The sequence below is a fragment of the Panthera tigris genome, chromosome B1 (assembly GCF_018350195.1).
Source record: "Panthera tigris isolate Pti1 chromosome B1, P.tigris_Pti1_mat1.1, whole genome shotgun sequence".
NCBI classification, from domain to species: domain Eukaryota; kingdom Metazoa; phylum Chordata; class Mammalia; order Carnivora; family Felidae; genus Panthera; species Panthera tigris.
Genome location: NC_056663.1, coordinates 195,836,776 through 195,908,864, shown reverse-complemented (window position 1 = coordinate 195,908,864; position 72,089 = coordinate 195,836,776). Strand labels below are relative to the sequence as shown.

Here is a 72,089-nt window from a genome sequence, read left to right as displayed (position 1 = left end):
AGTTCACCTGACAAGAGTGTGATTTGTGAGCGCATGTCTGCAGAAGAAGCTCACCGATGTGGTCTTTGCCACCTGGTCAATACGTAGTAGTGATCAATCCTGAGGGGTTCTCACTTCCTGGGCATTGATTCTCTTTGGGGATGGGAATGAGGTTCAAGGGCCGCTCTTTCTTTTATTGGTCGCACGCTTGCCAAATCGAGTTGAAGGTGAAAGTAGATTGCCTTTTGCAGAGAAACTGAGCCGTCGTGGCATCATGTAATGCTTTCAAAAACTCTTTCTGGCCAAGGCAGATCAGGATCTTACTTAGAATTCATTTCAGCACCACTAGTATGGAGGCACGAAAGCCCCAACATTCATTACATGCTCCCTGAACCTAACAAGTCTTTTCTGAAGGACACAGAAGAACAGTGACAAGGGGGAGTTTCAGGGTCATCTGTAAATCAGTTGTTCTAAAAAGCTGGATTCCTAAAGACTGAGCAGAGGTTGAGCTTCACAAGATGGGGAGAAAATCCCCTTACTGTCTTTCCTCAGGTAGATGACCCCTCAGGTAGATGACCCAGTGCGAAATCAAACATTGAAGGTTTTCTTATTTCATGGGACTGGGTTGGAGGGGCAACGACTTAAACAGATTATACACTACTTCCACAGAGTCAGAGAATGTGAAGAACATTGTTTCGTAGATATTCTGTGTGCCATTTTTCCTCCCCTCTGTCCCTAATTTAATCCGGCAGCACTCTGCGAAGGTGTGGTGAAAGATAAAGGGGGAGAGTTTGTTTGGGCTGCCTTGCCAAGCGATTTGAATGCCTTCTTAAGGACTGTGAATGCCAACTTGAAGGGTAACTGGTAGATGCTGACAGGTTTAGGCAGTAAATTACTTTGTCAAATTTACAATTTAAAAGCTACCTCTGGCTGCAGTGTGGGGGGATGAATTGGAGTATGCTGAGACTATAAGCAAGAAGATTTCAGAACCTGCTGCTACTGTCTCTAAGAACCAGAATAAGTGAAGCAGGGGATAGGGATCCTGCGGAGAGAGCATGGAGGGAGATCAGGTTCTGGAGAGACCTCCTCTTAGCGGTGGCTTCTGAGCAGAGCCTGGTGCCTCTCTAGGTCCGGGCTCTGATTAGTATGCCCCCCACTCCCACTCCACCCACCCAAGCTCTAAACAGCCCAAGGTGGGGAAGAACATGGAAGGAGTCAACCTGATCATACCTACCTTTGATAGAATGAAAAGGAAAATCACCTGACTCTTCACACGGCCAGAGGAACTCAGTTCAGATATTTGCTGACTCTTTATCTTCAGTTCGCTAGTAAGACACCATATGTAAGGGAAACACACGCACACCTTCCATCTCAACACTCAAGCCCTTTCATTAACTTACGTTGTAAGTTAATTATGGAAACTGCTGGCAAGATGGTTGGAGCCAAGTTTGGCTCTGACTTCTCTTGGCAATTCCTAGATTCAACTCTACCCTTCTGGGATCCTGCATCAACTTTCCCCTAATTGTCACTGGGAGTCTGCAACAGAATGGGACAAGGGCAGGGCAGGAACTGAGTCAAGTTTCTCAGGGAAGCTGAAACGCGGATGGCATTTACAGAGCTGGAATTTGGCTCAGAGATGGGGTTGGGGTGTGTGTGATCCAAAGGTGGCAAGTGCTGAGTCACAGGATTCTGAATAATGACTGGAAGGTTCAGCCCAAAGTGTGCAAATTCAGTCACAAGCAAGGGCTTTCAAAACTCCGACTTCTAAACACCGTGGTCTTACATAATACATATATTTGACTTACATGTTTCAGGCTATGCGCCCTGGCAAATAATGGTGTTACAATAACAATGATGTTGGTAATAATGAAAACGAAAGAAGGAGGGGGATAAAAAAATAAAAGAGGGAGATGGAATCACAATAAACAGGGAACAGGTGATTCCACCCCCATTTCTCTGCTCCCCCGAATATTTCCATGATTGCGTGTGACGTTGGAGATAGGGATGTGCTGTTGGAGTCTGAATCTTATATTTAATATTCATATTTTTCTTACCACACGTTCTGTAGAAGCAAGTCAGCCATGCGTTCGGTGCTCAAGGAAGGAAGAAAAGCAATCTGTCCTGTCCATATACTGGAGAAAAAGCAGGATGTGCTCATTGAATGAGAAATTCTTAGTCCTTCAACGTAACACCTTACTGAAGGATTGTGGAAGATGATTTGGACTTAATTTTAATATTAAGCCTGGACTTCAGAACCGACTGTGATTAAGACCAGATGAATGGCCTTCTGTATGTCCATGGCAAACCTTTGGGGTAGGCTTCATGTCAGTATTACAATGGATTGTCGTGAGGTAGAATTATTATTTTCATTATGCAGATGAGAATAACGAGACTCGGGGAATTAGCTACCAGCCAATTAGTAACCAGGCCCATGACTAAAATTTCATGGAGGCATTTTTCACCTCCTGTCTGAAGACGCTGCTCTAAAATTTTCCTTCTTGCTCTTGGAGATTTCATGCTCAACTTGCATGGGTTATGCTCAGGTTACTGTCTTCCAAAGGCATGCTGTTCCCAGGAAAACCGGTCTATAAAGTCATGCATGCTGACTCTTCACGAAATGTCTATTGAATTGTTCTCAGCCAGAAGCCTAAGCCCTTATTTCAGAAACCAATTCCAAGAAGTCAAGAAGTCAAGAAGTGGCAAGACTCTTGTGGTAAGAAGAGCTGAGCACCAGGCCATCTAACTGTGGTCTTATCCCAAGTCTGTCTCTCATTAGCTTATGTGACCCGGGTAAATGTATCTGTTTCGGTTTCCTCCTTGGTACATAGGGAGCTAAAGTCTCCCTGGCCTGTCTCACAAATTGCTATGATATCTAAGTGAGAGAGCACGCACGAGCCTACTGTGTGGTTGAAGTGCCGAAAAGGGCAAGATTTAGACATGTGTAAGGGGCCAGCCATACAGCAGGTCCTCTGTCTCGTTTGGCCAGAGTTTTTCTCACCCCAGAAGGGGACTCTTTCTCCACTTCCCCTTCTCAGAGTTCCATGTCCTGGCATCCAGAAGCCACATGTATGCCCCCACAGCCACCAAGGGGGAAGGACAAAACTCCCTTCTAGAGCTTTCTTATCCTGACTTAGATACTGGTCATTCATTCATTCATCCATCATATATTTAATGAAAACCTATTCTGTGAAGAACTTAGAGATACAGAATTGAAAAAACAAGGTTTCTCCCTCAAAAGATGAAGGCTAGTAAGGAGAATCTGGAAATAAGCTACTTCAGAACACTCTAATACATGTGTTTTTGTGTGGGTGGGTGCTTCTTGAGAAGAGGCTTTGATGAGACCATAGGACACAACTAACCCAACTGGCAAGGCTTTTCTAAGAAGCCCACCCTTTTATGGAATCTGCAGGAAAAACAGAATAGTCCGGATAGCACAAGGGAAATTATTCCCTCGGGAGCAAATCCATGATGCCTCCTTAGGTCCTCCATAGGGACCATGGCTCAGCAGCAGGTAGGGGTTTCCTGTGTACTGTGGCACTGAATTCGCACAGGCTCCAGAGGAAGGAGTATTATATCCACTGCTCATAAGCCACGGAACAGAGGTACATTCAGGTAAAGTAACTTCACGGGATCACTCAGCTGGTGAATGACCGGGATTGGCAATCAACTCTGCCTGATGTTCGGACCATGTTATTAACCATGATGATTCAGAGCTTCCAAGGGGAGGCTCCAATCGTGTCTTGTTTAGAAGCACACAGAAAGTGGTTAAGCCGGAAACGGCAGCACCTAGTTCTGTCTGGTTCCGAACCTTGTGCCCTTAATTCCTCTGCGGTTCTGGAAATAGACGTGCAAATGCCCAAATTTAAGAACGATATTTTTGGACCCTATTCCATTCTTCTGCCAGGGCTGTCATAAAAAAACCACCATAAACTGGTGGCTTCCACAACAGAAATGTTATTGTCTTACAGTTCTGGAGGCTGGAAGTCTGAGATCAAGGCATCAGCAGGGTTGGCTCCTTCAGAGACCTATGGAGAAAATGGAGCCATGCTGCTCCCCTAGCTTCTGGAGGTTTGCTGCAATCTTGGGCATTCCATGGCTTGTAGGTGCATCGCCCTGATTTTTGCCTTTGTCTTCACATGGCTTTCTCCCTGGGTGTGAGCCTCTGTGTCCAAATTTCCTCCCCCACCCCCCACCCCCAACCCCCAACTTTTTAAGAATACCAGTCATATTGGATTAGGAGCCCATCTTATCCAGTATGACCTCGTCCTAACTGATTACACCTGTCACGGCCATATTTCCAAACACACTCACGTTCTGCGGTTCGGGGGTTAGGACCTCACCATATGGATTGGGTGCGGATGCAGTTCAACCCCTAACAGTCCCTGTGCATCGTTGAGGCGTGCCATGCGTGTGGTTGGGTGATAGGAAACGTGTTCGGAGCCAGGCAGGGGGGAATCACGGAGGGCGTCCTGTATGTAGCCTTACTAGAGAGCTTGTTCTTTGCACACAAGGAGCAGGCTACCGGTCCTGCACTGTTGCTGGGGTTCCCACCAAAGCATGCCGCCCTTAAGCTGAGAACAACCTTGTGTATTCCGCTCCACGGCTTCCATGAGGACACCAGCAGGAGCACTTGACTGACAGCCATTACGCATAATTGACAAACAAGAATCTGGCTGCCCGGGCGCTCTCTCTGCAGATCCGATCCTCGCGGGGGGCGCCGTTCCAGGAATCTGCCTGCCAGGCCGGGCCCTGGGCCACCCGTGTGTCTTGCATCATTCATCGGCAGGTGTCCTCATCACAAGTCGCAAAACACAAGTGTCTCGAGCGAGGAAGCACACACCGGAGCGGAGCGGCCCGGCGCCTCCGGGAAAGCTGGCGCGCGAGGGACAAGCGCATCAGGCACAGGCTTTGGGGCAGAGGGAATTAATGAGCTCCGCCTGGAGTGACATCCGGGCTCTCCGTTGTCAGGACAGCACCCCGTCCTCCCCGCCAGCTTCTGTCTCCGCAGAAGGCCTCGCTTCCACGCCGGACTGGAGTCATTATCGTTCTCTTCGCAACAGACTTCTCCGTTCTCTTTCGCAGACGGTTACAAACTGGAGCTAATTTTGCATGTTACCAACTTGGGAGTTTATTGTGGGTTCCAGAAGTTTACATTTAGGTCTGATAAAAAGCACAATCTGCAGGTGTGTGTGTGCGTGTGTGTGTGTGCGCGCGCGCGTGTGTGCGTGTGTGTGAGAGAAAGAGAGAAACTCAGGCTCCTTTAATAACTCCGACTATGAGTTATTTCAGATGATTTTCAATGGGTTGCTAATTTTGTGCCAGAATTAAAATGGAACTTTAAACCAAAGCAACTTACAGACGAAGGACTGATCTCGTTTGCTTTTCTCCATTCCTTCTGCTGATGGCTTTCTGATTGTTATTTCTGATCCTATATACTTTGATTTTTTTTTTTAATTTTATTTGAGAGAGAGGCAGACAGAGACAGAGAGAGAGAGAGAGAGAGAGAGAGGGCAGGGAAGAGGGGCAGAGAGAAAGAGAGAAAGAATCCCAAGCTGGCTCCACACCCATCACGGGGCCCCCACGGCCCTGGGATCATGACCTGAGCAAAAATGTAGAGTCAGTCTCTCAGCCAGCTGAGCCACCCAAGCCACCGCTGATTTCTAAAGCTTTATTTGTGGGTGTAAGAGACAGTGTTGACTAAGCATGCCTTGTTCTACTCTTTGCTGCAATTTTATAGGTTAGCTCAGTTTTACAGAAATTAGAAAACGGAGCTCACGGAAGTGACTTCTTTTGCTGAAGGCCACTTAGCAGGAGAGTGGCAGAACAGACATCACGATCCACGCTTCTTTGTTTTAAGGCCGGTGGTGTTTTCTTGGGAGCTACATGGGTATACCCAGTTCTGCATAAAGGCGCTCTCTGACCGAGGCTGGCGAGGGACCGAGGTGTGGCAAGGTGCAGAGTGAATAAACCCTGTAATGAGTGTGGCATCTCCAGGGCAGCTAGGGAGGTTAAAATAGACTCCTCGGCCCTCCTCCAGCAAATCAGAATTGGTAGGGGAGACGCCCGGGAATGGGAGTCTTCTGTGCACACACAAGAGATTGTGATGATTGGCTAACACTGTGATACACTGATGTCACGGAATAGACCGGAGGTCAGAAAGCCTGGATTTTGCTTGGACTCTGCCATTTGCTGTATGTTCTTAAGCGAGCCGGTTAATCTTTCTGGGTCTTGTGTCTGCGTTTGTAGAAGGAGGACAAAAATCATTCAGTTGTAAGGATCCCATGAGATCACATTTCCAAAAACATTTTACAACTTGTAATAAAGTACAAACGGTGCTTATTAGTATTCCTGAGAAATCGCACTTGGTGTAAACTTTTGCTTTACTGGACTGCATTTCGCCCCCCTCCCCCCCCCCCCCCCCCCCCCCAGTAAGCTCTGCCATTTCAGGGGAGTGTTCCAAAAGAGAAAAACAAAATCCTGGCTTAAATATGGACTAAAAATACTATTTAAGAATGGCTTGATTCTGGATTCAAAGAAGATTTATTTGGTATGGCCCATAGTTTATATGCATGCTTCTCTCCCCTAACACTTCAGCAAAAAAAATGTATCACATTTAAACTCAATCCACTTGCACTTTGCACATATTTTAAATATCCATCAAAACAAATACAGCCAAGTCAACGAGTATTTTTTCTTAATGATGCTGCTGACCACATTTAACCTTCAAGCTTCAAGTCCAGGGTTTCCTGATTTCTGAGTCAATCTTGGCAAAGCCTGGGGTCATAGTAGGAGCCATGGCTACGTGAGGTTTGGAATTATCGGTCCTAAATCTAGAGATGTGGTGTTAGTTTTCATGATTACAGCTCCAAATGCCCAGAGACCTATCCTAACTCTCTGACCACATCTCCCCACCCCCTCTAAATGAAGTTTCCCTGTCTTTTGGGTTTCCTGATTTAGCTTTCTTTTGTTCCCTTCAGTTTATTGCAATATAATTTGCAGATAACGTTGTTTATCTTCTTTATGTTTTTTAATGTTTATTTTTGAGGGAGAGAGAGAGAGAGAGACAATGAGCAGGGGAGGCACAGAGAGACGGAGACACAGAATTTGAAGCAGGCTCCAGGCTCTGAGCTGTCAGCACAGAGCCCGACACGGGGCTCGAACTCACAACCTGCAAGATCATGACCTGAGTAGAAGCCAGATGCTTAAACGACTGAGCCACCAGGGCGCCCCCAGACAACCTTGTTTTAGTTTAAGGTACACATCCAAATGATTTGATAGATGTATATGCTGTGAAGTGATTACCATAATGGGTTTAGTTAACATTCAGCACCTCACATGATGATAAATATTTTTCCGGTGATGAGAACGTCTAAGATCTACTCTCTTATCAACTTTCAAGTACACAACATAGTATTTTTAACTATCACCATAGGAACGTTACATCCTCAGAACTTTTTAACTGGAAGATTATACCTTTTCACTCCCTTTACCTGTTTCCTCAATACCCACCGTCCACGTCTGGCAACTAGCAATCTGTTCATGGTTTCTATATGAGTTTGCTTCTTTTTAAATTCCACCTAAAAGTGAGATCATACAGCATTCGTCTTTCTCTGACTTATTTCACCTCGACTAGTGCCATCAAGTTCCATCCATATTGTTGAAAATGGTGGGATTTCCCCCTTTTTTTATGGTGGAATAATATCCCATTGCGTACGTATGTCACATCTGCTTTATCCATTCATCCGCTGAGGGACCCCTAGATTGTCTCCGTATCTTGGCCACACTAAGTAATGCTGCAGTGAATGTGGGGATACAGCCATTTCTTCAAGAGGGTGATTTCGTTTCCTTCAAGTAAATAGCAGAAGTGGATTTGCTGGATCGTATGGTCGTTCTGTTTTTGGTAGTTCACGATAGTTTTGATTTACCTTTCAAGTTTTGCCAGATCTCCAATCCAGGACTCATTACCCACCTTTCGCCGGGGCTCTATGCCCCTTCTTGTAACCCTGGCATCCCCTTAGATAAGGAACCATCATCCAAATTAGACATGCCACTTTGATTAGAAAGGAGCCTTATTTTGATAGCCAGACTCTCAAGGCCCATTTTGATTGGAGACTCTGACTCTGCACCGGACCCCTTCTCCTCTCACATAGTCAAGCACGGAGCTTCAGAAATGTTTTCTTTCCTTGCGTTATCGCTGTTTTTTCTCTCGTTACATCATTGACAACAAAACGTGGGCATGCACTCACTACCCTAAAGCAACAAGACAAAAGCTCTGATCCCGTGTGACTTCTGGCTGCTTTCCCATTTCACCCTGTTTGTTTACAACAAAACTCTTTAAAGGTGTTGTCCTGATTATCCACTCATCTCTTTCTTTCTCTCTCTCTTTTTTCTTGAACCTTCGATTATCCCACCACAACATGAAAATATTCTTGTCCCTACCCAATGACCTCTCTATTGCTCAGTCTACCAGCGACATTCAGTTGTCTATCCACGTGCCCTGCTGAAGCTTAATACTGTGATCCGCTTCACTGTAGACTCTTATTTTTACAAGAATTTCAAGATTCCATCCTCCCTTCCCTTCTGACCTCATTCACTGTCCCTCCTCTCTCTCCTCTGTTCCTTCTTTTTCATCCCTCAGTCTCTGAACACGCAGAAAGTTGGACTTACCGTGTCTGTCTCTCTGCCTCCCCCCAAGTCAGATTTACTGTGAGATCATCTGCACCCAGGAAAACTCCCCCTTTCTTGGTGTTCAGTTCTGTGAAATTTGACGTACACATACATCCATGTAACCACCACCGCAATTAAGTAACAGCACATTTCCATCACGTAGAAAGTTCCCTAGTGCCTTTTGGTACGCAGTTCTTTTCATCTTCTCAAGCCCATAGTGGGAACTGAGACGTAGACAGATAGAGATATCTAGAGATAGAGATAGCAATATATATATATATATATATATATACACACATATACATATATATATGTATATATATGTATATGTAGTGATATATATATGTATATGTAGCGATATATGTATATGTATATATATATATATTTATATATTTTTTATCTATGTCTTTTTCTTCTCCATGACATCATATAAACAGAATCATACAATATGCAGCCTTCTAAGTCTAGCTTCTTCTATTAGCGTTGTGGTATTTGAGATGCATTCATCTTGTTGCATACTATGGCTCAGTTGTATTGGATTGTATGGATTTACCAGTTTATCTGTTCACCAGATGCCACACATTTGGATCCTTTCCATTTTGGAGCAATTATGAATAAGCATCCTCCTGAAGATCTTTGTCTGAACATATATTTTCCTTTATCCTGGGTATAACAACTGTAAGAGGGATTACTGTATCATGTGGTAAGAGTACATTTAGCTTTCTAAGGAAATTGTAGGCTGTTTTCTACAGTTGCTGTACCATTTTTCATTCCCGTAAGCCGTGAATGGTGGTTCAAGTTGCTCTATATTTTTGCCAGCACTTGGCATTGCCAGTGTATTTCATATTCTAGTTGAGGTGTGGTGGCAACCTAAGGTTACGAAGATTTTCTCCTATGCTTTCTTCAAAAAGTTTTGTAGTTTCAAGTTGTATATCTCTGATTAGTTTTGATTGTTTTATATATGGTGTGAGCCTTGGGTAGATTTTCTTTTTTTTCCTGTCACTGTACTGTCGCTCTGTCACCATTTATTGAAAGGACTAACTTCCTCACTGAGTCACCTGATATTTGTTGAAAATGAATTGGCCCTAAATATGTAGATCTATTTCAATTTTATTGACTGTATGTGTATTCATTAACCCAGGGCTTGACAAAATCTGGCCCATTGCCCCTTTTTATATGATCCATAAATTAAGAATAATGTCTACACTCTTAAGTGGTCAAAAAATAAAGAATAATATTTTCTGACACCTGAAAATTACATGAAATTCAAGTTTTAATTTCCATAAAGTCTTATAGGAATGTAGTCCATTGTTCAGTTGTTTATATGTTATTTGTAGCTGTTTTCACACTCTAATGGCAGAGTTGAGTAGCTGCATCAGAAAAACTCTGACCTAGCAGCCTAAAATATTTACTTTCTAGCTCTTTAAAGAGATACTTGGCCAACCATTGCTTTAGCTGATATCACATTCTCTTGACTACTGTAGCCTCACAGTAAAGTTGAAATTAGGTAGGGTGGGGGGGCCCGGGTGGCTCAGTCGGTTAAGCGTCCGACTTCGGCTCAGGTCACGATCTCGTGGTCCGTGAGTTCAACCCCCGCGTCGGGCTCTGTGCTGACCGCTCAGAGCCTGGAGCCTGTTTCAGATTCTGTGTCTCCCTCTCTCTCTGACCCTCCCCCGTTCATGCTCTGTCTCTCTCTGTCTCAAAAATAAATAAACGTTAAAAAAAATTAAAAAAAAAAGAAAAAAAAGAAATTAGGTAGGGTGAGTCCTCCAACTTTGTTCTTCTTTTTCAGAATTGTTTTGACTATTCTAGTTCCTTCTGTTTTCCACATGAATTTTAAAATTAGTTTGTTGAATGTGTTGAATGCCTGATGGTATTTTGATTGAGGTTATGTTGAATCTCTAGATCCATTTGGGTAGAATCGAGTCCAAATTCTTAACAGTATTGAGTTTTCCATCGTATGACCATAGTATATTTCTTTATGTTCCTAGATCTACTTTGGTTACTCTGACCAATGTTTTTAGTTCTCAGCATATATAAGTCTTGCACACTTTTTAATAAGTTTTTATGTAATAATTTCTTATGCTGTGATGTTATTTAAGTGGTATTGGTTGGTGAATTTAAAATTCCATTTGTTCATTCCTACTATAGAGAAATAAAATTGGTTTTTCTATATTTATCTAGTGTCTTATAACCTTACTTAAATGATTTATTGGTTCAAGTAGGTTTTTATAGATTTGTGGTGTATTCAATGTGGATGATCATATTGTATGCAAAGAATATAAGCTTCTTTATTCTTTTCCACTTAGTATGACTTTCATTTATTAGTTTTTAAATTTATTATATCTGGTAGGAACACGAGTAAGATGTTTAACAGGAATTGAGAGAGCAGACATCCTTGCCATGTTTCAATCTTAAGAGGAAAGCATTCAGTCTTTCACCATTAAAAATGATGTTAGCTGTAGATTTTGTTGGTGACCTTTATCAGAGTGATAAATTTTACTTCAACTTCTAGTTTGTTTAAAGTCTTTAACAAGATGGATGTTGAAAATTATTAAATGATTTGCCTTCATCTTTAGTGATAGTCACATTTTTTTTCTTATTTAATATGTTAATATGATCAATTGCATTAATTGATTGTCAAATATTGAACCAAACTTAGATTTCTGGGGTAAAATCAACTAGGTCATCATATATTATTCTTTTTACATATTGTTGGATTTTTACCTGATAGCAATTCTTTGTGGATTTTTCCATCTATGTAATAGGGATAATGTGTGTAATTTTTGCTTTTTTATGATTTTTTTAATGGTGTGTGATTAAAAAAAATATTTGGTTCTGTTTAGAGGGTAATTCTGGCCTCATTGATCAAGTTGAGAATTGTTTACTCTTTTGTTTTGTAGAAGAATTTGTATAGGACTGGTACTATTCATTCCTTAAATGTTTGGTAGATTTTCCAGTGAAGTCTCCTGGAAGATGGAAATGAGGGGGGAAAGAAAAGGAGAGAGAGACAGTGCAGTGCGTGTGAGTCTACTTGCCATGCAGCTCAAATAAAACTAACGTCAAAATTGAAAATTTCCACCGTGATTGGCTTCATCTAGGCTTTTTGCCCAATCCAGAAATTACTGCCATGTGCAGGTGAATACACTGATTGGCTTAGGCACAGGAAACATGTCCTCTCTGTAACGGAGCCAATCTTATTTAAAAGACTAAGACTGGGAAAAGAAATTTCCTTTGATGGGAAATGGGGCACAGTTCCCAGACGAAGGGTGAGTGGATGCTGAGTGGCACAAACAGAAGGTTCTGTAAATGACTAGCCTTATTTGCTGCCAAATCTGCAGAACTGGGTACCGATGTGTGGAAGTCACAAGGAGACATGGAGGCTATTCTTCTATGTTTAGGAAGAACTTTATAGCTATCAGAATGCCCCGGTGATAGAAGAAAATGTATCTTTAACAAGTGGTGAGCTCTTCGTCCTTAACTGCATTGCTGCAAGAGAGTGATGATTGCCTTCAGAGAGATAGAAGATCAAATCAGGGAAAAGCATATTTTCGTTTCAACCAGATTCCATCACCAACCATCATTTCTATGCTTCTGTGATTCAAAGATATCCCAAGTCAACGTAAGATTACTCAGTAAAGGAATTGTCTGATCAAGAACTTTTGTGGATACCCATTTCTTCACTGGGTAATTTGTTTTTTGGGGGTTTGGGATGAATGGATAAAGAAGATGTGGTTTATATGTACAATGGAATACTACTTGGCGATGAGAAAGAATGAAATCCTGCCGTTTGCAGCACCATAGATGGAACTGGAGGGTGTCATGCTAAATGAAATAAGTCAGTCAGAGAAAGACAAATATTATATGTTTTCACTCATATGTGGAACTTGAGAAACTTAACAGAAGACCATGGGGGAGGGGAAGTGGAAAAATAGTTACAAACTGAGAGGGAGGGACACAAATCATAAGAGACTCTTTAATACAGAGAACAAACTGAGGGTTTAAGGTGGGGGCAGAGGAGAGGGGAAAATGGGTGATGGGCATTGAGGAGGGCACTTGTTAGGATGAGCAATGGGTGTTATATGTAAGTGATGAAACACAGGAATCTACCCCCAAAACCCCCATCCACTGTATGTTAGCCAACTTGACAATAAATCATATTAAAAAAAAAAAAAAGAACTTTTGTGTATTTTCAGAGACCAGAGATGGGGCCATTCTAGAGCAAGGTGGACAGAAGATGATGCTGGAAATGAGATTCGATCTGGGTCTGGGAGTAGATGTAAACTCTGGAAGTAGGAGCAAACAGGGGAAGAGAGTAGGGCATTCAACATATATTGAAAAGTTGACCAAAATTTCCTGTACTTTCCAAAATGCCTGACACCTTGCAGATACTAAAATAAGTATCAACAGCATAAAGAATAATAAAGTGAATAAATGAACATATGTTTGGAGGTGATAAATAAACCAATTTGGCTGGGGTTGGGAGCTTTATAGAAGAGCCAATTTATTAGGAGAAAAAAAAATGTTGATGCTAAATTGGAGTGGTCTTTGAATGGCATACTAATTAATCTCTAAGTGTTTCAATTTTCTCTGGGAAAGGAAAAAAAAAGCAAATGCATGGACATTGTATTAGGGAGGGGATATTTTGACCCTCCCCTATATACCCCAAATTCTGTTTTAATCCATTTGTCTAGCATTATTTTGTGTTCATTGCATTGAAGCTCTTAAGCCAATTCTTTCCTCTGCAATACTATCCAAGGCATTTTGATGGGGCACCTGGATGGCTCAGTTGGTTAAGCGTCCAACTCTTGCTTTGGGCTGAGGTTATGATCTCAGGGTTCATGAGTTCAAGCCCCATGTCAGGCTCCGTGCTGACAGTGAAGAACCTGCTTGGGATTCTCTCTCTCTCTCTCTCTCTCTCTCTCTCTCTGCCCTTCCCCTGCTCATGTGCATGCTGTCTCCCTCTCCTTCTCTCTCTCTCTCTTAAAATAAATAAACTTTAATAAAACAACGACACCAACCAATAATAGCAGCAGTAGTAATAAAATAATAATATCACCCAAGGCATTTTGAAATGAGTAACACGGCTTTATTTCATTTTATATTTCACTTCATCTTATCTTGTTTTCTTTTTCTTTTAAGTTTCAGTGGACTTTTTAAATTTGAGTATAACTGACACATATCAGTTTCATATGTACATCAAAGTGACTTGATTAGTCCGTACATTATGCTGTGCTCAACACAACTGTAGCTCCCATCTGTCACCATACAACAGTATTACAGTATCATTGACTCTATTCCCTATGCTGTGCCTTTTATTCCCATGACTTATTCATTCCATAACCGGAAGCCTCGATCTCGATCTCCCTCTCCCTTTTACCCATTTAGCCCGCCCCCACCCCCTCTGGCAATGACCAGTTTGTTCTGTTTACAGGTCTGATTCTGCTTTTTATTTATTCATAGGTTTTTTTCCCCCTGGATTCCACATATGAGTGAACTCATAGATATGTTTTTAAAGTCTACACATATTGGCGATTCTCTTTTACTGTGTGATTTTTAATTCTGCTTTTCCTTTCCTGAAATCACTTTTGACATTTTTTGTTTCCTTCTTGTCACTTTTGGTGATTAAATTTTGGAGAAAAATTCTATAGGAATGTGGCATTTAAGCGTGGAATTTTCAAGGGTCCTGGGGGGCTCAAGTCAGTTAAGCATCCGACTCTTGATTTCGGCTCAGGTCATGATCTCATGGTTTGTGAGTTTGAGCCCCACATTGGGCTCTGTGCTGACAGCACTAAACCTGCTTGGGATTCTCTCTCTCTCCCCCTCTCTCTGTCCCTCTCCCGCCCATGCTCACACTCTCTCCCTTTATCTCAAAATAAATAAGTAAACTAAAAAATTATATTAAACTTTGAACTTTCTTGTTAATATGCAACTCTTTCTTTGTGAGCTTTATTATTCTTTGTAGGAGATATGTAGTTTTGTGCAAATACTTTCATCTTGGTTATAAATTTTCTTTTTTTTCCCTTTCTAACATCCACACACAGAACCATTTTTACAGAAAGTCTATGACAAGGAAGCTCAGTTTATCTAATTCCATGAGATGTTGAAAATGTTTTTTCATAATTTATCTGAACTGACAATAAGTTTCAGATAGTACATCTACAGAGTTAAAATGGGATATTTACCAAAAGGGTGTTTGGGCAGGAAAATACTGGGTCAGTGATGAGACAAATTAATTTCTTGAACCTTACCACTAACTGGGTGGGCAACTTTGGGCAGATCTCAACTCCTGTATGCAATTCAGCTGGCTATCTTGCAATATAAAATGGGTTAAAATAAATAGCATTAAGAACTTAATTTTATGCTCACGATTTTCACTGTAATAAGAGTTATATAGAGGTAGAAAGATTTAGGGTAAAAATACTGCAGTTAACTTCAGACATGTTCAATTTTAGATACATATCATATGTTTTTAGAAACTCCTCACAAAACCTTAAAAGAGAGGTCTCAGAAGAAGACAGAAGATAAAACCTCGTAAATATCTTCCTCCATTGTCTTTTGGATAAAACGTTAGTGTCAAAAACTTTGATTCATACGTAGTATTCTTTCTTGTATAAAATGACGAGGTCTTTTTACTTGGATGCTGAAAGGGTTTTCTTAATTTTATATAGTCTTTGCATATGTCTTTAGTTAAGACGACACAGGGTTAAACTCATTATGTGTATGGTGTGCATATTTTTGTAGTTCTAAGTCGATTTTTATTTTATTTCAAGAAATCTCTTTAAATTATAGGCACAGAATTTCTCTGTGTGTGTGTGTGTATGTGTTTCTAATTTTCTTCCAAACCAACTCCCTTTTAAATGTTTGCTAGGTTTTCTTTGTTTATTTCCCACAATTGTCACGTTCTCCTCGAGCCTTATTTATCTATAATTTTTTTTTTGGGGGGGGGCTTTAAATTTTTTTGTCATTTCTGTCTTCTATATTGCAAGATATTACCTGTATTTAATGTAGTTTTGCATTTCTTCTAGGTAAGTCTTCATTTTTAAATGATTTTTAAATTTTTAAAATTATTTTGTGAATTTTTCCAAATTTTTCCAAATCTTTCTTTCCACGACTTACATAATTGATGAAATTTATCTACTTTTGATGCATGGTTTCCATTATAACTTCTATCTCTTTCTCAAAATCTTTAAGGTTTCTAGAAATATTAGTTTACAGAGTTTTTATCTGCTTCCTAGACATGCATTCTGGCAGGATTTCATTATCTGTACCAACTTTATTCTGCTCCTTATATTCTTTTTTATCATAATAACGTCATATATAACTCTCTTCTGTTCCTTGTTTTTACATGATATGAGTTTTCCTGTGCGTTTAGAAGGATGGTGGTGAAAGACAGTGTTTTTAAGGCTCACTGCTGTAGAATTTTGTGTTGTTACCATTGTTTTTGTTTCAGTATCTGAAAACATATGGCTTCAAACTTTCTGATAACCACACTCAAAAAGAAATTTTTTTTTTTGAGATTCTCTTTTCTTTGTTTCTGTTTTGCCTGTTTGGCTCAATTCATCATCCCTTACAACAGGTAGCCTTCCGTGTGGGGCCTTGTCCTAGAACGGACGTTTGCCTGGCTCCCTGAGGCACTTCTCAGGGCTCAGAGGTTCCAGAAGGTCACCGCCGTTCCCTGGCTTTCACGGGTAAGCTGGAGGGTATAGAACCACTCCCAGTTTGCTACTCACACACTTTCCAGTGAATACCTTTGGTGGACTCAATGAGGTACTGACCGCGTTCCCTTTCAGGAATGGAAGGCTGCTTCTCGCACCTGCTAGGAGTATTGCCAGAGAGGACCCTTAACTCTCAGCCTTCTGTAGGCATTGCCACAGCTGGAAAAAACCTGTTTCGCTAAAGATCATACTACCTTGTGCGATTCACCCAGTCAATAACTGATCAATGTGGACGTGTGACAGTGTCCAGGCAGGGGCACCTGGGTGGCTCAGTTGGTTAAAACTTCAGACTCTTGATTTCGGTTCAGGTCGTGATCTCAGGTTCGTGAGTCTGAGGCCCCCCCCCAACGGGTGCTGCACTGACAACGTGGAGCCTGCTTGGGATTTTCTCTCCCTCTCTCTCTGCCCCTCCCCTGCATGCCCTCTCTCTTTCTCTGTCTCTTAAAATAAATAAATGAACTTAAAAAAAAATATTGTCCAGGCAGCCCAATCTTGGGACAAAGCTGAAGGTCCCTTTGAGTCCCAGAACTTCCCAGGAGAGGGGCTGAAGCTATCTCTAGAGCTGTATCACAGCTGAACTTCTCCCTCTGCACAGAACACTCCCCAGCAAATGTCTATCGGGCAAACACCCCTCTCCTTGTCTACTTCCTGGTGAATATGAACTACAGTATTAGGGTGATTTTGTAGCTTTTTCGGCTCTTAAGGTTTCCAGATGCTCCATTTCTCTTCCTGCTGCTTCCCACCTCACCGATGCCGGGGAGGGGGGGCACAGAGGACTCACAGCTGTTGGTGGTTTGTCCCTCCCTGCTTACATTTTTGAGGTTTGTGGACGTACCTGATCACCTGCTTTTGTGATAGAACCCGTCCATTGCTTTTCATGGAGGCACCCCGGTTTCTCTCTTTGTTTTATTTAGGAGTGGTGAGAGTTGGATTCTAGGAGATTCAAAAACTGCATTGTTCCCGCTACTGTATTTCCCCAGTACTCTCTGCTGCCACACGTTTTGAAAATATTATCATAAACAGAAGGATGGAAATGAAGGGGTAGCTTGAGGGGAAGCGGAGCCAGAAGAGACATTGTAGGATAAGAGATGACCATGAGACATATCCCTTTATTTAACACTAAACTGGATGCTAAGGGAATAATGGGGTAAGTTCACTGAGTTTTCAGTCATGAGACCTAAGTTCAAGTCCTGGTTTTGCCAGGTGCCTTGTAATGTGAATGAATCGCCGATCCCAATTAAATACCGGTTTCAGTGTCTGAAAAACGCAAACACCTTCCCTGCCTGGATCACAGGAGTATTGCCGGACCAGGAAGGCAGTATTTCCAGTGGAAGCTCCAAACGAGCACGAAGCAAGTTAAGAGAAGCTTTCTATCCAAAAGCCACGCAGGACGTGCACCACTTGGCCAATTCAGCGATGGATGAAGTTGACACAAAGCCAATAAACCCAAAGAGACTAACTGGCAAGTGTTAACGCCAGCAACACAATTTATCAAGCGATTCCAAGTGGGATAAATGAACATCACTTGGATTTTTCAGTCTCAGCATCAAAGCCTCCAAAGGGTTCAAACACAGGTTGTGCAGGGGTTAGGCCATGGCAAACACAGTTGGCTGATGCTGTTGATTTCAGAATGCAAGTGTGTTTGTTTTGGCAAAGGGAAGGAAGATGAATGAAGGGCAGAAACAAAAGAGCCCGATTCTTCCGCAAATCTTTCAGGGAACTTGCAGCAATGAGGACTTTCTCTCCTGGGGAGACAAGGTTCCTAGGAGGAAATATGAAAAGAAAAATGAAAGGAATGGAGAAAATAACATGAGATAAAATCACCTTAGGGCTTTGAGCTATGTCCTCATTCTTGGCTCTGCTTTATATCTTAATTGTTGTTGTTTTTATTTCTGTTTTCTCATCGTAAGTTTTCTGGGAAAAGACACAGCTTTTTACAATGTAGGCACTCAATCAATATTCACTGCAGAGCATTTGGCTCCAAGCATTTTTGCATAGTAATTTTGCAAATTATTTTTTTAAAAAAGAAGCCATTGTCGTGTAACCAAAGGCAGGATTGGGGAGCAAAATAGACAATTTTACCAAGGAACATTGGCCAAAATGATACAGAAAGAACTTCAAACCATGGGGCCTGGCATTATGAAAATACATACGATTTCTGGCCATTATTTGGACTTACTCAAGATTGAACGATCCAATGATTTTGAAGATTCATATAGATAATCTCATGCCTAAACATTTTTGTGATGCCGTAATCTACCCCAGCAGGACCATCTATGTGAACCACAACAGATCTGAAATAGTGAGATGCCACAGGTAGCTGAGACAACATAGCTGGGAGTAAGACGTAAGGGTTGAGATGCAGAAACGAGATCTGTGGTTTGATAGAAATACAGTGTCCACAAAATGTAACAAACAAAAGTGCTTTCTCCCATAAAAAGTCACAGAGAGAGGCACAGTGTTACTGACAGTGGGGAAAATAGAAATATGACAATACCAAAGGGCTAAGGTTTTCTTCTCTTCTTTCATTTCCAAGAATACTAAGTGTTGAGCATGGGTTATAGGGTAAACGAAGCGCCTTCGAATGTAGAACTGAGGACCTGTGACAGAAGGAAGGTAGGTAGGTCATACAAGGGCTCAAAGAACCAGGGGAAGGACCTCCGTGGAGAGAACATGGGAAAAAAAAAGGTCCCAAGGAAGATAAACTCATCAGAAAAGAATTAAAAACAGAGACCTGCTTTAGATGATCTTGAGTTCAGTCGTTAGACTGTGCCAGAAAAATTACAAATCTGATATTGACGAAAAAAAAAAAAAAGTCCTGAAGTTGGTACCAGAGAAACATTGTCAGTGATTAGCTTGGAATTACGTGGGAACCAATAGATCCTTGAAGACGGGGGTCAGGCTAATATTGTTTAATTTATAAAAAAGAAGACCAAGAAAAGACACAAGATATGTAAAAGCTAGTTACTTGACACTAGAATTTAAGATAATGTTTATCACAGAGAATTCATCAGAAAAAAAAAAATATATATATATATATTGAATGATTAAATGAATTGGTTGCTAGCTAAAAGGCAAGGATCAGTTGAAACCAAAACCAAAACCAAAAACAGCAAACAGCACTGGTTCATGGAAAATGAGTTCAGGCAAACAAACTTTACCATTTTTGACAGGATTGTTACACTCAGAAATAGATACGTATTTCTTTTACCTGGATTTGCCAAAAATCTCACGGTCCCATTGTGTCCAACGTATAGAAACACAGGTTGTATGACAGTACAATAATTTAATTCATAGGTGATTGCAGAAAGCCTAAAGAAACAATTAATGAATTAATGTCAAGCTCCACAACAGTTTCTACTGAGACCTCTGAGGATTTTGTTTTTAACCCTGTTATATTCAACATTTTAGTTGAACACTGATCTGAATACAGGTACTTGGATATTTGTAGATAACATCTAATAGGAAGTGTTAACTATCCTGAGTGATTGAATCAATGTTCTCCAAGATTCTGACAGTGTCTTAAAATTATTTGGCTTACATGGATGATGTTTCTTTTGAAGGAGCATGGGATAGTCCCCTTTTTCTTTTGATTCGATGGTGGAAATAAGTTTGAGAAGTCAGCTATTTATTTCCTCTGGCTTCACCTTCCTTCTTCGAAATGTTAATATCCAACTTTAATATCCCAGTCTGAAGCATCTCGCCTCAAGATCGCCATCCTAAAATTTCAATTTCCTCTGGGATCATATTATATACTTTCATTTTGTTCATTTTTCTGTTTATCTTTTCACTAATTCATCTAACAGTAACCAAGTACCAAATTTGTGTTGAAAAAAGTGAAATTAATAAGGTAGTTCTTGTCTTTCAGAAGATTATAATCGATAAGGATGGGCACCCAAAGACATTAATAAGTAATTATAACATCATATGATGAGTTAAATGAGAGAGGTAAATATGGAACTAACTTATAGGAAACAAGGAACAGAGAGTGGGAGATACTGGGGAAAAACACAGTCGTAGGAGGAGAAGTTCCTGATAGATGTTAAAACTAAATCAAAAACTAAAAAGCAAAACAAAGAATTAGTAAAAATTAGATGTAGAGGTGGGGAGTTAGCATTTTATGGCTGCATAAAAAGGCATCCCATTCACCTAGACACATAGGAAACAAATTTCCCTTCGTTCTTCACAAAGCACTTAAACTTGCAGGCTATAGACCCAAAGTCTTGGCCAGCACTCTCTCTAGTGGTGGACCTATGAACTACCCCTCTACCATTTTCTAAATTGTAAGAACACCAGTAAGATCATGCGCATGAAGATACCGAAGACCTAAACAAGTAGGTAATTGTTGAATCTGGGTAAGAATAAACACTTTAACACTATAGAAATATATTCTCCAAGTAATTCCAATGAATAAAACACACTATCAATGAGATTTCACCAACTAAAAAACAAACTTCCACAGATATTCTGGGACCTTAGCAATTCACACAAAAGTAAAGGATCTGACACGGGAGAAGTCTGAGTTGAATCCCAGCTAATTTACTAGTCATGGATGCTGATAAGTCATTTCAACAATCTACACCTTATTCTCCTTAACTGATATAGCTGCGTTGACTGTATACCCCAGTTGGCCTGGGACTGTTTTGGTTTATGTCAGTTGTCCTAGGTAATTGTTAATAGCATCTTATTTCACTTCCTAAAGTGCCCCATTTGGGTTATAAATTACACAGTCACCCTTAGTCCATGATCTAAGGGTAATGTTCCTTTACCTTTATGGGGAGAATAACATGAGCCTGGGGGAAAGGCAGTATAGTGATGACTTAGGTGCTGGGTTCTTGCTTAGTGTTTTTTTTACACTGAAACTGTCCCTTTGGGGATAATGTCTCACAAATGACTCTGATGAGTGTTTCTTTCTGTCTTCATTGCGTCACATTAGGAATGAATGGAGAGAGTGTGGGCTGTCTTCTCAGAAAATTAATAAAGTAAGCTCTACCCAGGAAATAGGAAAGCCCTCCTGAATCACGTATTTCTGTGTAAACTGTGGCCTCTTGGAATCTTTTTTAAAAAAAAAAACTTACATCGTTCACAACTAATTGGGAAATAGGGACATTTCCACTAAAATCTGGAATGGCATGGAACACGGAATAAAAACATGATGATGAAGGCCCTGTATTTTACGTTTGTGTTAAGCTGGACTTCCCCACAGCTGCGCATTCAGTTCTTCTAAAAACACAGATATGAAACGACCTTAAAATTTTAATAGTGAGTGACTAGTGGAGTAAATTATAGAGCATCCGTACAATGGGACACGCTACAGTCCCCAAAAATGATGGTTTGGAGCTATATTTATTGGCACGGAAAATTGCTCGTAGCCTATTATCAGCTGAACAATACAGTTACTGAGAAACAGGTGCAATATTCTTGTAAAATCATATAACATATAGTTTAGGTGTTTATGTGGATATGGAAATGTCTGAGATGCTCATCAAAATATTAATAGTGGTTTTCTCCGGGTGGAGTGGTTTCTGAGAGCTTTTATCTCCTTTCCGTTTTTTTTAAGCAGTATTTCCCCTCTCAATAAAAACAAAATATGTGCTTTGTAGGAACTTATTAAAGAGATATCTCTTAGATTATAGTCTCAGAAGCTGGAATGACTGGTATGTAGATGATGCAAAGAAGTGTTGACATAAAATAGGTAATTAATTAAACCTACACAGACCTACAGCTCTTTCCTCCATCAGGACTGAGCCTTCTTGCAGTCCCAATTTTTATAGCCACCCCTGCCCCCAACCAGGAAGCAAACAGGACACTCTAAGCACTAACACCACAGTTCCTGTGACTGACGGCCTCAAAGATGATCCCCATGGCCCCTTCCTTCTTGGTGGGAATGTCCTTGCGTAATCCCGTTCCACTGAGTGTGGGCTGGACGTGGGGAGGAGAATAGAATGAGACCAAAGGGATGAGACCGGGTCGTCAAAAGCGGTATGGGATTGCCTTCTATCTCAGTACCACTCACTCTGTGGGAGGCCAGCTGTCCTGCCATGAAAACACTTAGTACCCTAGAGAGAGGCCGAGGGGGTGAGGAGCTGGTCTCCCACCAACAGCCAGAGAGGGCCTGAGGCGTGTCAACAACCAGATGACTGGCCAACTGCCTGACGGCAGTCTCATGAGAGACCCCGAGCCAGAAACCACCCAGCTGAACCATTCCTGGATTTCTGACCCTCAGAAACAAAGCGGGGTAATAAGTGTGTGTTGTTAAAAGCTGGTACTTTTTTTTGTTTGTTTGTTTTTTACATAATTTGTTACAAAGCAATGGATAAAAAATATAACTCCAAACACACTTGACAGGACTTCTGCCTTGGAAGCGTGTGGTTCGGGAACCCCAGTCTCAGCCAGCTTGGACTTCCATGCCAGGCTCACTCCCTCCTCTCCTGATAAGATTCCTTGAATTGGCCATTTTACATGGGTTTTTTTTTCAATATCAATTAAATTTCTTGTTCCCGGCACTGGATATCTAAGTCAGATAGCGCAAAAACATGTGACCGGTTAATTTTAGGTTGAAAGCTTGCCTGGAATTGGGATTCCAGATGCGTTGCTTGTTCTGACCTTTGACCCGGGTTCCCTCAGGGCCCCTTCTTTCAGAGCAGGTCCATAATCCAAGTTTCTTTTCCACATGTTCTCCTAACAGCTGATAATTCAGAATGTAAAGCACATCTCTTCCTGGGATAAAAGCCCAAAGATTATGGGGTACTTTGTCATTGGAAATGTTGATGATTTACTATTAAATTTCAAAACAAATAGGAAAGCGCTTCCATTTGGGTTATGATGGATAATGGATATCTAAGTTATTCTTTGTTTGTAAAAGCAACAACAATGACAAAAAACTGGATAAAATATATGAAAATGTTTTTAGGACTTGGCAACAGAGATCCCAGGCAGTGGTTCCTAAGTGAAGCAAAGCACAACAAAGACGCAAAAACAGATGAAACAGATAATGAACAAATAGCAATGTGAAAGACTTAAATCCAATGGTATTAATATTTACATTTTATGTAAATGGATTACACATTCCAGTAAAAGGCAGTAAATTAGCCGACCGGATAAAGAAACAAGACCTAATATTGTGCTGTCATGTGAAACCTACTTTAAATAGAAAGATACAAATAGGTGGAAAGTGAAATGATGGGAAAAGATATACTTTGTAAAAATTAATCATCAGAAAACTGAGTGATATAGTAATATCGGACAATGGAGACTTCAAAACAAGGAATGCTACCAGAGATAAAGCAGAGGATTTTATGCTAATAAAAGTGTCAGTTTTTCAGAGAGATATAAGAAGCCTAAAATGCATCTAATCGTAGAGCTTTAAAATTCCGGATTAGGGACGCCTGGGTGACTCAGTCGGTTAAGAGCCGGACTTCAGCTCAGATCATGATCTCACGGTTCATGGGTTCAAGCCTGTTGTCAGGCTCTGTGCTGACAGCTCAGAGTTTGGAGCCTGCTTCGGATTCTGGGTCTCCCGCTCTCTGCCCCTCCCCCGCTGGCACTCTGTCTCTCTCTCTCTCTCTCTCTCTCTCCCACAAAAATAAATAAACATTAAAAAAATTAAATTCTGGATTAAAAGCTGCTAGAACTAAAGTCAGCAATTAAAGAAAATATTGGGGCACCCCGGTGGCTCAGTCAGTTAAGGGGTCGACTTCGGCTCAGGTCATGATCTCAAGGTTTGTTTGTTCGAGCCCCACATCGGGCTCCGTGCTGACAGCCCAGAGCCTGGAGCCTGCTGGGGATTCTGTGTCTCCTCCTCTGTCTGCCCCTCCCATGCTCATGCTCTGTCTCTCTCTGTCTCTCAATAATAATAAATAAAGGTTAAAAAATTAAAAAAAAAAAAGAAATTAAAGAAAAAATCAACAATTACAGTTTGAATTTTTAACATCTATCTCAGAAATTGAGAGCGGACAAAATATCAGTAAAGATATAGAAGAACTGAGAAATATTATTGGCTAACTTCATCTAATTGATATTTATGGAATAACCAAAAGTATACTATGTATGGTGTTTTCAACTGTTATAAAAATTTACCAAGTTAGTTTATATGATGGACCCTAAAACAACTCCCCACACATTTGATAAGTAGATGAAAAGTCTTTAAAATAACCTATGAGATCAAAGAAATACCTTTTAATGTTTAGTACTATTTAGTATTAAGTAATACTGAAAACAATACATGATAAATATAATTTTAAAATAATAAATACGGCATAATGTATATTGCACAATGAATGTTTATAACATTAAGACACAATGTGTGGGGGATGCAGCTAAGCATTGGTTAAAGGAAAATCTGGAGCTTCCAATAATTCCATTATAAAAGAACATCGGTCTAAAATTAATGATCTAAGCTTAACCACCAAGAAGCTAGAAAAGTAAAAGTAAATCAAATGCAAATGAGCTAGAAGGAAGGAAATAATACAGATAAGAGTTGAAATACATGAAAAAGGAACAAATAACAAAGTGAACAAAAATAAAAAGTGATTATTTGAAAGGGGCAGTAAGATTAACGGCCCATTAGCTAGACTGAGCAAGAAAGACAAGAAGTGAAACAGAAAGTTCCAGTTTCAGGAATGAAGGATTGGGCCTCACTAAGAATCCAAACAATAAGAAACTAGACTTAAGAGATGATTATAAAGCCCTTTATGCCAGTAAATATTACTATTCAAATAAAGTAGGATTCATTGAAGACACATCTTGCCAGAACTATCTCAAGAGTAGATCTGAATAGCCCTATCTCTGCGAGAGAAGGTTAATTGGCTTTAAGTGTATTTCCACAACGGAAATTCCATGTATAAATGGCTTCATTAGTGAGCACTAGCGAATCCTGAAAGTATCGTACAAATTCTTTCAGGAAATAAAGAAAGAAGCACTTCCCGACCCATTTTCTGAGGCATGGTTAACTGGGACATCCCAACCGAACATACCTTGCAAGAAATAAAAGCTCAAGACTGATCTCTCTACTGCATGGACATAAAAACCTCTAACAAAATAATTATTCACAAATAATTTCTGATAATATATAAAAATTATAATACAACCTGATCAAGTCAGATTTATCAAAACCATGCAGGACCCATTTAACATTACAGAATAAATCAATATGCTTCACCATTACTGACAAATAGAACAGGAGAAAAAACAGAACTAAATAATCATCTCGATAAATGCCAAAAAAAATTGATACAAACTGTCAGCAAATATAGAATATGCCATTAAAAGAACAATGGGTGTGGTACCTGGGTGGCTCTGTCGATTAAGCATCTGACTCTTGATTTTCTCTCTCTCTCTTTCTTTCTTTCCCTCTCTCTCTGCACCTCCCCTGCTTGCTCTTTATCTCAAAATAAATAAATAGACTTAAAAAAAAAGAAAAGAACAATGGATAAATTGTGATACATTTTTACAGAGAGATACAATTCAGATATAAATATGTATATACATATGTATTTCTGAGTGATTTCACTGTGTGTGTATATACATATATATATATATATATATATATATATATATATATGATTGACAAACTACTGATACATGAGATAACATGGATGAATCTTAACAACATTATGTTGAGCTAACGAATTCAGACAAAAAGGAGTACCTATTGTAAGATCCCAGTCTATTATAGGCACAACTTACTCTATACTGATGGAAATCAGACCAGTGGTTGCCTCAGAGTGGGGGTTCAGGTTAGATTTTCTCAGGAAGTGGTAGCTGAGAATTTTCTGGGTTGTTTCATATGTGTTCTGTCCTGATTAGGCAGGGTTACATGCATATGCATATGTTAAGAAATATTGCAATGTCCCTTTAAGCTTCTGTATGTCATTGTATGTCATTGTATTAGTTAGCTCAGGCTGCCATAACAGAATACCACAGACTATGTGGCTTAATCAACATAAAAGTTGTTTTGTTTGTTTGTTTGTTTGTTTGTTTGTTTTATTTGTCACATTTCTGGAGGCTAGAAGTCCAAGATTAAAGTGTCTCCAGAGTTGATTTCCGGTGAAACCTCTCCCTGTTTGTAGACAGCTGCCTTCTCCATGTGTCCTCACATGGCCTTTGCTCTCTGAACGTGTAGAGACAGAGCTCTGGTATCTCTTTCTTTCCTCTGAAGGAGACCAGTGCTATTCGATTAGGACCCCATTCTTATGACCTCATTTAACCTTAATGACTTCCTTAAAGGACTTATCTCCAAATGTAGTCACATTGGAGATAAAGGCTTTCACGTATGAATTTGGGACAGTTGTCACAATTCAGTCCACAACAGTGGCTTATAGACTTAAAAAGGAACTAAACCATAAGATTGGGAAAAGATACATTTATATTCTTTGGGAATTTGTATTTCTAGGGATATAAAGACTTTATAATATTCAGGGTCACGTTTTTATAAATGTGTAAAAAGATACTATGTGAAGTATCAATCAAACGAAGCAGATTTAATGCCTGAAATTCAACACAATTGAGTTATGTCACTACACTGGCCGTACCAGCAGTAATATTTAGTTGGGGAAGGAGTCAGGTATGAGGTAACTTCCCTTTAAATAAGGCTTTGATTTGGCTGGGTTAATGCAAAGCCACCTTCACCAGTATAAATAATAATTCGCGCTAATCCATTTGTCCTTCTGACAAGTTAGAGTGATTTTTCAAATTCCACATCCATCACATACCTCCACGTACTACACATGTGAAAAATTACTATTTGATAAAATTGAACTCAATTCTTTAGAGTCAAAGGTGCACAGGACATCGGCTCTTGAGGGCTGGGCAAATTAGTGAAGTCCAAAATATTAGTACTTATTTTTTTTTTTTCCTTCATCGGGATCATTGTGTTGAGGTCCATGAGAAATGCCTTCCCAGGCCTCCTACCGCGAATAGGTCCTGTGCTTCCACAGGACAGGCAAGATCCTTTCTTCTATTCTCGCACTAAACATATCTAGAGCCTACCTTCTGTTTCTAATCATTATGGTGGGTGATGGAGGGGATGATGAGTATGTTCTGTGCCATGACAATCCTCCACGTGAACAGATCATGTCATGAGGTGTGTGGGACTCTGCCTCGGCCTGACAAGGAGAAGGTATGTGTGACTTCCTACTGTTCCCGTAAACTGTAGTTTGCTTGGTGGGGATAGACTGAAGAATGGTAAGAGAATTCCAGGTGTGGGGGAGAACATGAAATACTGCAAGGTTTCGAAAGAGCACGGCCCATGTTCTAGAACTCAGCAGATCAGGAAGCCTCACTGGCAGACAAGAGAAGGGAAGACGAGGAAAGCTAGGCAGAAGACACTCTATGTTATCAGTGTTGAATATCACGCTAAGGAATTTGAGCTTTTTGTTTTTGTTTTGTTTTGTTTCGTTTTTCCTTTAGACTTTAGGGAGCTCAATGGAATTTTAAGCAGAATCCTGTAACGAGGTTTGTCTCTCGGAAAGCCTGGGGTGTCACCTATGTGGAGGGTAGGTTGAAAAAGATCTAGCTGTGAAATCATTGTCATTGTGCAGTTGGGTTATAAGGAGGCCAACTCTAGAGTTGTTTGCAATTATTCCATTAATTGATTCAATACTTCACAGAATACAGGGACCAGCTAATGAGATAGATACAGAAGGTATATCAGAGAATGTGTTAATATCTCTGTCCTTCAAGAATTTATAATCCAGCAGAGGGAGGCAGACAGGTGATGGGTGCTTATACAGGTCAAGGGCTCCCTGGCATTTTTCACGGTGACACCCATCTTCAGTATCTTTAATGAGCAAAATAATCAAAATAATAATAACTTCTCACCTTTATTAGGCATTTTGTAATTTCCAAATACGCATATCCTTACATGTATGTGAGCCGCACAAAAGCTGCCGTAAAGGAGGAAGACATCCTAGGAAGAGGCTGGAATTTAGCCAGAGATCCAGGTCATTGCACAGCTTCTGTTATTAACTGCTCTCCGGCGTCTTTATTTTCTGTGAATCTTCAGATCCTGAATGTTTACCCAGCAGGAGGTCCATCTGACTTCTTTCCCATGGACGTTCTGGTGACCGCCAGCCTCCTGGTTGTTAAACGGCTCTCCCTTGTCTGTCTCACCAGTCTCTGACCCATAGTGGGGGTGCCCCAATCCTGGGGGCCCTCTTCTGCTCCTTTCGATGATCTTCCTGTGACAACTGCACTTGAACTAACTAGAGAGGACTGTATAACAGATTGGAGGATTTCTTCTCAAAACCAATATTCCATTTAACTCTGAGCGTAGGTCCTTGGATTACACTTATGTCTTCTGTTTCTTTTTAGTTTTTAACGGGCCTCAAGTGCAATTGTATTATTTACAATCCTTGGCCATGGACTTTGTCATTGGCCCATGGATTACTCTCTAAATCTAAAAAAAATTATAATAATAATTAAGTTTATTTATTTATCTTGAAAGAAACAGAGACAGCGTGAGTAGGGGAGGGGCAGAGAGAGAGGGAGAGAGAGAATCCCAAGCAGCCTCTGTATCGTCAGTGCAGAGCCTGCTGAGGGGCTTGAACTCACAAAACTGGAAGAGCATGACCTGAGCCGAAACCAAGAGTCAGACGCTTAACCAACTAAGCTTCACAGGCGACCCTCTTCTAAAAGTTTTAAAAAAAGTAGTTAGTTACCTTGAAATAGTGTTGTAAGCATCTATGAATCCATAAGTCAATGCAAGACCTTCACAATAACTTTAAGGACTCTTCTTGACTCCTTTTCTTACTTCACCCCATACAGCGTAACCACCATCCAAAGTCTCTTATGTATCATTTCTTTACTTGCCCATTTTATTTTTTATATATTCAAGAGATTACTTACTTTTAATGATTTTCAACGTTCTAATAAAGAATTTATTTATGTTATACACAAGATTGTGCAACTAGTTTCTCATTTAGACGTATGGCTATAGTTCCTCTATATTGTTTTTGTTGCTGTACTACATTTATTTTTAGGGATATGGCGCCATTAACTAAATATACAACAATTTATTCGTCTGTTACCCTGTCTATGGGCACTGGGTTGTTTCCAGTTTTTGTCAATTTCAAAGATGCTATTGTGAATAATATCAGACATGTTTAAAATGTTCCCTTGATTCTGCATGGAGAACTAAAACTGCTATTTTGCATGGTATTTAAAAGTACAAATTTAACATAATTTCCAACTATTTTTAAGTGATTGAACCAATTTATACACCCATCGGCACTGTATAAGAGATCTTGTTTTTTGTTTGTTTGTTTGTTTTTACTTTCCAACAACTGATGTTGTCAGAGTTTTTAACACTTGCTAATCAAATGAGCATAAAATAACAGCATATTCTGGTCTTGAACTAATGGGATTGAATATCTCCTTGAATTCTATAAACATATGAGTTTGCTATTTTATTACAAACCTCTTTAAATGGCCCATATTTCTGTTGGGCTGTTGGGCTTTTCTTATTAACTCGTACAGGTACCTGGTATATTTTTTGTCGCTCATACCAAACATAGCTTCTCTCAACTTGTAGCTGATCTTAAGGGGTCAGAATGGTATAGTGTAACCCGCATGAGTTTGGAGACAGACCGACCTGGTAAAGTCTGGTGTTGTCACTTAACTCATTGTGTGAAACAACTAGGCTGTGGTTAATCTGCCTGTCCGAGCTGCTCATCACAAACAACATGTTCATATCATAAACAAAGCCTTTCTTATCACACGCAAAGGCATCATGACATCATGCTGATAATGACAACTAGGAATCAGAGCATATAACTGATCATATATCAGATACTGTCCCAGGCTCCTGGGAGACAGAGACGACACACCCTTGACCTCACAGTGAATACAGTATAGTGTGAGGAGGACGAATTGACAGTTATTATCAGGTGTAACAGTAACGGATAAGCCTGGGTGCTTAGACATTCTCAGAGAGGCATCCAACCTAAAATGGCCTTTGCCAAGAAAGGCTGGCATTCCAGTCATTCAGTTATTCAATCATACGTTCATTCATTCATCAAATATATAATGAATGCCAACTATAAACCAGTACTTTGCTAAGTACTGTATTACTAGTGTTATAGATGGAATTGACACGACTTAGTAAACGTTTTGCCTTGGGGAAGAGAGAAAATAAAGAGTCAAAGGACTCCAAGGTTTACAACTGCATCAACTGGATTTACCAGGAGGATTGTTACTGGCTAGGCTTCATTTTCATCTCCCTTAATTCAGAGAACCTAGCCCTAGCAAATTGTGTGCGCTTGATTAAAATACTATGGCGGATTTTTATTCTCAAGTCTCCACTCTCTTCCTGAAATGGGATTGTATGTCCCACTGACTGTCACATGACTTCCCCATGGCAGGACTATACGTCCATGGCTTTCTGACATGGGCTTGTCCACGTGACCTGCTTTAACCAATGGGATGTGAGTGGACTGGATGTTCTCCATGTCAGAGTAAGCATTTTAGGTGCCATCTTCATTCTTTGGTTCAGTCCTCTTTGCTTTTCTGTCCACTGTCCAGGTAGGGAATGTTCCTGTGATCTGGGGGACGGGTGGAACAGATATATGGAGAAGAGCTGAGCAGAACTGTGGCCAGCCTACAGCCAACTGGCGGAAGATCCTGAAACCCTAATGTACCCCTACTCGTTCTTCATAGCAGCTCAAATATCACCTCCTCCAGAAAGTCTTTGCCACACTTCCTCTACTCTCTCATCTCACGGTATTCTCCTTAAAGTCAGTAACCCATCACTTTCACTTTCCTACCATTGTCCGTTAGCATGATGTTTGTTACGGAGGTAGTTCTCAGCGAAAGTTTGCTCACAAATGGATCGGTGAGTGGATGAGAGGCAGGGTTGCCCATAAGAGAAGACGTGGATTCTCACGGACAAATGTTCCAGTGTTGTTTTTTATACATATTTAACTCTAAGTGTTGAGTTTCCTAAACGACTCAGTGATCTACAGGAGAAAAGCAAATGGAGACTGGGCTGACCTAGGCAGTATAAATATTTACATAACAGAGTTTGTTCTAAAAAAATGTACACTCCAAACAATTTTGTCATAACAGATGCACATCGTGGCATGCTGGTTTCTTATACTTTTACTTTATGATCATTCATTGGGTCAGCCAACAAATATTCATGAAGTGACTCAGGTACCGTAACCCAAGTTCCTCTTAGAGCGGAGGTAACCAATTACCCGAAAGGAAGAAAGTCTGGTCTTGTTCAAAATTAACGACCCATGACCAGCAAATCAATGATCTTCAGGGGATAGAGACTTCCTGGAAACAAAATAAGTTGTTGATTGTCTGGAAGGTCCTGGCTTTTATTCTTTTGGGTTCAACATTGACAAAAGAGAGCAATTTCTGCACTGGGAAGGATCAGAATTTTTCTAGAGTGTTTGGACATGTGTGTGATTGTGTATGTGCGTGCAGCTGTGTGTGTTTGTGCCTGAGAAGGGTATGTGGGAGTGTACCGATGTGTGTGAGGGAGAGAGATCCCATACCCAGGAATTTCACCTTGTGGACCAAAATCACACTTCACCAATATCTACGGACACACACCAGTGATATCTGAGGGGTCTTTTGAAGTTGGCAATGTCTTGTAAAATCTATTATTTTATGCTGCCACATCTTCATCCTTTTTCGAAAATGTAAGTGAGGTAAATATGACTGACAGGGATTGAGGAATTTCAGCGCGACCGCCTCTGATCAAAGTGCTTTATAGATTTTTAACTTGGTTAATCCTGACATCAATTACATAGTGTAAACTCTTTTAGTACCTATTAATATTATTTCATCAATATTACCATCAATTAATATCATCAGCATTAAAGAGTTGAGGAAATTGAACCATTGGGTATTTGAGTGACCCACATAGGGGCCACACACACCTGGCGATTTGTGGCCTTAGCGTTTGAACCTCGGCACTTTGGATCCAGAGCCGAACTCTTACTCCAAGATACTGATGCTGTCTCATCCACTATCACCCAAGCTGTAAGTGGAAAATAGAATTTTTACTTCTCAGTCAAAATCTGGCTGATTTTTATCATTCTTGTTTTTAAGACTCACATCCCTGGCAACAGCTGTAGTTTACGAAAGTGCATGTATCGTTATTTCCTTATTTGCAGCCCAACAGCTGGGCCAAACAAGTAAAATTACCATCCTCCACTTCGCAGACGGAAAACTGGGGCTCAGGCTCGGACTGTTCAAGAGATTCACCCAGGGTTACACCAACAGTTAGCAACAGACCCGGGGCTGGAAACCGAGACTCCAGACTCTTAAGTTGGTACGAGATCTATGGGTCAGGAGTTCATGTGATTCTTAGCGAGCTCTATCTAAGGACACAGTGTCATTTCTAACCTCATCTTAACAAAATGGTCAATTAGATAAACCAAGGAGACCCAAAGTTCCTCTACAAACCAACCACGATCACAGCCCCACTTACAGTGCTGGGTGCAGACAGCTCAGAAACGGACAAGATTTGGGGATACGAAGGTGAGAATTTCACCTAGTGCCCACGTGGGTCAATATGTTGATACATCGAAGCAAATGGAAACAATGGAGTGTTGACCGTGCCGGGAGCCAGGGAGATGAAAGTCCACAGAGGGAAATGTGCAGCCCTTGTTGGAATTAAGTGAGAAAGACACCGATAGGTGCCATTTAATTACGAGTGCTGTCTCAACCTCATGCTTGTTAACTCTTTCATAAGTTAGCCTCACTTCTGTGTCTGGATAAATACAGCCCTCCTTTGCACTGAGGTCCCAGAGTGATCCATTTCACATGTAAATGATATACGGTGGACTTTCACTGGGCTGAGCTCTGCTTTTGCCGAGTTATCTCAAGTTGAGGGCCTATTATATAGCCTTGCTGAAGGGGCACAGACAACTTAGGGGCCGACTTCAATAGCTGATGAGTTCAGTTCCTTCTTTTTTTTTCAGTCAGTTTTCGCTCACACTATTAGCCTTCCAACTGTTCCAACTACAAATCCCAAAGCTAGATCTGCTGGTTGTCCGGCATTTTCTAGAGCTCACCCACACATATTTTTTTTTTCCCCTGGTTCCCTACAAAAGTAATAGAATTAGTATTACTGTTTCTGTTTCGGGGAGGAAGATACCAAGGCTGAGAGAATTTTAGATACTTGCCTGAGGTCACACAGTGAGGCTGTAGGCCGTGCCAATGAGAGGGCAGGAAATTGGAGGCGTTCTCTTCTGCAGGCTACTGGGTCTCGGTAAGAAAGCTGCAGATAATTCTGCCAAATGGTAGTGAAAACGCTGAATTTACAAGGGTCTGAAGTAGGAGTCCACGCTATCGTGCACAGGTTATTTCAGAGCCAACTCTCCTAATGCCGTCACCTCCTGGTAAAATCAAGCTGACTCTCCTCAAGATGAGCTCTCCAACCTTTGCCCATTCCAACAATCTCATCCCCTACCTTTTCCCTGTATGCACCGGACCTTCTGTCACATGGAACAACTTGTAATTCCAAGCCACGGCCATGTTCTCTTTGGCCTCTGCATTTACTGTTCCTCCTGACTTCCCTACCATCCCTATGTCCTATGTGTGGTGAAAATCTTCTGTTTGTGGTTATTCAGATTGTATGTCAACTAATCAAATACGCCCTTTTGATTTTTGCTGTCCAGGTGTAGCACTATGTTCTGGAGGCAAGATGGCGTGACCGGTTGACCCAGTCTGCCAGGGACTGAGGTGTTTCCCAGGTTTTGAGACTCTCAGTGCTAAAAAATGGGATGCTCCTGGGCAAATGGTAGCTCATCTAAGATCTAGAGGAATAAGTTGACTCCACAGGGACAACCTCTCATTTAAACATAGCCTCTTCTGGGTTTCCTGGTTCTTACCTCCACATTTATCTCATTCCTCTAATTGCTTATGAAAGTGTTTCCTTGAAAATTGTCCATCTCCTAAAAAGACTGTGAAACCTTGTTGGGGAGGGTGGAAGGTATGGAACATGTTTTACTCAACCTAGGTCCTGGCTCTGAGCCCAGTACATAGTGAGTGTTCTGTGAATGCTTACAAATGATTTTATAGGAGAGACCATACATCCCCCCCACCCACTAGGGACTCAGGAATTAGACAGTGGATGTTTTAATAAAACAGGAGCATTCAGTGTCCTGTGACTACTGAAGGACTATTTCCTGAATTCGTATATGCTCCATTCTCTAAGGTCCCAGAAATTTCTTTTGGAAAGCAAATTGGGACAGAATCAGATTGGACAGTAATATAAAAAAGATAATACCTAAAAGACACAAGAGGAAGGACTGTCAAGAGAGTAATTCTAATGAATAGAGACAGAAGGTATGTGTGGAGGGGTATAGAATAAAGAAGGGTCTCATTAATGCATTTTTAAATTTAAATGCTTCACTATTACAGCAAGGATATAGTGATTATCAGTAAAGGAATGGCTATAACTAGACACAAAAAAGAAAAAAAGAAGGCACCCTGCTCCGATTTTACAGGCAAGTTTCAGCAAAATATCAAGAGTTGATTTCAAGCTAACATGAACTGTCCCAGAGAACTGGTAAACGGGTCATCCCCCTAATTTATTTCGTGAGACTGAGATACTCCTGGCATCAATCAGGCACAGACAGATGATAAATAGAAATTATGTGGCAATTTCACTTATGAATGGAGATATACACATTTTAAACAAAATATTAGCAAGTCGCAATTTGGTCTTCTTTCTCAGCCCGCTGCCCATCGGAAATAAATTCTTCACTCCCATCACAGAACTTAGATATGCACATCTGGGCTGTTGGATAAATTTGCAGAACTTCACCTTCATTTACCCAGGAGCTTGGAAACTTGAATCTGGACCCCTATTAACCCGAGCTGACAGGCAGGAATTATGCAAACCTAAGTAAAGGGTTTAGATGCTGGGCAACCAACAAAATACCAGATGTCCACTACATAGCCCTTCATCTTTTGACCACTGAGACTTTCTTTTTCTTCTAGGTCTAAGGGTGTAGTTTGGAGAAGAGAAAGACGTTCTCAGATTCCTCTTTAGCATCTGGCCTCAGCAGCAACAGGCTCAAAGCCCACAGGTTCTTGAGATGGATGGTAATTCCTCTGCAGGAAGCATTTGGAAATGTGTGAAGACTTGTTTCAATCCATCGTGAGAACTTACTAGAATTTGACAGCAGGAGAAAGCTAAGTGAAAGGACCCTCAGTGCACGGAACAAACATGTGGAAAAAATTGTCCTACTTTATGCCCATCCTGCCTTGAGGAATTGTTGGACCTCACCATCCATGAGGGGGCATCTGTCAGTGCAGCTGGTGCCACACTCAACAAGGGGGCCCAGAGCCAGGCCAACCGGGCCCTTGGGGGATATCAGGGACACACTTTATCTGCACCGGACAAGACGAAGGGAGAAGAGATTGAAAATATTCCCACTACAGAGACAAATGTGGACCTGGAATCTTGTCTATTGCAGTTAAATTTCTCCTGAATTAAAGGGGCCCTTAGAGGGTAGACTAGGCCTCAGTCTAGAAGAAGGCCTGAGGCTCCCCAGTGTCTGACCCATCCCCCTGTGTTGGGGGAAGTCTTACCCTTAGCTGAACTCGTAAGCGACTGCATTTTCTGTTCTTTTTAATGATATTTCCTGTGAGTGTGTTAACACAATACTCTCTAGGTATTATGTAGCTAGGAAGATTTTATTTCATACAGTTCCTTTGCATGCTGGGCTGATATATGCTGTATAACAGTAATAGTCATTGTGTTTACAATTGTGGCCAATTTTAATGACCATATTATTGGCTCCAAACAATATACATAGATATATGTATATATATATCTTAATATATATATATACATATATATATCTATCTTTATATATATATATATATGAGTGTGTGTATGTATTAAACATAAATATAAACTCTCTTGAATATGTATGATCCTTATTCTTAGCATTTAAGGCTTTTCATGATATTGTTTATGGGACTGTAAAGTAACTACAATTCGTAGTTATAACTTTCAGCACTCTTTTCCCTCTAGATGTAATAAAAAAGTCATAACAATAATAACGAATGTTTGCATTGTGCTTGATGCTTTATGGAACATTTTCAAATCTTACACACCAATGAAGTAGGCATTACTAATAATGCCACTGCAGTTCAGAAAAAGAGCCCTCGGGAATATTTACTTTTTATCCATCGACTATCTCTAAACTGGAAGAGAAAACACAATAAAAGCCCCACGTAGTTACGTTAGAAACCTTGCGATTTCTCTCCTCCCCGATTACACAGTCACTTGTTAGAGAACAGGAGTCCAGTGTGAGATGACAACATTGAACCTGAAACAGCATGAATAGGTACAAAAACGGTCAAAGGGCAGCAGTGGACGCATTAATGTGTGCAGTGGCCATTCTCCGATGTTCGATGGTTTTCTGAGCTGCTGGTGACTTGAACAGCACTTAGGAAGAACAGGCTGGAAGAAAACACAATAGCTATGTTGACCTAACTTCCAATAAAGGGATTTTCAGAATCCTTCAAGAAAGGCTGCAGTAGATGATGGGCATAAAATTAAATATTGTTCTGATGAAGGCAACACACGAGTTGTGGCTTTTCCCGATCTAAGGGGCATATCTGGAATCTCTTTGTTTTTATTTTTTTTAAATTTTTTATTAAAATTTTTTTGTGTGTTTCTTATTTTTTATATTTGAGAGAGAGACAGAGAGTGAGGAGGGGAGGGACGGAGAGACAAGAGACAGAATCCGAAGCAGGCTCCAGGCTCTGAGCTGTCCGCGCAGAGCCCAATGTGGGGGTTGAACTCACAAACCGTGAGATCATGACCTGAGCCGAAGTCAGACGCTTAACCGACTGAGCCACCTAGGCGTGGAATCTCTTAATGCTTAGATCTGGTCTAGTTTGCATCACCAATGGTTGACATTCTCAATGGGTTTATTATATGTTTAAATGGTGGCCTTCTCTACAGAGTTTCTATGTGTAAAACATTAGTATTAAAAAAAAAAAGGTCAGCCATATGTGATTCATCACTGTTTAGTGCTTATGTTTATTTGTGTCAACATTCTTTAGATACCAAGCAATTTTTATGCCTTTGATCCTAAAATAATCATTGAGGCAATTTTATACATAATATTATTTATACATATACTATACTATACTATACTATACCATACTATACTATAATATAATATTATATATACATATATATATAATATTACATATATATACACATATGTATGTACATATATATGTATATATATAATAACAGTTATACATTAGTTCCTTCATTCCTTATGTTATATATATATATATATATATATATACACACATATATATAATTTATTATTATTATTATTATTACTCTCACTTAAGCATATCATTGAGCCTAGTGGCAGTTAATTGTCTGCCTAATATAACTCAGCTTGTAAGGAGGAAAGCTGGGCTTCAACCCCACCTCTTTGACTCCATATCCGAGATTTGCAGAATTAATTGGTGTTGCCTATTTTCAACATATCAGGATTTGGTCACAATACAAGGTAACCCATCTGCAACCTTTCTTGTCAGTTTTCCTTTGCATCCTAAATACACTGCTTCCAGAAATGCAGAGCCCCTCCCTGCCACCCCCTCCTATAGGTTTGGGTCCAAACAAATCATAAATATCATTCCTGGGGAATATCGGAGAAAGGGATTAGGTATATAAATATCTTAAAACTACAAAGAGAGCTCTAAGTCGATTTCAGAATTTTCTCAATTGTAGGATCTTCTCCCCTAATTTCTTTTTTAAATTTTTTTTTAATTTTTGAGAGAGGGCGAATGAGCAGGGGAGGGGGGACCGAGAGAGGGAGAGAGAGGATCCAAAGCAGGCTCTGTGTTGACAGCGAGAACCCAATGTGGGGCTCAAACTCACTAACCATGGGATCATGACCTGAGCCCTAAGTCAGGCGCTCAACCAACTCAACCACCGAGGTGCCCCTCCCCTCATTTCTTTCTAATAAGTTATCTCCTGTTAAGTCTCAACAAAGGCTAACTGAATGCATATAGAGTAACGTAAGCAGACATCAACAACTGCAGAAACAAAAAGAGTAAAATCATCCCCCTAACTAACTTGTCCCTCGATCCCATTATAATGGCATGACTTTCATATTGCATTCATGTATCATAATCACATTTTCTGATAGTCAACACTTTCCTATTTTAGGTGATGAATTTAGATGTGTTATAAAATCATTACATCACAGAGTTCTATAAAGAGACCTTGACTTCCAGGAGCGTTATCTCATAAATGAGTTCCTGATGCACTGAACTAGATATGAAAGGTCTCCCGTGGCGGTAATGGTTTATAGTATGCAATGTGCTTTCTGAAATCAGGACTGGCCTAGCAAATCAGTCAGATATGATAATCCCCCTGTGCATAAATTGAAAGCATCGAAGAATAAAGACGCACGGAATATATTCAGCAAGACAAACCTCAGGAGCCGAGAAGTGGCTCCTGAAACATGCCTGTACTTTTTTTTGCAAACAGCGGAACTCCAAAGCATCTACGTTTCTGGGCATATGGTGAACGCTTATGAGAAGGTGGTAACACTCCACCTGCTGCTCCAGAGTGAGTTACGGAGTCTGCGTTCTGTGCCACACAAGGTGCAAAGCACAGCACGGATCCCTAGGAGCGTCTGTGGTCCTGGGTCGTGTGCCTGTGTGGCACACGTCCTCTCACAGGCGCTGCGACACGAGCACCCTGTACTCCATCCTGTGCGTGTATTCGTCAGCTCAAAGCTCCAAGGGAAGAGGAGGAGACAGAAAAGTCAGGGTGGGTGAAAGTGTGGGGACTGGAAGCCGAGAAGCCAGATAGAGACTCTTGTAATAGTGAAGGTGAGATACGTTAAGTGTCTTGACAGAATCAGTGGTGGTGGGTTTGAAAAGTTTGAAAGTGGGTTTGAAACTGAATCAGTTTTAGATGATAACACAACATACTTTCTGTCAGATAAACTACGGGCAATTAATGGAAGCATGCACTTTAGTACAATTTTCATAAGAAGGAAGGAAGTATCGTAAAGGGGAGTTTGTGGCAAAGCAAAGCTGGTTTGAGACTCTTGACCGGAGGCGCTTGAGGGACAGAGGAGGTGAGAACTATGTGAGCAGAAGGGTGTCTCCCCTGGAGGGTGCCGGTCAGAAGTGTTAGGATCCCTCTCTCCCCTGCACTCCCCTTCTGCTCTCTTTCCAAGTCAGGATTTTCTCCAATCAGCCACGTTCCTGGAAAGGGTAATAAATTCTCCCTCTCCCACCCTAGACTCAGGTATGGTGCTTGGAAATTAAACACGTGAAATAGAACGCTTCAGAAGGATGGCCATGGTTGTATGTCCATTCTGTGTAGAGCCATCCTGGCTTAAAGAGTTGTCCCAATGTAATTATTAACACCCACCTTCTTTCTCTTTCACAAATGTCCTGAGTTGGTCATCTTTGCCATTATCATTATCATCATCATCATCATTATCATTTTAATGATCCTGGGTACCTTACATGGTCTCTATTAGCTTAAGAGCGTGTTCACTGGCATCATCTACCTTGATCCTTACAACAACCTTGTGGTGAGATGGTGGCAGAATTTGCCCCCATTTTCCAATAAAAGTGGGCTTATATGGCATTTCAACAGCTGATTATTGCATTGGATCTTTGGTGTAAAAGCAGGACTTGAGTCTGTTTTCTGAGTGTATGTCTAAGTGAGTTTTTCCAACTATATCACATTGTTTTCCTAACTTGATAATCTCATAACTTTTTGACTTTATGATTGATGAGGAAAAAAATCCAAAAAAAAAAAAAAAAAAAAAAAACCAAACCAATGGGAGATTACCTGGCAATGCAAGGCAAATACTAACAGGAACATCTAAGAGGCCTGCCCTTAATTCACAAATCACATGTCTGTGCCCAGATGTTTCCTTTTGCTTACCCTGCCCTCTTCCTTCTTATCGGCCAAAAGGCTGAAGTCAGCAAACTGTCTTAGGGCAATAGGAAATTAAAAAAAAAAAATTCAAAGAGGTGTCAAAGTTAAAAGGAAATCCTATGACAGGGAACGAATTGTCTAGCAAAGAAACAAAACTTTGAGTTGGCACTGAACGACCTTACAAACACGTATCTGTGTTTCTTGCCCAGTTTGTGCAGCATAATGGCTAACGTTCCCTCATTTACCTTGTACACTGTCCAACAGGGTCACTGACAAGTCAGAGGGAATCTGGTGCTCTCATCAGTTCTTCAGATTCTGAACTGCAAACCTTCTCTATGTGAACACCCATGTTCTCTCAGATGAAACTATGTTCCTTAATGGCACATTTAGAGAGACATCCATCTTGGTTGCCCCAAAGAAGTCTCTGGATTTCATCTCATGTTGAACTGGGAAAATCCAAGACCAATCTCTTCCTTCGAAAGGCCAAGAGCTATTTGACATTAAACATAATATTCATTCTCATTGAGTCTCAGTTTCCTTATCTAGGGCTTGACAATCTTACAGCGTTTTGGTTTTGCTGTCCACATTTTCTCTTTTGTAACCACTCAACTAGGCCCTTGTAGCTGAAAAATAACCATAGGTCAGATTTAAGTGACATGAAGGTGGCTGTGTTCTAGTAAAACTTTAAAAAAAAACAGGCGGCAGGCTGGATTTGGTCGATGTGGCCATCAGTTGTCCACCATTTTCAGGGCAAAGTATGATCTGCTTCACAAGGTTGTTCTGAGAATTGCATTTGAGGATGTGTGAAGTGCTTGATGGAAGGTCTGATACTAAAAATTTATTTCTTCTTCTCTTCTAACTCACACCAATTCTCTTTCCATGAGCATGGTAGGGAAGGGGTGGGGATTGGCTGGCACTTCCTATCTGCAGCAAGTCTTTTTGTTTAATTTTAATATTATTTGTGAGAAAAGGGTAGGGGGTTGAAGATATTGAGTCACTGATCCAAGAAACTTATGTACAAATTTGAGCTCCATTCAGTGTCATTTTCCCACACATTTATTCCTTTAAAAATGTTACTTAAGAACAGCCCTTTCAGTGAAATTCACAATACATATATAAAGAAGCGTGTGGTTTGGGCCAAAGGTCCAGGTAACAGCTGTGGGTCTTTGTTTGAATAACAGTAATAATGAAGAATCAGCCTCGTAAGCATCTATTATTTTAAGCTTGACCTCTTGTGCCTGCATTTCATGTCCTTCCTCGCCGGCCTCCAAAGCAGTCACTAGACCTGCCCCTTCGTTTCTCTGAATTGGTGTATTTTTCTTTAAAGATTCTCCTCTTGACCCCCGTTTTTCAATTACTTTTTAAATACTCCTGCATATCTCATTTTTGTGTGCCTGTTTTTTTTTTTCCCCAAGTACCTGTAGGGTATTAATGCAAAAGACAAATTACTTTAAATGCACTAAAAATACAGTAAATTGGAATAAAAGCACGGTAAGTTTGCAGTCAAATGTCCCCAGTTCAAGGTCCGACTGTATTGCTGATTGTTTAAATGACATTGAACAGACCCCTTTCACAGGGTAAGTCTTGGGCTTTTCATCTGTGAGTCAGGATAGGAACTGCTATTCTTCCCACTTTTCTAGCTTTCTTGTGTGAATAAGTGCACAGCAGCTATGAAAACAAGATACCGTGAAATTGCTGGTAACTTTGTTCTGCATTATAACCATTAATAATGTCACAATAATGGTTGTGATTTAAATAACACTTATTGTGAGCTAGAAAGTATACAAGCGTTGTTCATAGATTAGCTGATTAATCATTAATCTTCATAACATTGTGTGAAGTAATTATATTTCTTTCCATATTACAGATGGAAAAAAAATTAAGAAGTCTAGAGATGAGGTAATATGCCCAAATCTCATAGTAAATGAGTGAGCTAGGGTGGAAACTGGAATATTGGACCCCAAAGTTCTTCCTCGTAACCAAAATGGAACTTGAAGTGAACACAAAAGTTTACATCTCCTTTCTCAGACCAGAGAAGACCTAGGATTTCTGTGTTTGCCTCACACATTTTAAAGTTTACATCTAAAAATCAGGCCCCGAAGGACAGTTTTCTCTTTTTTGGTCACACTTCATTCTAAAAAAATTAACTCAGCATACACAGATAATTTACAAAGAGGTATTTTCAAAGATCACCATGACACGATCCAGACCACAGTTTCTACAAACAACCTTATCCAAAATAGTTATAACAAGCAAAAAAAAAATAAGTAAAAATATGGGAAAATAAAATCCAAGGGCTAGAGCTAATATTAACAGAGAAATACAGAGGAGGAGAGAGAGATAAAGCCTTTCACACAAAGAATAAAGAATTTTTGTCCTTTGGGGATATTTATAAATTATTTGAAGACTAAACTATAAAGTAAGCCTCTTTTATTTTCTAAAAATAAAAATTCCATGGATCATGTCCAATAAGCACAATGAAAATTGAATTAGGAATGAAAAGAAAACTAATATATATTATGTAAAAATCTAACAAGATAAAGGCAAAATTACAAAAGAAATTGCAAACAATGTTGATTAGAATCACAATGAAGACAGCATAGCAAATCTGCAGTGTGCAGTTAAAATGGTATCAAAGAACAAGTGTGGGTGTTTAAATGTACAGAAGAAGAGGAAGAAGAAGAAGAAGAAGAAGAAGAAGAAGAAGAAGAAGAAGGAGGAGGAGGAGGAGGAGGAGAGGAAAAAGAAAAAGGAGAAGAAGAAGAAGAAGAAGAAGAAGAAGAAGAAGAAGAAGGAGAAGGAGAAGGATGAGGAGAAGAGGAAGAGGAAGAAGAAGAAGGAGGAGGAGGAGGAGAAGAAGAAGAAGAAGAAGAAGAAGAAGAAGAAGAAGAAGAAGAAGGAGGAGGAGGAGGAGAGGAAAAAGAAAAAGGAGAAGAAGAAGAAGAAGAAGAAGAAGAAGAAGAAGAAGGAGAAGGAGAAGGAGAAGGATGAGAAGAGGAAGAGGAAGAAGAAGAAGGAGGAGGAGGAGGAGAAGAAGAAGAAGAAGAAGAAGAAGAAGAAGAATGAGGAGGAGGAGAAGGAGGAGGAGGAGAAGGAGAAGAAGGAGGAGACGAAGAAGGTGGTAGAGGAGGAGGGAGAGGGGGAGGAGAAGAAGGAGGGGGAGGAAGAAAAGAATGAGGAGGAACAGTAGGAGGGGGAGGGGGAGGAGGAGGAGGGGGAGAAGAAGAGGAGCAGCAGGGAAAGAAAGAAGAGGAGGGGCAGGAGGAGAGAGAAGAGAGAAGGGGTGAGGGGAGAGAAAGAGATAGGACTCAGAGCTCCTCCTAGGTATGGGAGAATAGTCCTTCCACAGACACAGTGGAAAGTAGGAAAGGATGCAAGTCATAGGGGTCACATTTTATGTTTGGTGATCAGTAGTTGAGGCAGCTTCCTAACGTTCCAAGGGGCAAACTGGCCTTATTTCTGGGCACACTGCTGAGAGTTCCAGGAAGGTAGGAGTTAGGAGTGAGGTTATTGGATGTAATGTTCGGAGGCATTAACTGACTTTCTCAAAAGTGTGTGGCTCTCACCAGGGTTAGTGTTTAAATATGACTTTCTGATCTTCCAATGAACTTTAACATATCTTAATGCTTCTCTCAAAAAGCATAAATATGTAAGTGAAAATATGCATATATACATTATTTTGATAATGCATCCCTTAAACATGTCCATGAGCAAATATACATGGATAATCAAGCAAAGTGTTTTTCATTTTCTTTTAAGAGTGTGGATATTTTTCTGCAGTCTTCACTTGACTCTTTGTAGAGATACTCATAAGGAATCTAGGAGGTGAAGTGAAACATAGAAGACAACTGAAATTGACAGGAAGTAAATGAATATACATTAGCTTTTAAGATGTTCTTATTAGCAATGGCCTTTCTGACTCTTCAGTTGCTTAAAGAGTTGCATTACTGTTTTGTAGAAGGGGCCAGGGTACTGAGTTACAGTGGAAAGCACCCCAGGAAATGAGGAAACTTTGTCCTTTGAATTCCTGTTGTGCTTTATAAAAATACAGAGTTTGATAACACATCCTTTTGCTTGGCCTGGTCACCCCAAGTCCTTCTTTTTCCGTGAAGTGAAGGCACATTATGAACATCATCCTATAACGGTCCTCTGAGTCTCCAGACAGACCACCTCCTCATTTTCAAGACAAAGGTCTGGATATTTAAAGAAACATGACAAAAGAAAGGTTTTGGTCAGGGGCGCCTGGGTGGCTTAGTCAGTTAAGCCTCTGACTCTTCATTTTGGCCCAGATCATGATCTCATAGTTTGTAGGTTTGAGTCCTGTGTGGAGCTTTGCTGGGCACTGACATTATGGAGCCTGCTTGGGATTCTCTCTCCCTCTCCCTCTGCCCTCACCCAGAAGATATATATATATATATTTAAAGACAGGTTTTGTCAGTCCAGTAGTCCTATTGTATTTCTTAAAGGTTTAATTCAGCACATTTTTTAGCTTTGAAAAACTGGAGAAGGGATAGCGTTTTGCCCACCCTCCTTTTTTTTTCATATCATTGAGGTATAAGTACATAAAAATGTTTATAAAGACAAAAAAGATACTCAGAACAGTGGAGGGTAGAAGAACATGGTGAGAGTCCACAGAGAAAATGAACTAAGTTTGGGTGGTTGCTGGGTTGAGGGTCAACCCTTTTCCCAAGACCATAGTTCAGCCAGAAATAAACTAGGGCACATTCAGAAGGGGATCAAGAACCCATAAACTAAGGCCTGGTTGGAATCCCATACTTTTATACACTGTCACCTCCCTGTCATTGTTTAAGGTTCTTGGACAAGCTCTCCCGTGGACACTGGGGGCCTTCTCTCTACTAGTTGGTGGGTCGTAAGGGCTTTGGAATTAGATTGCACAGAACAACAGAGGGAACCACCAGACACGGGCTCTGGCCACCAGTGAATTAGGAATCACCTCGACAGGCGGGTGTTCTGAACGCTTATCTCAAAGAAGGGCACTTACATTTTTTTTTTTTTTGATATTTATTTATTTTGAGAGAGAACGAGCAAGCAGGGAAGGGACAGAGAGAGGGAAAGAGAGAATTCCAAGCAGACTCCGTGCTTGATCTCACGAACCATGAGATCATGACCTGAGCCGAAGTGGGACGCTGAACCAACTGAGTTACACAGGTGCCCCAAGAATTTTGTCTGGTCTTTAGCAATAGCTCAAAACTGGCATTCTCCTTCTGTATTTTTACCTTTCCTAAATGTGACATAGTTGATTTCCTGATGAGCATCATGGATTCAGAGGAAGACCAGATTGGTTTAGTAACAGAAAAGAAAGACTAGCACAGCACTTGACAGAATAGGTCGTCAGGATCATTCTTTTCTATAGCATTCTGGGACCGTCCCTGACCGCTGCATTGCCTGAGAGTCTTTGGAGTTCTTAATTTTAATTCCTGGACCCTTTGAATCCTCACTTCAGCAGTATTCGTTTCAATTTTTGATGACTTTGCAAATATCCTTTGATTTCTGGATCTGTGTGAATACTTTTTGGCATAATGGTATCGTCTGAAAACTACATTGTAAATGCTTAAATCTTCCATCTATCATGGCGTGCGTTGCTGGGCACAAATTCTGAGTCATTAAGCAAGTAATTGTCCTGCTAGACTTATGTTACACTTAACGTTTGTTCTGGGTCCTTTAGGCACATCTCAACTTAATACGTTAAATTGCAAATAATCTCCCATCCTCTTAAAGGATGAAAAATATTCAAATATATATATGAGCAGCTTTGCAAGGGGAAATGCGACGGTTACAAAAATGCCTGGTTTAGAGCAGAGACCCTGTTTCTGCAGTCGATGTGGATTCTCTGAAATGAATCCCCATTGTCAAAAGCGATCAGCAGTTTTTGTTGGTAACGTCCGCGTGAAAATTTGGCATCTACATATTTTTCTAGTTAAAGAAATAATCCTAGAGCACTAATTTACTCTAATGACATAGACATCATTTGGCTTCACAGAAAAAAACACACAAAAAATGAGCTAAGGTCCATTTCCTATTTATGGGATGTAATATACAGAATTCAGTTCCACTGTTCACTGAAGTTTAAGAAAAGAATTCAAACAAATGTAAAGCACGAGGACACTGTCACAAAGGCTCTTTGCCCTGAAAGGAAATTTGAATTTAATTACAAATAATATCTATAAGGCTTTTCTGTAAACATTTAGAAAAGCACTCAGCCTTGCTGCCTTCTCTTCTATAACACTTCTACATCTTATTTTTATTTTATTAGTGCTTAAACCAACCCTTTTGCAGTTATTTCTGTATCAATCTTTCTCTTCCACTAGAAAGATGTTTAGGACAGCAAACATATCACTTTTGTTTCTGTATCCCTAGGATCTAGCCCAATGGCTTTCAAGCATTGTGTGGATATTATATGCGTGTTGAATTAACTGAATTGCTTTTTCCTTCCTACAGTTGGAGATTACCTCACTTCCCTCCGATACCGATTGTATTGACTGTTTTTTTTTCCTCTGCAGATCTCAAAGCACTTCATTTCAGTAACCACAAAGACAGTGTTTGATCATGTAGTATGTATTGTTCTTTAACTCTTTTATAAGTGACTCAGTTGATTGGTTCACTCATTCACTCACTAATTAATTCATCTATGAATCAGATATTCCAGAGTTTTAATTTTTTGATTTTTTAAATTTTTATTTATTTTTGAGAGAGAGAGAGAGAGAGAGAGAGAGAGAGAGAGCGCGCAATGGGGGAGGAATGGAGAGGGAGGGAGACACAGAATTCGAAGCAGGCTTCAGGCTCTGAGCTGTCAGCACAGAGCCCAGCGCAGGGTTCGAACTCACCAAATGTGAGATCATTACCTGAGCCAAAGTCTGACACTTAAGCAATGGAGTCCTAGGCACCCCTAGAGTATTCATATTTTTTAAGAACAGAAGATGCATCTGGTATATAACTTTTGATTTCCAGAAACTCCTACTCCAGTGCTAAGTATAGACATTAGTTGTATAATTTCTGGTCAAGTTACTTAATACCCTTTGTCTCAGTTTCCAGTCTTATCAAATGGAAATCCAACAACATATTGTATTTGTGGTACAGATTAAATAAGTTCTGTAGGTAAAGTGAAGCCACAGAATACGTACTGTAACTGTTAGTGTTATATTAACTGACCAATAAAACCATGCCAACCTGCCTGATCACATACTTCATGACCAGAGAGAAAAAGATTTAACAGAAGTGAGTTAAGAAAAATTTTCTGTTTTCTGAAGCTCATAAAGGAGATTTTTTTTTTCCTCTTCTGATCAGAAAATAATTCCAAATGTAAAAAGAAAACCATATAGAGCATGGTGATGTATTTAAGCTCAATTATGAGGAATGAATGAATGAATGAATGAAAGTTTACTCTCTTGTTCAATACAGGAAGTTATAGTGTAGTCTAAAACATTAATAAAATAGGCAATAGATGAGTAAGGAGTGATAAGTGCTCAGAAGAAAAATAGAGAGAGTAGTAAGGTATATGAAACATTGGGGCAGGGGTATTAAATTTTAGATAAGATATACAAGGATGACTTAGGAGAAAAACAATATTTTAAGAGACCTGGAAGATGTTGGGAAGGAACTAGATTGATTTGGGGAGAAAGAACATTTAGGCAGCTGGAACAGAGAACATGGGAGCCTTGAAGTAGGATCTTGGCAACGATCTCTCTTACAGCAAAAATCAATAAGTGTTAATATCTATTTTCCTACAGCAATGTTTTGAATTTAACTCAGTGGTCTCCAAAGTTTTATCGATCATACCCAGTGATCACAGGTAGATCATTTATCCCAAACTATTTGTATTACATATTTTCTTTACTTGTTTAAAAGTTATATACATGTACTATTATACCAATATGGTATGTATGATATAAAATAAAAGCAAAACAAAACTGAAATAATAAGGGTGAGAAAATAAATATATAAATGGAGATCCAGATATTGTCTTCTAAACTCAGAAATATCTGGGTGCCTGGGTGGATCCGTTGGTTAAGCGTCTGACTCAGCTCAGGTCATGATCTCACCATTCATGAGTTCAAGCACCACGTCCGACTCTGTGCTGACAGCTTGGAGCCTGGAGCCTGCTTCCGATTCTGTGTCTCCCTCTCTCTCTGCCCCTCCCCTGCTCACAGTCTGTCTCTATCTCTGTCTCTGTCTCTCAAAAATAAACATTTTTTTTTAAAGAACTATCTCCTTATACACTCTTTTTTTTTTTTAATTTTTTTTTCAACGTTTTTTATTTTTTTATTTTTGGGACAGAGAGAGACAGAGCATGAACGGGGGAGGGTCAGAGAGAGAGGGAGACACAGAATCTGAAACAGGCTCCAGGCTCCGAGCCATCAGCCCAGAGCCCGACGCGGGGCTCGAACTCACGGACCGCGAGATCGTGACCTGAGCACAAGTCGGCCGCTCAACCGACTGCGCCACCCAGGCGCCCCTCTCCTTATACACTCTTAAATGCCAAATTGTAACGCAGTGGATGTAGTTACAATGTGTCACCACCTTTATCTTTTTCTAAACTTTTATTTTTAAAACTGTCATTGCACATGTTTCTTTAATGTTTTTGAGATGAATTGTCAGAAGTGGAGTGATTTAAAAATGTTACCATCGACTCCCCAGGATAAAATTTGATTTTGTTCCTTTACCCATCCTCCTCTGAAATATCAAACACAACCCTATATAAAGAGTGAGTCTTACCTTCAAATCGGAATTTCTGAATTAGACTATTTAACACATCAAACATTCCTTTTGCTGACTGAAAGGCCATGTGCCTGAGAGAACTAGGTGAATTTTACAGAAGGGTCTTCTTGCTTTTTCTTTACGATCAAGAGCAATCAGATTAGATTAAGAATTGATATTTCTCTAGCAAGATTGCTTGATGGCATGTATTTTGACCTCTCATGTTTCTAGTAGGAAGATAAAATATGAAGGAGTCAAATTTTGCCCAATACCACCTTTTGAGTCAGGAATAAATCCAAATCTGTGGGTACCCAGTCTATATTTTGACCCTTTTCCAAATTGGTAGTTTTATAAAAGACATTATCTTCAGAAAGCCAGTAGGATTTAAAGAAGTAACTTTATGGAATAATGACTGCCCTGAAAAGAAATGACCTCTCTTTTTTAAATATTTATTTACTTTTGAGAGACAGAGAGAGAGATAATGGAAGAGAAGCAGAGAGAAAGGGAGACAGAGAGTCTGAAGCAGGCTCTGCACTGAGAGTACAGATGTGGGACTTGAACTCACAGACCATGAGAATCTGAGCCGAAATCAAGAGTCAGACGCTCAACTGACGCCACCCAGGCACCCCAGTGGTTTCTGTTTTTAAATATTTGCAAAATGTTGTCAGAGAAAAGCACAAGAGGCCCCAGAGGAGAGCCTCCTAAAGACCTTCCCAGTGAGGACAAGTGTTTCAAGGAGGATTTCCTTGGAGACCCTCTTGTCGCCCACATTATAACGGAGCCACAACTATAAACTCACTCCCCCAAGTAATCTAATCTTATTTAATCAGATTGGGGGGAATTCACCAAAAAAGTGAAACATGAATGATTTTGTGTTCTCAAAAGTTGCATAAAAATGTCAGAACCACCTTTCCCTTTCATAATTGACAGAAAGGAGGCTAACAATGTCTGATTGCTACCCTACAGCTGACTACATTACAACTACAAATTCCTTTAACCATCAAACCAAAATTGAGAGGAAAAATGTATTATTCACACTTAGAGATGAGAAAACTGAAGCCGAAAAGTTAAGTACATTGTACTCAGAGTCACTTAACGACTTTGTTTCTCATGGTTTCATATCCACCCCGCAAATATTCAAATAGATATGCCCACCCTTCTTTTCCTTAACTGTATTTGCTGCTTTTTAATTTGACACTTTTACTTAAAATTCTTTATTCTTCCTGATAATAATTTTTAGAAACTGGCTGCAAAATAAAGTTTCCACGTCTTTCAAATGACGTATGTCTCCCAAACTTAACGGGTCACTACCAAACGTGATTTGCTAGAGAAACAACTCAAAAACAAAAGACGAAGATAGCATTTTGCTACCTAAATCATATTTTGGAGTCTATCTTACTTTCACTAGTATCTAGTAAGAGAGCTCGTTAGAGAAGCCCAGTTGACATAATGAGATATAATTATCCTTCCCAATTGTTCATTTAAAATTGTAATTGCAACTCAAATTACTGTACAATTTAAAAAGAAGCATAACACATAATTGTCATCTTTCAACATGTATATATTATAAAGTAGCAATGTTTTTCTTATGTGTATTTTTTGCCCTAAAATTCTCTTGTCATCCAAATAACACTTTTTTTGTATGTGTATGTTTTATGCTTTTGATAACATATGGCCTGCATTCAGCTTGATAGCCACTCTCCAAAAAGCCACCATAAATGTCTGTGCAAACAAAATCAACATATTCTGGTGCTTTAACATGCTAGTTTACAGATACAGTTTATTCAGCATATATTGGTTGCTTGGGCCAGACAGATAAATTATTTACCTATAAGATTCCTTTTCTTATCCTATATTTGGGAGAGGTTTTAAACCTAGGATGTATGTTTTCAAGTAACGGATTCTGGAATTGCTTGTCAGGAATTTCACGCATTGGCAAGGTCTACAAAAAGATGATGGGGTTAGAAGCTTCAAAATACAATAGTGAATAATGTATTGAGTTCAGAGAAAACAAAGGGCTTTCCAACGAATGGCCCACATAGTCAATAAGGTAACTGCATGAGTTGGCTAGAACTGCTGTGACAAAGTGTTACACAGTGAGTGACTTAAACCATGGAAATTCATTGTCTCACAGTTCTGGGGGCTGGAAGTCCAAGATTAAGATGTTGACAAGGCTGGTTCCTTATGAGATCTCTGAAGAACAATCTACATGCCTCTCTTGTAGTTTCTGGTGCTTTTCTGGTAATCTTTGGTATACAGAAGTATCACTCTGATCTCTGTCTTTGTCTTCACATGGTGTTTTCCCTATGTGTGTGTCTCTGTCTCCAAATATCCCCTCTAATAAGGACCCCAGTCACATTGGATTAAGAGCCCAACCATGGCTCATATTGGGTTAAATCTTCATCTTAATTAGCTACAATTTCAATGACCCAATTTCCAAATAAGGGCACATGCTGAAGAACTGGAAGTTAGGACTTCAACAATGAATTGTGGGGGGAACACATATTCAATCTGTAAGATTAACTTACTGCTTTAGTGAATGGATAGCACTCTCAGGAATACAATATAACAAGGGGAACGTCTTTGTTTTCAAGGTTATATTGAGTCCAAAAAGAACATAATTTGATATTTAATTCACTAGTTTTGAACTTTTCTTCTCTTTTAATGGACACCGTCATGGCTATAAGTCTCCCTCAAAATACTGCTTTGGCTGTGTTTCACAAATTTTATTCTAACGTATTTCCTTTAGTTTTCCATTATAAACATTTTCTAAGTTTCTTTTTTAAATGGCACCTCAGCTATTTAGAAGAATGTGGTATTGTTATTATTGGTTATCAGAGATCATAATCCATAAGATAGATTTTGGAATTTGTTGATAGTTGCTTTCTGAAAAATACGTCTAATCACATTTTGTTATTGTTTTATGGATGATTAAAATAATGTATGTCCATCAGGTACATACCATTCCTCAGTTGCACCAACTCTCATGCACAATGTTCTACATTTGACAATTAGATCAAAGTTATTAAGTATTTTGTTAAAATCTTCTATTTTACTTTTTTAAAAGATTTTTTCCCAAATGAAATAAATTTCTCCTAGAGTGATCCCCGCCTTTCGAAATGGTCTGAAAGATAGTTTAATTCACCACATGGCAGAAAAGAACCATTTAAAAAACTCAATATTACATATTAATTTTAAGAGAAATGGCTCATATAGAAGTCAGGAGTTGATGGACTTTTTGCCAATTTTATATTTTAAAAAAATTTCAGAAGACATTAGAGAATAATGATTTCAACAGTATATCCTTCACCTCAATTGATAAAGTTTTAGTATCAAAATGTTTTTTTCAGAATAACTTGAAAATTGTAGGCCCTATGATATTTCACCACTGAATCTCGTTAAATGAGCTAAAAAATAGCAATTGTACAATATCACTGAATATACAGTAGGGTTGCCAGATAAAATACATAATACCCAAACTAAATTGAATTTCAGATAAACAACAAATAACTATTTGATATTACTATGTCCCAAATATTGAGTGGTACATCCTTATACTAAAATACTGTTCATTGTTTTATGAAATTCAAGTTTAACTAGATGTCCTGTAGTTTAATTTTCTAAATCAAGGAACCCTATCATACCCTCTGTATTCAGGTTGCCACAGCTCACAATATCTCTTTTTTTTTTTAATTTTTTTTTTTTCTTCAACTTTTTTTTTTTTTTTTTTTAATTTTTTAATTTTTGGGACAGAGAGAGACAGAGCATGAACTGGGGAGGGGCAGAGAGAGAGGGAGACACAGAATCGGAAACAGGCTCCAGGCTCCGAGCCATCGGCCCAGAGCCTGATGCGGGGCTCGAACTCACAGACCGCGAGATCGTGACCTGGCTGAAGTCGGACGCTTAACCAACTGCGCCACCCAGGCGCCCCCTCACAATATCTCTTACAGATGTTTTTATCTTTCTAATTTCCGGATCTAACTAAGGTTCACATATAACATCTGATTGTCATGTCTTTGAGGTTCTTTTAATATATAAATTAATTCTAGAATTCAATTTAGATATTTTGTATTGCTTTTTTTATAATGACTTTTTTAAAGACTTAAGGACAATCGCCTTATAGACTATTCCACAGTCTGAATGTCTATGATTGTTTCTTTTTGATTACATTCAAGTTAAACACTTTTGTAGGACTAATTCATAGGTGATATTTTAAATTTTTTATTGAATCATGTCAGGAGGCACATGATGTTAGTTGGCTCCATTCTTATTGGTCTTGATTTTAATATGTCAGTTAAGGTAAATTTGTTGATTTTTTGTTGTTTATTTGTTTTATCTTTCAATTACTGAAAATTGTATTAAAATTTCCCACTATTATTGTATAATTATCAATTTCTTTTTGTAGAAAGATCATTTGTATTATTTTAACCCATATTTAATATATATATATATATATATATATATATTATAATTATACAAAACTTAATGTATTTGGTAGTTTTTTTTATTTTTCTAAATATTTTTACTCTTACTAATATGGCTATTTCATCATTCCGCTGGCTAGTATATAACAGGCATCTTCTCCAATTGTTAGATTTTCTACCTGGCTCTTTTAGAAAGTTAGTTTCACTATTATAGAATTTTAATGTGAAAGTTACTTTATCTCCCAATTGAATATAATTACTCACCATCTATTGTTTCTTCCACCAGTCTAAATGCTTCCCCACCTCCTTATCTATCTATCTATCTATCTATCTATCTATCTATCTATTATCTATCTATCTATTGATTTTTATTTTGGAGGATCACTCCTTTCTTTCTATTTATTTTAGAATCTTTTTCTCTTCTTCCTCTCTTCCTTCTCTTTCCCTCTTCTTCTTTTGCATCTGTGGATGTATTACATCCATGCCCTTTAAGTGATATACCTTAAGATATTTTTACATTATTTTGACATTTCAGTTTTGTGTGTTGGATGGCCAATCAGATATCTAGTATGCCATACCTATGTAAATGAAAGTTTCTTTTTTTTTCTTTCTTTGATTTTGTACCTAATTTTATTCCTGCTCTTTTTTTATCCTCTTTTTTTCCTTTTTAATAGTTGTGTACCTGTACTATGCTTGTTCGTTTTTTGTTATATTTTCTTGGGTTGAGTTTTGTTCTTTCTGGACTGCTTATTTGAGTGAGTGTTGACAGGGAGGAACAGGGAAGCTTTCTCATCTCATAGGAGAAGAACTATTCCAGGGAATTTCTTTAAGGTACAGGGTTTTAAGAATGTGAAAGGGTCTTCATTTCCTTTTTTTCTTTTTTTTTTTTTTTCCTTTCCAAGAGTTGATTTAGATTCAAGTTAGATAACATATAGTTTAATAGTGGTTTTAGGAGTAGATTTCAGTGGCTCATCACTTACATGGAACACCCAGTACTCACCCCAACAAGTGCCCTCCTTAATGCCCAGCCCATCCCCCCCACCTCCAGCACCCCTCAGTTTGTTCTCTATAATTAAGAGTCTCTTATGGTTTACCTCCCTCTCTGGATCTTGATTTCTTTAAGCTGATAACATTAGTCATTCTCCAGGGCTTCTTACAACTTGCAGGTTATTCTCCAACTTCATTTAAATTCTAAAAATACGAAGATGTGCATTTCCTTATTCATCTTATATTCTCAGTTAGCCCTTTATTCCCTACTGCTTTATGACATCAAAGAACATTCAGGAAGCTTCCAAAGCACACTTCCTCCCTTTATCCCAGTCTTGCTTCAAAACGATATTTGGTGTTGCCCCTGGCTTGTGCGTTGCATTCTCTCAGCATTACCTCAGGGTAGAAAAGACCTTTTTCACTATGTCTGATGGCACATGCAAGGAAACATAGGAGTGGGTGAGAAGAGTCCCTTCTCCTCAGATGTCCAGGTTGTTTGAGTGGGAATATGGAGGGAAGACTTCCTTTAAATTAAGATTTGTAAGAATTCATCTTATTTTGATGAAGCAGAACATTTTGGTAACATGACATGAATAAAATACCTATTATGTATTGAATCTTTTGCATAATTTATTCTACTTAATTCTCAGAATAACTCTTTAAGACCAGTTATATACTCTCTTGGACCACCTCAAATATTTTGGCCATGTGACTGCTTGTTCCATCCCGGTCACTATTTAAGCATCAAACTCTACGAACACTTTCCATGGAGCCACATCAAACTCTATGAACACTTTCCATGGACCCATTGCTGTTGCTATATGCCTCTTCTATGTTGTCAGCAAGGTGTAACAAGCCTCTCTCTGTACTCACACATGGGCAATCCAGAGGTTCACCCGAATTAACACCCTGTGGAGTTAACTTGACCAAGAGGAAATTGGAGTCTATGGATAATTTCTTCTTCTGTGGATAATGTCTTCTATCTCTCTTCAGATGGACTATTCTAAGAAGTGGCATTTCATTACACCTGTTGGAAGATGGCCGCATATACAAGCAATCAGTTGAGTTTAACACCAAGTAAAACATCTTTCCTTACCTTGCTTTGTCTTTAATTCACATCTGTGTCCCTGATACTTCATGCCTCACTGAAATAATTGTTATAAGCTTTGGCCTCAGAGTTTGATTTCAGAGTATTCTAATCTAAGACAGATGAGAACAATGCCCGGGAAATCATGTCACAGTCCAGAAATTAGGGGGAAAAATGTCAAGCTGAGGTTTTATTTCATTTTATTTTTTATTCTAGGACTCTTTCATTTTAAAACTACTCCTCTTTCCACTGTAGCAAAATCTCCATAACGTAGAAAATTCAACTTTTCGAAGTTCTTTAAATTTGATTTTGAGATTTTAAAATGTTATTTGAGCTTCCTTTTTAAAAATGCTTCTTAATGAGCGCATGGAACATAATAAAGAGTCTGAAGTCCTTTGTGTCCTCCTCATGCAGCTGGGCCAGAGCAGTAGCCCCTTAAATCTTCAGGGGAGGAAGAACAATTAGGTTGTCATCATAACCTCTTGGTGTCAAAGGAAAGTTGGATCCCATTGTTAAATGCTGACGTTTGTGCTGTTAAGTGCTGAGCGTTAAGAAGTTCTGTCCTCACTGCCAGAGGCTTCTTAATGCTAAACTCTTGTCAGCCCGCCTAATCATAAGCAGCTTCAATGAAGGGGGAGGGAAACCCCGATGTTTCCAAATTTTAACCATGTCTATTATTTAAAGGAAAAGGATATGGTAATGTCGCTTCTCTAAGAAATGTTCTGCCCAGCAGTGATGGGATGTCCTAGATAATGAGAGTAAGCAATCACTGGGAACTGGATGAGTTATCTTGAAGGAAAAAAAAGAAAAAAGGAAAAAAAAAAAAAAAGACCTGAAGTCATTGTAAAAAACAGTAGATAAAAAAGGCAGGAGGCATACCTTTGGGTCTTCCACTCTTAAATGAAGTCCCTCTCTGCTCTGGTATGAGGTCAGGCCAAAGTCAGGTGGAACTGTCATCAATAGAGAATACTAACTATTTAATTTGATGTGTGTGTCTATGCCATCATACCCAATTAATGACAGCATGGATACACTTTTGAAATAGACGAGCCTCCCAACGGCTAACCAAGCGGTTGGTCCTTCAGCAACTCACCTTTCGATTCGGGGCGAAAGCCACATGCCTGTTGACTCCTCAATTTTCTCGTCTGTAAAACAATGACAGCAGGCCCACACGGTATTCTATGTTCTTGCCTAGTTTTTAAACGCATTTTATAGCATGATGTGCAAAGCGAAGACACGTACCTACAACACAAGAAACCCATCGGTGCACTCTTCAGTAACCCATGGATGTTCTTTCAGTTGACAGTGACAAAAATCCAATTCAACTGGACAAACACAAGAGTGGAATTTTATTAGCTTACATCACTGAGAAGGATGCGGAAGATCCCGCCTCGGGCAAAGGTAGATACGGAAATTCTAAGGGAGGCGGTGTGATGGTCCGTTTTCTCATAGCTCCGCCCTTTCCTCCATGCTGGGCTCTTCCTCACCTGTTGCAGGTTGATATTCCCCACGTGGTAGAGAATGAGGACAAATGCCTTCGAGCTTCACATCTGCCTGATGCCCAACAGAAGAGGTTTTAAGAACTGTGGCTAGAAAAGCACCGGGGTGGACTTGAACTGACCTGAGCTGGGACTCATGACGCTGCCTCAAGCAATAACTTGGGCTGTGTGGTCAGCGTTGCATCAGAGTTTCCCTCGATGCCGGGATAGGAGATTCTCGTCCAAGCTCCCACAGCACCCTGGGATTCTCTCCGTATTGAACCTACCCCACCACATAGTACATTTTCTTCACTGACCCTACCGGACTTTTGAATAAATAAGGGATGTCTTGATGGAAAATGGCAGATGTAAGTACGTTATTTAAAAAGGAAATTATATCGAAAGGATCCCAGGAACTCCAGAATTCTAGAGGTCTGTCTACGCATCTCTTGCCTTGGATGACTTCGTATATCTGCCTCATGCTCACCTTTTCCAGACACGCTGAAATGGATGACCGTTGCTAAGTCCCAAGCCACTTGCCACGTAGCTGTCGCTACGGTAAAGGGCTTGCCTCTCTGTCCTTGGTTCCACTCTGAAAATCCCTAAGCGATCTTTCGGGTATGTGCGGCGGGGTTTGGACCATACAAAAAATACATAGCTGTTGGAGGATCTACACTCTGTATTTAAAATAGTTGGCACATGATATTCAGTATATAAATTAATTCAAAAGGGACATTATCCCACTGACACTATCTCGAGCTTAAACAGTGCGAAAGGTTTCCCATTTCAGTCTCCTCTAATAGTTCCCAGTAGGTGCAAACTTTGGCTCCTCCCTCCTTTGGAGAATCTTTAGGAACCATTGACTTTTCCAGACATCAGTTCCTTGTACTTTCATCTGTACATAAAAGGTATATTTATTGTGGGAACGTGGGCAAAAAGCCCAATTTCAGATTAATTGCGCCAAGCTTTCTTACGGGTTAATACCGTAATTATTAAACATTTTTTTCCTACTGTACTTTTTCTAATATTTTTCCTCCCAGCCAAAAGAGGGTTTAAGAATTTAAAGGCCAAATTGGATGTGGAAACACAACTGTAACTACAGGCCAGCATACTGATCCTTGTCATAATATTCATGAGTGAATTATTAATAATAAGCACTTGCAACATGTTCATCTAAATTTTCTTGGACATAAAATTAAAATACACCAATTACTTTCCATCACATTAAAATACAGTAAATAAGAGACCAAGTTTGTAATAATTATAACGAGCTCCAAATTTTTGCCTTGCACTCAATTTGTCAAATTTTAGTTTTTCTTTTTGTTGAACCTCTGTGCCTCCATCTGTCATTCGTACAATAAGGGTTTAATACGTTTCCGACATAAGTCAAAGAGTTGATATGATAACAACATACATTTTCTTCTGTTTTAATGCATATATAACACAGGGCCTGGTCTCCCATGCTAAAATTGTTCCTCACGCTCAAACGAGGGTATTTTCAAAATTCCTTATAGGAGGTGCAAAGAGGAGACATACGGTTGGATCAAGATTTAGGGAACTTATCCTGAAGCTCTATCTGCATATCAAGCACATTGTTGTAACTTAGCGTGTGACTTACAGATAAAACAAATAGCAAAATATTCTAATCATTTTTCTGTGAGCTCTGCTCATAATTAATGCATTATCTTTTCCTCCCATCAAAGTATAAATTCACCAAGGGAAGTTTCTTGATGGACTAAAGGAAATTTGAGGGACATGGTTAAAGCCCCCAAATCTTCCTTAGGGCCACCATAAGCCCCATATCTCCCCACCCTCTGTATTTGCTCCCCCAAATTTCTGGGATCAATTCCCATCAAAAACTTCTGGAAAGAGTTGCAACATTTCTGATCCTCACTTCTTTCTCACTTCAGAATAATGATGCCTTTTCCAACTATACCATTTTGTTACCTTATCAGTTTCATTAAACATATGACCTTTAAATTAGACCTTGAAGAACAGGTCAGTTTTATCTTGGTAAACAATGGAGAGGACCAAACAGAGAGTGCTATTCAGGAATGTAAAACATGGAATCATGATGTCTCTGACAAGGATTGAGAACAAGGTGGATTGGGATGTGATATGAATTAGTTCACTAACTCAGTATGTATCCATATGGATTCCATGATTAGATACTGGAACCACAACAAGGAATTATACATGATCCTGCTCTCATGATGTTCAGTGAAGGTGCTGTCCCTGGGGATACACATGTAGTAGACATTGAGAGGCAGATTTATCAATTATTGTGAAACATCTTCATTGACAGACAAAGGAGTTTGAACTTGATCTTGCCATTACTGATAACAATTATTTTGTCAATAGTCACAAGCTAAGCACTATTCTGACAACTTTACATATATTCGCTGTTATTAATTATTGGAACAACTTTATCATATAACTTTATGATATCTGTTATCTTCATTTTAATGATGAGGAAACTGAGGAATGGTAAGGTTACTTAACTTGTCTAAGGACTCAGAGCTAATAAAAGGCAGAGGCAGGTTTTGAGCCCAGGTAGGCTGGCCTTGGAATCTATAGCCTTAACCATTTGCAATTACAAATATGAGGCCAAAGCGATTCTTCTTATATATGAAAAAAATAAAGGCTTACAGACATTATGAAATTCACTGGAAGAGAAGTAGTATGTATCAGAGCATAGACTAGAGTCCAGCAGAGAGGTGCAAGGGTTCCATTTTGCTTATGGCTGATTTTCAAATACACCAGCCAGGGCCTGCAGTTAATGTGTTTAAAGGTAGAAATAGATTGTCGTTTCTCTAAATGAGTTCAAACCTGGGCAGAAAGGCATTGCTTGGTGAGGATGGCCCAGGTATTTTCATGTTCTTTTACTAAGCATGGTGTGTGAGGTTGTACAGTCACAAAGATGTCTTACCATGAACTGTCTTACTGGGGCTGGTGGTACCTCCTCTAGGGAAATGGTAAAACGCACACAAGGATAGGGATTGATGGTGACACGGACTCAGGACTCATTTCTCACTAAAAGGCAGCCTAAAGTGATGTCACACATAGAAATTAAATTAATTCAGCCCCATTCCTAGAATTGTTCCAACTGAGCCTGACACATAGGGACAATTGATGCTGACTCAGAGCTATTTCCAGATGGAAAGAGCTTTCAGAATGATCCCATCCCACCCAATTCTTATTTCCATCTACAGGTATCCCTAGACCCCTATAAACCCTACTCCAGGGAAAGAAAACCCTGAAAGGCATGACATCATGGAACAGAAGAGAATTTGGTCTCTTCTGAAAGGAAAAACCATCATGCCAAGAATGTAGAGTTCCTTATTTCCCAAATTACTCCAAGATTAGTTATGAACCTCTCCATGATGTAGTTAGTAATGGAACAGAGAGAAGCTGGGAGGATTCACTAATTGATTTCACCCCACAAGGAAGGACTCACGAGAACAGGGGGGGAAGCATTTCCCTTCTGCCTTCATCCATATTTTCCCCTCTTAGCTTTGTATTTTCCCTGCCCCTGGGGGTGGGGGAGGGGAGAGCAATTTAACTATCCAGTTCTCCCCTCTCCCATGCTGACACTGCCCTTTGGAATACCCTTCATGAGTGCCCGTGAACAGCTCTGACTTCCCCCAACACCCAAACCCGAAAGATTCTAAAAGGGGTTAGAAGAACACATTGGTTAAAATAACTCCAAGGCTGAAAATGTAATCTTTAATTGATTGTCCAGTCCACATTTTTTTCTAACATGGCCCAGCACAGCCTGTTATGAGATGTGTTTTGAGCTTGATTAATAGCGTAATTATTCTCCAATAACAAAATGTCAATAAAGAGACGGCCCAATTTTGAATATAAACACTCTGCTACTATAACGTTACCAGGGAAATATTAAAATAAGGAGGTTGAATTCTTTTGCAAATTAAAGTTGAAATATATGAAATTTCCAGCGAATTAGGAGCCCACACTAATTTTCCTTATGCTTGTGGGGTAAAATTCCAAAGATTATAAAATACTTCCCAATTTTGTTTTTCGTCCATTCAATCTCAGTCGGGAGGATTCTCAACATATTGGTAGAGACAGTGTTCTTTCAGCTTTTGGAGGTTGGATCTTTCTCATCGGAAGGAATGTGTTTCCTCCTATGTGGCTTCAGAATTGTATTTGTTCAATGCGGAGCCTCTGATGTTTCTCACTACTTGAAAAATTCCTAAGAGTTATTATGAAACGTGAGCTTCTCACAGAACTGGCATCTTATCCCCAGGATTGGAAAGCAAAGCAGTTCCTGCTCCTAAAAGACGTATCTCAGACAAAACTATTTCCAAGCCAATCCTTTGTGTTGCCAAAGGCAATGGCAGAAACTTATTACTACCCTGCAGGAAAATGGCTATTTTGGTGGGTGCCTTGCTGGGAGACCAGACAGGTTATGCCCATTTTCTGATAGCTGAGATTTGGAATTTAAGCTCAGTTGGGAAACTCACTCAGGAAGAGGTTAATTTTGGTGCTATTTACTGTATCAATCAAATCTACTTATGGATACTACCTAGAAGTTCAGGATCATATTCCCCTTGATTTCTTATGTCTGCATTGAGTCACGTGATTCAAGCAAAAGGGCTTAAATGAATGTGGGCTCTACAAAGTAACGCGGAATGCACCGCACTCTCTCTGGAGAAGGTGTTTTCAGTCCTGCCATACTAAGGCTCTTTCTCCTTCACTTAGATTTGGAATTTTTAAGACCTAGAAAATCTTACTTTTTACGGCACTACAGAACCAGCCTGACACCAGATAGTGTCGGGAACTGGGAGGGTGAGTGTCTTGATACTTGATATCATGGATACGCCAGCGCTGGTTCTAGCCTTGACATTTCCCTCTGTGGCAGTGAATTCTTAGTGAAATTGGGGGTACCCAATCTAGCTTCCTCCAAAGGGCTGGTGCTAACAGCTAAAAGCTAGAACTTCCCTTGTGCTCTATAATATACTGAAAATTCACTCCCTTGCAGAACACATGTTACCTATATTCCTCAGCCACCGATGCCTCAAAGCTCTGTTGTGATAATCAGTTGTCTCCAACCACATTTTGGCCTCAGCTTCCCCCTTTCATGGGAGCCTCTGAGGGCAGCCTGCATTCGCCATGGTCCCTGTTCTCCCCACACAGAAACTAAGTGAGGTGTTGGAACTTGCATCCTGAGACAGTATACAAATTTGTTGGGGTTTGGGAAGACCCCTGCACATTTGCTGGGGCGTCCTTCTAAAAACCTGTCACAGAACCCTACTCACTGCCACCTGCTCTAAGCTGTGGTAGCCTGCTAAGGTCAAAATACTGCAAATGTCCTAAGGTTCAAAGTGTCCGGCCCAAGCCACACGTTCATGAAGCCAACTCTACAGCTGAAAAATCAAGTGCATTGTGCAATGCTGCTACAAATCACTAAGATATAAAAAAAAAAAAAAAATTAAAGGCAGCGTGGTCTATGCTTAGGAATTCACTACCAAAGCCTATAGCCATCTGTTCAAGCCATGCCAAAAGCCTAAATCATTCCACACATGATTTGTTCTACAAAATTTTACACCTAGCTCATTTCTCAAGGTCCACAGCTCGCCTATCAGACTTACATGAAAAAAGCTAAATAAATAAGACTCCTCTTTGCTGTGACCTGGGTCATGGACTGAGAAATGAATACAAATGGGAACCAACATATTACCTTTATTAATAACAAAGAGTAGATGGGAGGACAAGGCTTGCAGATGTGGACAATTGGACTTATTCGCACTCGGCTTTGAATCAGCCATACTTCCTGATCCAACCATAAATCACTCTACATCCCAGCAAACCCTGTAAATGTTACCGCATGAAGGAATAAGAAAGACTGTTTGAGATAGCTCCTCCTCAAGAGTTTATTCTTACCCAGTGTTTTAGCAAGAGAAAATATTTCCCCAGCTCAAGCATAAAGTGACCTGAAGGCAGGCATCGGAGTGCATCTGCACACGTTGTATACTGCATTATTCCAGTGGGCATATTGAAATCAAATATGTTATGACTGGTGTCCCTAGATTTGTGCAGTGGACAAAGCAGACAACCGCACTCGGTGCACTGGTAAGGAGGCAGAAAGAGGCCAGGGTGTCATGTTACTTGAGCTACCTCAAAAAGGAAGGAAACATCAGCGGTAGGAAAGAAATGTTTCTTGCCAACAAGAGGTACCTAAATAATTCCTGATTACAAAAGTCTCACGCCTGGTTTATTATAAAATCCTACCTTTCCTCCTTCCCAGGTTTCCGTCAAGATCAAAGTAGACTGGCTCCAGGATTCACTTCTACTTAGTTTATTTCCTAATTTATTTGTGACTCATTATTTTTATTACGTTCTTATTATTATGGGGACAGTGACCTTTAGCCGAAACAACTTAATTGGACTATTTGATGGTGCTTCAACAATGTTATTTGTACCTTACTCTTGTCATGGAGGAAATTCAACAGTATGCAAACCCCGCTCCTTTTTATCTGCTTCTTATGCATTTCTGTTGATCTATGTTTTTCTGAAGTTTGTTCACTGATTCTATACCTAACAAATATCGTGGGCACATTTCATTTGCCAGTAATAACTTTCCCCTGGTCTCTGCCTTTCTGGAACTTTAAGCACCATATATATATATTATATATATATATATATCAAATATATATATATATTATATATATTATATAATATATATTATTGTATATAATATTTTATTATATATAATATAATATTTTATTATTTATATTTTATTATATATATTATATATATTATATAATATATATATTTATATATATATATTTATATATATATTATATTATAGATAATATAATATATTATAATAAATATATATTATAATATAATATATTATATATATTATAATATATTATATTGATATATATATATATTTGATATATATATATATTTGATATAGATAGATAGATAGATAGTGAAATCAATATACCAATAAAGCTTAAGGTAATCAATAATTACCTTAAGAGCAGTACCATTTTCTATTTACTCAGTTCTAATTTTATCCGGCACACTAATGTATAATATTGTAACTTATCATTTTAAACAAAGCCTTGCCCAGCTTTCTTTTTTATTAGACCGCTTTAAAGATAAAGAAAAACTGCCTCAGAGAAAAGAAGTTGGCTTGAGTCCATCCAGCTGGCAAGCAGGGGGGACCCACAGCACCTAGCCCTTCTACTCCACAGTGCTGCCTTCACACGGTTGTAGAATGCCAGGGAAGGAAATCCGGGATGTTGTTCAACCGATTGTCACTTTATGGAGGGGAACTTGAGGCCGATTACATGAAGATCGTATATGCGCTTCGCATGTAATATCCGACTTGCGAACTATATGATACAGAAACTTTATATTGAGTACATGAAAGTGTAGAAAGACGGACCTCCATCTGTGATCCCTGGTAGCAGCTAGCAGAGCTTAGCAGAGTTTAGCAGACAGCGCCGAAAGGAAAGGTTCTTACTTACCAGTATTCATGGAAGTTCTTACTAAACTTACTGTGATACTCATTTCACCATATATGTAAGTCAAATAATTATGCAATATACCTTAAGCTTATACAGTGCTCTATGTCAATTACATCTTGTTAAAACTGGGACAATTATACATATATATACATAATTTCTATATATATATATATTTACATACATATATAATTATATATTAATTTATATATATATAAAATTATATATATGTGTGTGTATATATATATATTAATTTCCACTTGTCCATTTATCTATTTGCATCCCTGATCTCCTGGTTGAGCATCAGTAGTCTGTATTAGGTCCACCAGCGAATGAGATAAAGTGCTCAGAATCTAGCTAAGCCCTAGAAGGATGAAGCTACACCATAATTTATGAATTCATCAGGACAGGTGAGCCCATAGATGCATTTTCAAGACACGTGATTTGCACACAGAAGAGCATTTATTCTGCTTTGATGGGGGGTTACAGGGCTGGCCTCTCAGAGAAGGCCGGGAAGGGAGATCTTCGTGTGAGTTGGATTCACCAGCTTTAGTAGGTCCTTTCCAGGTGGGAAGATGAATGGGTGTGGGATTCTAGGATTGAGGAACACACTATGTAAAGGTAAAACACGTAAGAATAAGTAATTTGTTATTGGAGAATAAACTATGAAGGGAGAAGTGGAAGACTATGAAGCTATAGTGATAAGGAGATATTAACTTATGATACCCCCCATGTAGAAGATAATTAGGAGTCTTTGGGTGCCCAGGTGGCTCAGTTGGTTAAGCGTCCAACTTCGGCTCAGATCATGATCTCACGGTTCGTGAGTTCAAGCCCCACATCGGACCTGTGCTGACAGCTCAGAGCCTGGAGCCTGCTTCGGATTCTGTGCCTCCCTCTCCCTCCACCCCTCTCCTGCTCACACTCTGTCTCTTTCTAAACACTAAATAAATATTAAAAAAAATTTTAAAAAAAGAAGGTAATTAGGAGTCTTACAGGTTTTAAGCAGGAAAAATTCATGATAGTACGTGCTTTGTTGTTTGTTGCTTCTGTGTTCACTATTTCTGACAATATAAATTGTAATGCCTGAAGCAAAATTAAAATTAAAATAAAGATGACACTTTATTGAGTACTTACTAAGTCCTGTGACCTGTTCCCAGGACTTTGCATGTGCTGTCTCATTTATGTTTTATATATTTTTTTAAAGTTTATTTTGAGAGAGAGGGAAAGAGAGAGAGAGAGCACAAGTGGGGGAGGGACAGAGAGAGGGGGAGAGAGAGAGAATCCCAAGCAAGCTCCACACTGTCAGCACAGAGTGCAACGCAGGGCTCGAACCCACAAACTGTGATATCATGACCTGAGCCAAAATCAAGAGTCAGCGGCTTAACCGAATGAGCCATCCAGGTGCCCCTTTGCTGTCTTTTTTAACTTCTTAAGCAACTCTATGACAGAGAGGTTAGTGTCATTCACATAACACACAGGAGTTACCGAGGTCCCTGAGAAGTCAAGGACCTCTGAGTTTGCATAGTTAACAAATGGTAGGGACAGGCGCCTGGGTGACTCAGTCCTTTGAGCGTCTGACTCTTGATTCCCATTCAGGTCATGATCTTGTGTTTTGTGAGCTCGAGCCTTCCTTTGGCCTCGACAATGGCAATGCAGAGTCTGCTTCAGATTCTGTCTCCCTTTCTGTCTGTCTGTCTCTCTCTCTCTCAAAAATAAATAACATTAAAAAAAAAAAAAAACTGGTAGGGTTAAGGTTCAAACTGAAGGCTTCCCTCTCCAAAGCCTAGACTCTCAACCACCGCTCTTCACCTTTGTTTATAAATTCTGGGTTCCCTTACCATGGCTGAAAGCAAAAAGCTTTACATCAAGGGTGGTGGGGGAAGAAAGACATTTGCAATAGGAGGGGTCACCTGGGCAAGAAGCAGTTGCAGAGTTGAAATTGAGCTGGGTCCCATGTGAAGGAGCTTTAAGGGAATGGACTGATTCAAGTCAGAGAGGTCCCTGAACCAGGACCCAAGAACTGAGAGGGGAAACGTTGATCAGACACCAAACCTCAGGGACAAGTAAGCATCCATTTGGATCCAAATCTGGAGAAAACTGAGACACCAAGGGAGAAAAGTGCTGGGTTCAATCCTGGGTAGGAAGATAAACACCAAGGTCTAGTTCAAGAGATAACCTGCTCAAGGCTCAAGATAGGGTGAGATCAGACATGTGCAAAAAAGACCTGGATGTTGAGTACGTTAGTTGAGATAGTGTGTGCCTATCGTAAGAATTTATAATAATAATAATAATAACAACAATAATAATGTTGCTTATAATTATATGGAGCTAATAGATTGTAATGATGGCATAGACTCTGGAGAGAGATTGCCTGGGTTCACTTCTCTGCTTTGCAGTTACTAGTACTATAATCTTATACTAGCTACCTGACCAATTTCTGTCTCAGTTTCCTGATCTGTAAAATGGGGTTAATGATGATACTTACATAATTGTTCTGAGGATTAAGTAAGGTAATATATGTAAAGCACTTATTATAGTGACTGGAACAAGCCGTAATGCTTACTATCATTATTCTTAAAATGATATTAACATAAGAAAACTGAGGCACAGAGAGCTGTGTGACTTTTCCAAGATTAAGCAGTTAATCAATAGTAGAGGTAGGATTTGAACCAAGGAATTATGGCTTTGTAATCTGTGTGTTCAATCACTAGTTAATGCTGCCTTTTTCTATACGATATGACTTCGTCTTTCTTGTTTTACAAAATATGACGATCTCAATTATAGTATCAAATAATGTTGTAATGGCTGAGTCTTATTGTTTTTCCAGTCATCTATCCCATAGTTTTGATAAGATTTCTTATTTTAACTAATGACTATCTTTCTATATGTGTATGTATATATATATATATGTATGCATATGTATATGTATATATGTAATATATGGTATACCATATATTATATATATTTACTATATATTCTATCTATCCATTTATATATATATAATACATATACTATTTGTATATCTATCTATCTATCTATCTATCCATCCATCTATGTACCTAGATATCTAGATAGGTGGATAGATAGATAGATAGATAGATAGATAGATGGATAGATAGAATGTATATATAGTAAAATGTTTCACCCATGTGATTGCTCATTGCATTTGAAATGCCATCTATCTCTGGTGATAAGTTGCACTAACTTTGTTATAAATTTGAAATCATGGAAAAGAAACGTAGACCAATGCAGCTGTTCACTTCCTGGAGCGACTTGTCTCCATCTGTTGTGATCAACCCGTTCTAACGCCCCCAGAATCTCTGCCAATAAATTCATGTCCTTTTGCAAAGGTGGCTTCAGCCCTGGGTTCTGCCATGCAGCTTTCCTCATTACAGGTGAGACTAGTGACGCGTCACAAAGCAGAGAATGATGAAACAACTTGGCCAGTGGGTCATTTTTAACAGTGTAGAACTCTTTCTTCTCTTGCTGGGAGGTGAGTGGTTCCTCTTCACCAGTCGCTGGCCACCCTTTAATATCTGATTCTTGGCGTAGAGCTCCAGATTCGTCCAGACACTCCTGCTCCCATTCTGTCCCCCAGACAGAGAGAGAGAGATTTTGGAATGTCTCATGACCTCTCTCTTATGCTCTGAATTTTTGCACGTATTATTCAGTCTACTTGGAACACCGTTCTTCTCCTAATGTGCCTACCTTGATAGTCTCGGATCTGTAGGCAAACCTTTACGGTCACTTCCCCTCTGGGTTGGTTTGCTACGGATGCTGCAACAAAGTGCCACAGACCGGGCAGTTTCAGTAACAGGACTTTATTGTCTCACACTCCTGGAGGCTTGAGGTCCAAAATTAAGGTGCCAGCGGCGTTGGCCTCTTCTGAAGCCTCTCTTCTTGGCTTGTACATGGCCTTCTGTGTCTTCATGTGTTCCTTTCTTTGTGTATGTCTGTGTTGAAACACCCTCTTCCTTAGTGACATCTGTCACACTGGGTTAGGGCTCCACCTTCACGGCCTCATTTTAATGCAATTACTTCCTTAAAGACGCTGGTTTCAAATACAGTCACCTTCTGAGGTGTAGGGCGTGAGGATTTCAACATATGGATTCAGCCCATAACGCTCTCCAATGCTAGTCAAGTCCCTTCTGCTCTGACGCCTGGCAAGCAAAAAGAGCTGGCATCATCAGGGTTCAGTTTACCCGTTACCCGTGTTGTGACTCTCTGTTCACTTGTCATCCAAAGACAGCGATTTCTCTAATCGTGGCCTCGGTTATGAAGCACACTTCCTGACAGTGTAGGTGACTAATAATACATGTTGAACTGCTGAACAATCCAGGGGAAAAGAAGAAAGTTAATTTCAATATAAATTGATCTGTCTTCCATGTACTACTTAACCACCATTATTTAATTAGGAGATTTGATATCAATCAGTTGTTCTATACCTGGAAAATGATTTTTTTTTCCCACCAACTTTCAAGATGACAGTCAGCTTCTATTCTTGCTGAAGTGTCACTTCCCTCTTCCTTTTGTGAATGATTTTCCAGCGAGCCATGGTCTACCGTGGCAAAGTTAGGGGCGTGGGGGGTGCAGGGAGGTAAACTAGAAAAAGAATAAAAATCTGGTTTATGGAAAGCGCAGTCTGGTCCCTGATCAAATGCAGCTTTAGGAAAAGGCGCCATCGAGTTAGGGGATTTCTACACCTCTGTATTGAACAACGTATTTATCCGATGTCATCAATCACTAGGAGTCCTTCCGAGGAGATGGAAGGAACTAAGAAACAAACAATGGACAGGTAGGGCAGGAGGTCTGGGAGGAGAGTAGGGGTGGGCCGGGAGAGACAGAGAGGATGCGTGATGGATGAGATCTCCGCTCCAGCTGTAAATCTCCCGCGCAGCCGCCGCTGCCCTACCGGCACAGGTGTTTAATGAACTGCTGTGGGATCAATAGCCTATGACAGACAACTTTGAAAAATGTCCCTTGATTCACTCCAGTGTCTTAATTCCTCATTAGTTCCGATGATGTAAGCCCTTTGTGATGAGCTTGGTTGTTAAATGCCCACTCACGAGCGTTGATAAAGTGTTGGGACACTTCACCCTCTTGGACCTCTGCCCTCCACGTGGGGTTAGCAAGTCACTGGGGCTGAGTAACTATGAGAAATTACCTTTGCAACTGCCCCACTGGTACCTTCCCCAGACTCAGAGAGGGTATTTTTTAGCACCTCTGTCCCCCAAACGCTGTATGACCCATACATAGATATACACACACATAAGTATTGGTTCATTTATTATAAATGTATTGTGCGGCTAAGATGTATCCAACATTGAACTCATTGTTTTCCTTTTATTATTATTATTATTATTATTATTATTATTATTTTTGTTCTCAAGTTAGCTAACATACAGGGTAGTTTTGGCTTCAGAAGTAGAACCCAATGATTCATCTCTTACATACGAAACCCAGTCCTTATCCGGAAAAAGTGTCCTCCTTACTCCCTTCACCCATTTAGCCCATCCCCCCCACCCACCTCCCCTCCAGCAACCCTCAGTTTGTTCTCTGTATTTAAGAGTCTCTTATGGTTTGCCTCACTCTCTGTTTTTATCTTATTTTTCCTTCCCTTCCCCTATGTTCATCTGTTAAGTTTTTCAAATTCTACATATGAGTGAAAGCATATGCTATCGGTCTTCCTCTGACGGACTTATTTCGCTGAATTTTTTTCAAACGCAAAGATGAAAAATTAAGATCTGAATCAGTCCAAATGTGAGAAGCATATATGCGACCAAGCATGCGAAGCCCGTTTATGGTCCTGCTTGAGAAGGCATCCAAAATACTAGCTTCATTCTTTCTTCACTGTTCTTTTGAACCCACTCTCTGGGACGATGCTTTCTCTATTTCTGTTTGAAAGTTTAGGAAGATTCCACAGCTTTGCTAAACGCTCTTCGATAGCATCCCGTCTTTCCACCCTTTTTGGCATTCAAAATCCACTCTGGTTTAGTAATTAAATAACCCCAGTTTAGGCTAATGCAATATTAAACGTTCAGAGCTCTTAGCCATTGGAGAGCCCTGAGTCTGATTCAGCCTTGGATGTCTTAGTGGGCAGTGGGTCAAAGCTGGCTTCTCCTCTTTTTCTCGTCCACCTCATACCATTCAACTGCTGTGCCTGATAATTTCCTTTTTTTAAAAAAATTCTTTCTTTATTTGAGAGAGAGAGAACAAGCAAGTGGGGGAGGGACAGAGAGAGAGGGAGAGAGAGAGTCCTGAGCAGGCTCTACACTCTCAACACAGAGCCTGATGCAGGGCTTGAACCCACCAACCGTGAGATCATGACCTGAGCCTAAATCAAGAGGTAGCTGCTCAACCAACTGAGCCATCCAGGTGCTCCTGTGCATGATAATTTCAGAGGGAGAGATAATTTGCAGTAAATGGCTGGCAGGGGCATCAGCCAGCATCACTGCCCGTGAGGTGTCAAATGTCCTTTGGATGGCTCCTTCGCTCATTGAGTACTTTTGTAGGTCTCTCAGGGATCCTCTGCCTGGGACCTCAAGTGTAGTTTCTGGGATCTGGGCAATACTTTTCTTCTCATGAGCTCCTTATTCCAACAGTGCATGAAGGAAATGTATCTTTTTTTTTCCCCCTCCAGGATTTTATTTAAATTCAATTTAGTCAACATATCGTGCAGCATTGGTTTCAGGGTAGAATTTAATGATTCATCACTGACATACAACATCCAGTGCTCATCACAACAAGTGCCTTCGTTAATCCCCATCACCCATTTAGCCCACCCCCCACCTCCTTCCATCAAACCTCTGTTTGTTCCCTGTAGTTAAAAGTGTCGTCGGATTTTCCTCTCTCTCTCTTTTTGTCTTATTTTATTTTTCCTTCCCTTCTCCTATGTTCATCTGGTTTGTTGCTTAACCTTTGCATATGAGTGAAATCATATGACATTTGTCTTTCTCCTACTGACTTATTTCACTTAGCATAATCCCCTGGAGTTTCATCCACATCGTTGCAAATGGCAAGATTTCATTCTTTGCCATGGACGAGGAATATTCCGTTGTGTGTATATACCACATCTTCGTTATGAATTTGTCCAGTAGATGGACATTGGGTTCTTTCCATAATTTGGCTACTGTTAAGAGCACTGCTATAAACATGGGGGTGCATGTGGCCCTCCAAATCAGTATTTTTGTATGGAGGAAGTATATCTTGGTTGCAATTCTCCTTTTTGCCCTGACCTCGGATAGGGGAAGCTTCTGGGCTTTCTGTCACATTTAGACATTTCTTAGCCAGAACCAAACAGCAGTCTATCTTCTGCTAAATCCAGAAAGCCTTTGTCAAACCCTCTGAGAGTTTTCCTCATAACCACCACGTCCTTTGTTTGAGGTCATTAATGGGCATAGAGACTACCAATGATGTTCCTTGGAACAGTCCTCTCTTTGATATCGTTTCTAACTCAAGTATCTCCCTGACAGGGCAGACTTTCTGTTTTGAACAGGTGCTGATGAAAACTGATGCCATGATTCTAGATTCTGTGATCTAGAGATCAGATACATTTCCTGACGTTTCCAGCTTTATTTCTCCTCCACTATCCACATGCATCTGGCGCTAGGCTTCGAAGGAC

The 72,089-nt window shown here is 39.8% G+C and overlaps 1 long non-coding RNA gene across 1 annotated transcript; it reads right to left on the bottom strand.

The window, feature by feature from the left end:
- Positions 1 to 36,396: 36,396 nt before the first annotated feature.
- LOC122237779 lies at positions 36,397 to 54,658 on the bottom strand. The gene is made up of 2 exons (XR_006216422.1): positions 54,509 to 54,658; positions 36,397 to 36,798 (listed from the first exon to the last, which is right to left on the bottom strand). It is a non-coding gene; the product is annotated as an uncharacterized LOC122237779 (long non-coding RNA).
- Positions 54,659 to 72,089: the final 17,431 nt, after the last annotated feature.